The sequence below is a fragment of the Gossypium hirsutum genome, chromosome D02 (genome assembly GCF_007990345.1).
Source record: "Gossypium hirsutum isolate 1008001.06 chromosome D02, Gossypium_hirsutum_v2.1, whole genome shotgun sequence".
Lineage (NCBI taxonomy): Eukaryota > Viridiplantae > Streptophyta > Magnoliopsida > Malvales > Malvaceae > Gossypium > Gossypium hirsutum.
The window spans coordinates 11,175,953-11,248,041 of record NC_053438.1 but is presented as its reverse complement, the minus strand read 5'-3'; the positions used below and the strand labels follow the sequence as shown (position 1 = coordinate 11,248,041).

At 32.9% G+C, this 72,089-nt stretch overlaps 1 protein-coding gene and 1 long non-coding RNA gene across 2 annotated transcripts; one reads left to right on the top strand and one right to left on the bottom strand.

The window, feature by feature from the left end:
* Positions 1-44,853: 44,853 nt before the first annotated feature.
* LOC107908358 (uncharacterized) lies at positions 44,854-45,632 on the top strand. Its single transcript, XR_001686996.2, has 3 exons — positions 44,854-45,075; positions 45,160-45,213; positions 45,364-45,632. It is a non-coding gene; the product is annotated as an uncharacterized lncRNA (long non-coding RNA).
* A 491-nt stretch (positions 45,633-46,123) lies between these two features.
* On the bottom strand, positions 46,124-48,654 carry LOC107910421 (bidirectional sugar transporter SWEET1). The gene is made up of 6 exons (XM_016838256.2): positions 47,960-48,654; positions 47,834-47,870; positions 47,218-47,313; positions 46,765-47,044; positions 46,571-46,690; positions 46,124-46,482 (listed from the first exon to the last, which is right to left on the bottom strand). The coding sequence occupies exons 1-6, from the start codon at positions 47,991-47,993 to the stop codon at positions 46,291-46,293; spliced, it is 759 nt and encodes a 252-aa protein (XP_016693745.1). The 5' UTR covers positions 47,994-48,654; the 3' UTR covers positions 46,124-46,290.
* Between the last annotated feature and the right edge of the window lie 23,435 nt (positions 48,655-72,089).

Below are 72,089 nucleotides of genomic sequence, written 5' to 3'. Positions count from 1 at the left end.
AACAAAAAGGACTAAATTGTAACAAATGCAAAATTATGGGAAATGATTAAATAGCTTAAATGATAAAAGGAAGAGGGCTTAGCTGGACAGAAAAGGCATGAAATCAGCAACAAAGTAAGGAGAATTAAGGGCAAAATTGGAATATTACAAAATTTACTTAATAAAGTTAGGACCAAAGTGAAATTATCTAGATTTCTCTTTATTTTTCTGCATTCTCATCAGCAAAAACACCATAGAAGGGCTTCCTTAAACTGGTTCTTCCTATTTTTACTGCAGGTAAGTTCAATTCTTGATTATTTCTTGAAAATTTTATGTTTTTGTGACATTTACAACTAGGCCAACTTGTTGAATTCATTAGTTTTTGATTCTATGAAAGAAGTTGAAAGTTGCTATGAATATGTGCGGGAAGTATATGATGATTTAGCATGGAATTAGAGCTTTAAATTGTTCATATGCTGATTTTATTGAAAGAATTGAATAGAAAGTGACTGTTTGGGACCTAATAGAAAAAGAGTTTGAAGATAGAGTTATATGTGGAAATTTTGAATTTCAATAGTTGTGAAACAACTTATAATGTCTAGGTAAAGTATTAATTGAGAAAATTAGACTAATTGAGGGGTTAATTGAGAAAGGACCGAATTGTATAAACTGTGAAATTTGGGGCAAAATGGAAATCAACATTTTGCACTAAAGCAGTTTTGGACAGCAGCAGTAGTATAACTTTGAAAAATCACCAAAAATTGTAGAAATTTAATTAGAGGGTGAATAAAATATGAAATTAAATATCATTGAGTCTAGTTTCTCATAGAAGAAACGATGTAAGCAATGGAATTATAAATCATGAGATATAATAAATTTTGTGAGACAATATCAGAATGATTTCGGGTTCCCCTATTCTGACTTTGGAAAATCATCAAAAGTTTAATAAAAATAATTATGAGTTATAATTTATATTATTAGAATCCTTAATGAGTATATTTTCAAAGGAAATAAACATAACCAGCATCCTAATTCTGTACAATTAGATAATTCATTTTTAGTGAAGAGTGGTCGGAACTGTCAGACAACGAAGCAGGGGAAACTTTAAAGAATAAAATGTACTATTTGGATGAACCAAAAATTCTGAAAATTTTATGGTAAGAAGGTATGTGAGCCTAGTTTCAGGGAAAATTAATGGATCTTAATTTGTAGCTCTATAGCTCTAGATAAAAATAATTTAGTGACTTTGACTCGGATAAACAACTTTGAATATACATGTGAGTGAATAGTGAAATTATAGCTAATGTTGTTTAAGTGTGTTATACACATTAAGGATGTGGAATTGAGAGGAGGAGGAGGAAAATTGGGAAATATATGAATGATTTGTGTAATTGGTCATATGCTTGATTATAATTGATAAATGATGAAATAGAAATTATGCTTATATTTGTGCATTATTGGTCACGGTTTAAGCTCATGTGTGAAAATAAAGTTTCATAGTATGTGTGTATGGTATATTCGGTATATGATTTGGCATGAAATAATGTCATGAATGGTTTATGAATTAACACATGTTGGTAAGCCTGGTACATGAATAAATGTTGTGCTCATCCATGCTTATAATGCTTATGCTATATGTGTATTTGGCTAACATATTTGGTGTATATGCTTAGGCTTTGGCCAAGTAGTGGCTAGATTATGCCACGTTAAATTTATAAGTTATGCATTGAAATGGTTTATCGTGTTGTTAGCCCCCAAAAGAGTTATATTTAAATACACTAGCTTGCGACTATGGTTGAATGATATGTTTATATCTTGTGTGATGTGCATGGAAAATGAGTGTGGAAAGATAATGAAATAATAAGTTCATATAGCTGAAATTTAATGATTAAATGTTAATTTCACGAATAATATAATGTGTGATGAAATATATTTATTGTTGAAATGAGAATAAAACAAAAATGCGAAAAACCGAATAAATGATCAAATTGAACGGAATGCCGAATTTGAGTACTTCTGATCAGTGGCAAAGTGATAAGTGGTAGCCTTAGCTACACTTATCTGATCAAGTGACAAAGTGATAAGTGGTAGCCTTAGCTACACTTATCTGGTCAAGTGACAAAGTGATAAGTGGTAGCCTTAACTACACTTATCTGATCAGGGACAAGTGATAAGTGATCATACGTAAGACCATAGTTATACTATGGCAAAGTGAAAGTGAAGTACTCAATTTTCTGTAACCGTTCCCTAATTTGATTAAGGATGGTAAGTGACAAATGGGCCCAAATGAATTAAAGTAAATGTATAAGTGGTAGTGTATTTATACCAGGATGATGTTGTTATTTAAGCTAAAGTGATATTTTCATTGCAAAATTGATAATATCATAAATGTGTTATTGAATGGTATAATCGATAAATGTTGAGTTAAATGGTAAATACGTATTAGTGTTGAACTTAATGCCATTGAATTGTACGTGAATTAAATGGAAATTGCTAGTGAATTGATTTAAATTGTGAGCATGAGAAGTTGCGAATTGAATGAAATGGAAATGAAACATTGAATTGCATGAGTATGTATCGGATCTCGTAGGCCCTAATTATTACGATTATAATATTTTGAGGATATATTGTGAAAAGTTATAGAAGCATGTTAATTATTTTTAAATTTTTAATTTAGATGAAATTTTATAACTTGGTTAAATACGTTTACAAGTGTATGTGTTTTGGTAATGCCTCGTACCCTATTCCGGTGTTGGATACGGGTAAGGGGTGTTACACCGTGTGCTAGGCTGTGTGAAAACTGGAGGGTATATTGACTTGTGTCATACGGCCAAGCCACACGCCCGTGTTCTAGGCCGCGTGAAGCTATTGACTTGATTTTTATAGAAGTATCAGGGGACACACGGCCGTGTCACCTGGCCTTGTGTCACACGCAACTGAGACACATGCCTGTGTGGACAAAAATAGGCTATTTTCCAAGCCTTGTTTCTTACCCAATTTGGTACCAACCTAAGCTCAACAATGTTCATACAACCATGACATAAATAGGCATTCAAAACCAACCAATATCAAATTTATAACATGTTATAGTATCACACACAATCATGATACTCTTAGGTACCTCAAAAGACCATTTGTAACATGCCAAAATATGCTTCCAAAATATACCTAAATGGGCAACACGCATATATGAGACATTGTGCCTAAATTCAACATGCATACCACATCTCAATTTCAACTATTTGGTGCTCAAAATACTAAATCATAAACAAGACATTCACATAACAACTATACACCACATACCATAAGGTCATTTATACATATTTACATAACCAAACATATACCATTTTCAAGCCAAATTAAATGGCCAAAACATAATAAGACATATAGGCTACATTAGCTAAATCACCTATACATGCCATTTACCCAAAATAGTACCGAAATGAGCATTTGATAGTGTGACGCGGTCTCTGATAACTTCCAAACCAAGCGAGCTTCTGAATCACTATTAAACACGAAAATTAAAACGGAGTAAGCAATTAAGCTTAGTAAGTTTGTATGAATAATAAATACAACTTACCAAATCATCTACAATTTAAGTAAACAAAAATAAAAGTATAGATGCAACTTAATTTGACCCAAAGCCTATCATACAATCACAATCATGTTAGCCATGCATTTATATATCAAATATAAATCACTTCGCGTATTTCACATAAATACCTGTACTAGTTCGAATCGAACTCATGTAACCTTAAATCATCACTGTACCCGTTGAACCATTTGGAATACTATCGGATACTCGGGTATCTCGCACACTAAGTGCCAATACGTGGTCGAAACCACCTCTATCTCATATCTCATATAGATACTCACTCTTTCACATAAACACCTGTACTAGTTTGAATCGAACTCATGTAACCTCAAATCATCACTGTGCTCGTTGAACCATTTGGAATACTATCGGATACTCGGGTATCTCGCACACTAAGTGCCAATACGTGGTTGAAACCACCTCTATCTCATATCTCATATAAATACTCACTCTCGAGCCATCACTGGGTCTATTCACACAAGTTGTCAGTCAAGACATAGCTACACGGTGCTGCTCACACAAGCCGTAAAGTAACCGCAACACATGCCGGAAACTCAATCACTGGTAGGACGTACGAAACTAGCACCCAAAACACGATAATCCCTAATGACATGTCATTTGTATCCTATCTATTCCTAAGGTTCAACCGGAATTTATACGTTGTCGATACCTAGTAGAAAATTTTCGTGGTGTCGTATCATCACAATTATATTAATTAAGCATTTAAAACACATATAATTTAATGCTTATTAACTATATGAACTTACCTCGAATTATTACGGAGACAATTGATCGGTTAATCCACTATGTCTTTTCCTCGATTTAATTTCAAGTGTTTCTTTTCTTGATCTATATATAGCAAATTTAACTAATTTAATTCACATTCTACTCAATTCAATCCAAAATTCATGTTATGAAAAAAATACCATTTTACCCCTATACTTTTGACTTCTTTACAATTTAGTCCCTAGGCTCGTAAAATGAAATTCATGCAATTTGATCCACATCTAAGCTTAGCCGAATTTACCATATGCTTATAGCAGTCCACACACTCCAAAAATTCAAATATTTAATACAAAATTTTCACATTTCACAATTTAAACCCTAATTGGTAATTTCATTAAAATTCCTTTAACAAAAGTTGTTTATTTAGCAACAAAGATTCATTTTCTTCTGTTAAAATTCAAAACCCTAACAGTTTAATCAATTTCAAATCTCAAAATATTCAATATTTTTGCAAATTGGTCCCCTAATTAGCTAGGTTAAGCTACAACGATCCCGAAAACATAAAAATGATAAAAAATGGGCTTAAAAATCACTTACATGAAAGGGTTTAAGTTGCTGAAATTTTGAGCTCTCCAATGGCTATTTTCTTGGTGAAAAATCGGTGGAAGATGAAGAAAGAATGAAGCATTTTTCTTTTGTTTTATTTAATTTACTATTAATTACCTAAATACCATTTTACCGTTACCTAGCTTTAAAAATTACTCAATTACCAAGCCATGCACATCCACTAACTCATTTAATGGTCTAATTACCATATAAGAACATCCAATTTAAAGTTCTACATCTATTTAACACCTTTAGCTAATAGAATACAACTTTCACACTTTACGCGATTTAGTCATTTTTCGCAAATTGAACATACCAACGATAAAATTTCTTAACAAAATTTTTATACAATAATACTATAATGCTATAAACCATAAAATAATATTAAAATAAATTTTACAACCTCAGATTTTTGGTCCCGAAACCACTGTTCTGATTTCATTAAAAACGGGCTGTTACACGTATAAAAAACGATATAGTAAATGTGGAGTGGAACGAACACAAATATTTTATGTGGAAAAACCTCAAAGAGAAGAACTAGTGGGAACCACTAGCTATTCTGAGGGTAAAGTTGCTGTTGGGACCTCAGCTAGTGGAGGATCAACATTATGAATTGAAGATTCTACAGATTGGATAGACTTCATTGGAATTGCATAAAGTGCTAGAATTGGAGAATTTTTGGTGTTATTAACCCCTTTCTAAGTCTATGCCGTGTTAGTTATGGGCATTCGCTCTCTTTCAGATTCTTCAGTACCTTTACTTACTTTGGGCCTCTTCTAATTTTTCTTCGCTGTTGATTTCTTTGAAGGGGCAGTAGTAGCTCTCTCTTTAGCTCGGGCTTCACTCAAAAGAGCTGTGATATCCATATCTAGTGCTTGATTGGGCGGAATGTGATATGCAATTGCGAGAACGAATCCCACAATTTCTATAGAAAAAGAAGGGAGGTTTCCCTTATGCCCAATTAAAGATTGTGCGAGATTGCTCGTAGCATTAAAAGGCCAGGCCTCAAGATCTGAAGGTACTGTAACAACCCGATTTTCACCCTAATTGGATATAGTGGTTTTGGGACCAAAAATCTGAGTTGGAAAATATTTTAATATTATTTTGTGTGTTTATTATGTGTGAATTTGATTGTGTGAAATTTTCGTGTTTTAATTTTGTCGTTTGAGTGACCGATTAAAGAAAATGGCTTAATCGCGTAAAATAAAAATTTAGGGGTTAAATCTAAAAGCACCTAATTGTTGTTGTTTTTATAAATTGGAGGTTTGAAGATGCAATTAGGCCAAAAAGAAGATAGTGGGTGGCAAAGGACAAGTATAACCTTGTTATATATATGTTAGTTTATTATTATTAAGGTTAAATAAGTAAACTAATTAATATAACTAATATATGTTAAATAAATCATAAAAAAATAAGATTATTATCATCTTATCCTAGCTGAATTCAAACAAAAGAAAAAGAAAAGAAGCCTAGCAATATTTGGCCATGTTTAAAGCTTGATTAAGGTTAGTTCTTTGTTCAGTTTTTGATAATTTTTACGTTTTTTAGATCGTTGCTTTGAATGCTTCAAAACCCATGTCTTAATTTTGTGAATTGTTGAAGATTTTGAAATGTGCCATTGATGAATGTTTGAGTTTTATGATGTTAGATGATGAAATATGAAATATATGTGTTAGATTAACATGTTTTGTCTTTGAATTTTTGATGAATTTGAGTAATTAGGGCTAAATTGAGAAAATAAATTTTTGAGGGATTAAAATGTGAAATAAATGAAATGTGTGGACTTGTATGAAGACAAGGAACATTCGGCCCTAGCATGGTGTGTGCAAATTTTGTGTATTTTGTGTTTTATGCAATAGGGACTAAATTACAAAAAAATGTAAAATGTTAGGGGCAAAATGGTAATTTTCCCATTTATGTTTTTCTGGACTAAATTTAATGGAATTATATTTAAATTAGTTTATTTTGAATACATTTAGATCAAGAACCAAAGAAATCGAAGTTGGATCGAGGAAAAACCAAAGTTGTCGATTAATCGCCCTGTTCCGATATTCATCGTCTGAGGTAAGTCTTTTAGCAATTAAACGTTGTTAAATTAGAATATATATGAGTTATATAAGCTGAATTTTAATTTTATGGATTTTATATACATTAGCTGAATGTATATTTATTAGTAAGATTTGAGTATAAATTCGATTTTTGCTGAGATACGATGATTGAGAAGCCTTATATGAATCTTAAAGCATATTTAGACTTTCTTTTATAAGAGTTATGTGTAAGACCAACTTTGTATCAGTGAAATTCAGGCTTTGTGCTTAGCAGGCTTATTGCCGGTGAATTAATTCAGGCTTTGTGACTAGCAAGCTATTGCCGGTGAATTATTTCAAACTTTATGTCTAGCAGGCTTCATTCCGGTGTACCAAATCAAGCTTTAGGCCTAGCAGGCTTCGTGCCGGTGTATCATTTCAATACTCGTACCTAGTAAGTTTTAAGTTGATGTGGTACCAAATGAGATTGAGGAATCAAATTAGTCTGGTATATGATGCTTCATTACCTATTTGATAATTAAGTAATAATTTGGTTGGTTATATATAACAAAATAATGGTACATATAGCTATTATAAGTAAATGTGTATATATAAGAAGTATATTCGGCATTATGTCAATTATAAGAAAATGTTTGGAAGCTTTCGAAATATCAAATTGCTATGGCTAAAATGACTTGAGATAAATGAATGTAATGGTAATGTCATTATATATGTATATTCGACTTTGATAAATTGCCTATGAAAATATATATTTTATATGTTCTGCTTAAAGCTTACTAAGCTAAGTTAGCTTCCTTTGTATATTTATTTGTCAATGTTTTATAGATTTTGGAGGTCGTTACGTGCTCGGGGATCATCAATGAAGTCAATCACACTATCGACTACTTTCGGCACTTTTAAAAATTTTATTTTGAGCTTATGGCATGTATAGGCTAGTAAGTATTTCGGTTTGATTTTGGTTGTGTACATAAAAAGCCATGCGAAAATAGCTTATCTCTTTTTGTTTGACATTGGTGGGGGTTCTACTTACTTATATTCGGATATAGTATAATTTTTATGCTAGGTATATATATATAATTTTTATGCATTTGAGTTGGATTGTTATGAGTTGAACTAAAAGTCTAATGTACATGTATTGGAGGATATTAAATTGAAAGTGTGTGTATGGATCGGTTTTAGTAAGTATACCATATTCAATAGGATATGATTTCGGCTATGGGTTGTAATTGAAAGCTTGATTTTGGTCTTTATATTTTTTGAGTAATTGGTTTGAAAAGATGCCGTTTACCTATGTATATTCGGCTTGGTTATGAACTCTTGATTGCATGTCTATTAAAAATTGGTTTTTAATAAATTGACCTTAGCTTATTATATATGAAATATAATTGTTAAGTTTATGTTTGATTTGGTGGACATGTTTTGTCAATGAATATCAAATTAGGTCATGTTTTATATTAGACATTGAAGTCTTAAATAATGTTTGATTTGAAGTTGTAATTACCTATAATATTCTGTATTGACACTTGTATTATATTGATGATATGGTTACGACTCAACTGATATAACGATAATTGCGGCTAAAGATTATAGTATAACATGCTATATATATAAGTGTGTGGTAATGTTCGATTTTAATGTTTTGCTTTGTATGTCTATGACATGTAATTGTAAACTTATATTATAATGATAGGTAATTACTAAAATGGTTTGGTTGTTTAATAAGTAAAATGTAATAGTGGGTATAAGTTCGGCCTTGGGTGTAGTTATAAATTTGGTTATAAGGTGCTAATATATTTGAATATAAGATGTATTAAATGATGAGACATATATGGAGTGGTAATATTTCATATTTGGGTATGGTAGTTGATATAAATTAGATTTTGTTGTAATATTATATAAATATATTATGGATAAAATAATTTGTATGCAATGATGTATTTTGCTTAAGTTAGCTAAATGCTTATTATTATGAAAAGTAAATGTTTTAAATTGGTTCAAGTGAAATGGTTGCTTTATTACAAATTTAGTTTTAAAAAAAATGTAGGTTGTCATGAATTAAATATAAATTTGAATATACCTAGATTATTTAAGTTCGTTTATGGTGATAAGTTTGTAACATTATTTGTTTGAATGGTTTAGTATATGTCAGTAGAATTGACTTTTAAGCAATGAACATGTTCTATTGTTTATATATGTAAGTTCGGGTTTGAAATTTTTAAATAGAGTGATTCGTAAGTTATGATTAGTCCTTTAATTGTTTTGTGAATATTTTAACTCTGATAATGAATTTAATAGTATAGTTATTCCTTGGTGAGTTAATGATTGAGGTAAAACACACTTTGTTCGGTAATGCCTTGTAACCCTAGTTCGGCAATGAATAGGGGTTAGGGGTGTTACAGGCACATTGTAATCATCTAACCAATTAATGGGGTCAGTTTCCCAACGATAGTTTGGTGTTAGATTCTATAAACAATATTGGAAGACATTCCTAACTATAATAGTCTCTACTAGTTTAAGTGTACACCCCTCTTTAGTCTTTTATATTGCTTTAAGGCCACCTCTGAATCAATTGGCTGATAGTGAGAATAAAAAAATTTCTAAGGAAGAGACCAACATGTACAAAAGCCAAATCCACATTTCCAGCCTACAGATGACTCGTATGAATTTGTCATTTCTTAGGTGCAAGTTTGAAATACTATTTTGTATTAATTATTAGCTCACAACCTTGGCGTATGTAGAGGCGAACATTCCCAATAGTAGTTCCTTGTCTCTTTATTTTTAGCTAATAAAATTTCTGGAGAAGGGATTTCTGGGAATTACGTTTTGGTTATTTTGGCCTCGACCCCTCCATTTAATGTTTGTATTAACCATTTTTGCATGAAAAATAGAAAAGAAAGGAAGTGAAAGGAAGAAAAATGTTACCTTTGTGAAAGTTGAGACTGAAGATGAAGAAGGCAGAAAGATTAAGCAGAGAAAAAGTTAAGGTTTCGATTGATTTAGGAAAAGTGTTTGAAGGGGTGATTGAGTATTTGTTTTATAAAAACAAACGTGTGCAAGAAGTTTAATTCGTGAAAACTATTCAAGTTCTCTAATACAATTTTGACATTTGTCAAAAAGGTAAGTTATGTAACATTTGAATTTACGTGGGTAGCCACCAAATTCTGAATTTGCAAAAATTAGTGGTATACGCCTGGCGCTAAAAGCTAGGTTTCAGTTATGTAATGAAATTCTCCAAAGTTAGAAATTTTGAGGAAGAAATTTTTTTAAGGGGAGGAGAATTGTCACACCTCAAGTTTGGTAAACCTATAATTTTGGCGTATAACGGAAAAATAATTTGTTTGGCGAAGTGTAATCCGCCCATATGTTTCTTTTGGCGTAAAGGTGTGAGCGTATAGTAATTACTGTGTAAGCAAGTGAAAATTTTATTTTAGGATGTTTTTCTATTTAAATGAAATGATAGTGTTAACTAATAAGGGGTAAGTACGATTTGAATTATCGTCAAATGTATTGTTTGCCATGTTTGTTTGAAGTATTGTGCTAGTTAGGTTGTAAAGTAATATGGTTAGAAACCAACTGGATAGACTAACCTGATATCTATAATACATAATCCTCATTTATGTTGCTCTCGAAAACTATAAACCATTAGGAAGACAAATTCTGAAATGTGTGACTCTTGTTAAGTTCCATTAGGTAGGATGAGCCATATATATATGTGAAAAGGGTTTTGAAGAGGATTCTTCTTCATCTTTCAATGCTTCTTTCTGATTCTTTTTCCTTAATCTAATGGTATATTTTCCTCATTAAGCTGGAATTTAATGATTCTTGGTTTAATCAGTGATCATTCCATCTCTGGGTAAGTATCATAGTTTTGCATGCTAGATATTTTGAGAGAATGAGTCTTTATGTGGTATATGAACAATAAGTTGTAAGTATAAGGCTTTGCATAGGAGTTATCAGAGTTTGAGATGATAATAAATTATATGTAAATGAGTTTTAATGGTGATCCTATGTTCTGTAAGCAATTATTGCTGCTGGTTCAAGAAGGATGTTTAAGTCTGGAGCTTAGAACTACAGTAGGTGAGTTAAAGTGAGTTTCTACCTTGATTCCCTTTTTCTAGAAATTAAATAATTAAAATAGTAGAAATAAGCAATTAAAGAGATCGAAAGTAAAATTAAATTACAAAATGAATTTGAGTTTTGACAGTAGAAAAAGTAAGCCTTAGCCCTAGACTCGGTGAATTTCGATCTTTGAATCGATCCTCGAAAATTACTCTTCTTCCCCAAACAATAAGCTGGTTATAGCGGCTACGAACATCCTAACCACCAATTCTTCCTCTTGTAGTTGGTCCCGGTACGACCTACAAACCAACCCTTATCGATTATCTAACCGAGATACACGTGTTCCTTATTTAAGATTCTGGCAGCCTTGCGCTCTAAAGAACCCAACTTGGATTAACGGCCTCAACTGCGTGGACGTTTAAACCCGATAACTATCTCATTTGATTTATTCTCGAAGATCCGAATACATCACGAGCGACTCATTTCCCCAATTGTTCGCAAATACGACTCCAACCCAATGCGCTTTTTGATTTGAAATCGAGTTAATTTTAAAGGATGAATTTGTCAATCCCGATATTTAGGGAAAATAGTGAATACCGATTTGAATGATTTTTAGTATAGATACGTATCTCACAAATCTTGACCGGAAAGAATACCGGCCTAAAGCTAAGTTAGAATTTAATGAAGCATGAAATTAATCATGCTTTGGTTGGTTATGGAATGGATTTGAATGAAAAATGGTGAAAGTTAGAAATGGAAAGGATTTGGAAAACAATTAAACTAATTTGCAAAGAAACAAGCAAATGGAAATGAAATGGTAGTATGCTACATGCATAAAATTGGAAGGGAAAAATGGTTTAATTTAATTGCTTAAGCAAATTCAAGTGTGTTTTCAAGCTACCACAAATACCCTAATTATATACAAATGATTTACTAAATTTGCCCTAACTACCCACTACAAAAAATTAGAATTAAATAAAAATAAAATCAAAATTTCTTCTAATTTTAGCTTTTACAAGGTTAAAAGAAATCTGATAAGTCCTTGACTATTTCCAAGTTTCTGATTCGGCCACATTTTATTGATTGTGCTGTAAATTAGTCATTTTGTGCTTGTTTTTGACCCATAGCATCTCAATTGCATTCCTGACAGGATTAAAACATAAAATCACTAATTTAGCAGGGACCAATTCAAGATTCAACCATTTAAACACAAAAAATCAAGCAAATTTAACATGTTATCAAATCCCCCTACTTAGCTCATGCTTACCCTTAAGCATATTGTACTTTCATACATTAGAAATCATTCAATAACTTATTAGAAATCAAACCTCTTTTCCGCACCCATGATCAATGCAAACAATATAGGCAAAAAAAAAAGTGCTCAAAATATCTAGTTTGATCAACAAGTGTCCATAAAATTGAAACATGTAAATTAAATCATTTCACTAAATTGAGTTTGAACCAAAATTTGTAAGGTATTATTCTCAATTAATCATGCAGTAATAATATTTTTATTTTATTTTGGACGTAGTCAAACCTTTTTACGCGAACTAGGATGACAACCCAAGCACCTTACCCTAGGGGTGAGCATTCGATCGAATCGAATCGAATTGAAAATTTGAGTTAATCGAGTTTTCGAATCTCATTTTGTCATCCTAACTTTATTTGAAGTTTTCTCGAATCGAGTCGAGTGAGATGGAATTCGAATCGAATCGAATCGAATATATTTGTTCGAGTTAAATTTAAAAAAATAATTTTGGGTCCTTGTAACCATTGTCACCCATCGTAATAAAATTGGTCCACCTTAATCAAAATTTTTATTAACTTTCATCACTTTATAATTTAATTTTTTATATATTGGTTAGCTTCTTTGCTTGCTTAGTTGTTTCAATTATCTTCAGATTCTTGTCACTATGTATTTTAGAATTAAAAAATATATTAAATGTAAAAATATGATTTTTAATAAAAGTTATTTTAAAAATAAAATGTGAAATTGATACCAATATAAAATTTTAACACGAATATTTTATGGCATAATTAATAATTCAATTTTAATATAAATATTCAATATGACTAAACAATTCAATAATATAAATAATATAAAATGTGAAATTTAATTTAATAATATAAATAGTAGATATAAATAAAATTATTACTATTTATGTTTAGTGATTTTTTTGGATAATTTTGATTTTTTATTTGAGAGTAAAGGGTGAGAAGTAAAAGTTTAAGGGAAAAATAAAAAGGTTTTGGGAATAAAAGTTTGAGTGAAAGTAAATAGGGGGAGTAAAATTTTGGAGGGAAAATATTTAAAAAAAATTTTGAGGGGGAGGGTTTAGGATAGATGAGAGGTGAGATGGGAAGGGAATAAAAGTTTTAGGGGAAAAGTATGAGGGAGTAAAAATTTGGGGGGAAAATAAAAGGTTTTGAGGGTTTTTGGGAGTAAAATTTGAGAAAAAATAAATGGGAGAGTAAAATTTTGGTGGGAAATGGATTTTGGGTAGATTAGGGGGTTGGGAGGGGAGGGGAGTAAAAGTTTTGGGGGGAAAGTGGGAAGGAGTAAAAGTTTTGAGGGAAAAGTAAAAAGGTTTGGGAGTTTGGGGTAAAAATGTAAAATATTATAGTTTAATATTCGAGTTATTCGAGTTATTCGAATTCGAAAACTCAACTCGATTCGAACTCAAAATTCAAAAAAAAAATTCGAGTTGATTCGAATAACTCAATTAACTCAAATAACTCGATTCGTTTAACTCGAAATTTCAATTTTTTTCAATTTTTTCGAGTCGAATCGAGTTTTGCTCACCCCTACCTTACCCTGGTTACTCAGTTCAAATGGTCTTTTTAAAAAAAATAAATTAGGGGGTTGACAATGTCTAGAAATTAAATAATTAAGATAATAGAAAAAAGCAATTAAAGAGATCGAAAGTAAAATTAAATTAGAAAATGAATTTGAGTTTTGACAATAGAAAAAGTAACCTTTAGCCCTAGACTCGGTGAATTTCGATCTTTAAACCGATCCTCGAAAATTAGTCTTTTTCCCCAAAGAATAAGCTGGCTAAGGTTTTGCTGATTCTAGGACTAAAGTAGTCCGTGTGAGTCTAGTTATACATGCCATAATTTATACTATGATAGTGTGATGACTTCTGACAATTTAAAATGTGTTTTTATATAGTAAATGGATCTCAATCGAGCTGTAGCGAATGATGTTGAAAGTATAGTGCCTGTTCCCGTGCAAGGGACAGCGCCAGTTGATTCTCGGCCTACCTCGAGTAGCCAAGAGGGGGAGGCTAAACAAGCCTTCTATCAAATGATGAACGATTGGTTTACTCAGTATATCCGGACTAATCTGGCTGTTCAACAACCTTCACCCCCGAATAATCCATCTCCGATACCTGTGATACCTCCGATGATTGATTCGATAAGATTTAGTAAGCCCCCTGTTGATTAAATTAGAAAATATGGGGATGAGGAATTCAGGGCCACAGTTAATGATGATGCTGAGCGGGCTGAATTTTGGCCCGATAACACTATCCGTGTATTTGAAGAATTCTCATGTACACCCGACGAATGTTTGAAATGTTCCATATCTTTGTTACGCTATTCTGCCTATCAATGGTTCTTTCAGACTGGGAATGTGCCGAAAAAGTGGATCACCTGGGAATTCTTTTAGACTGAGTTCTGCAAGAAATATATTAGTCAGAGATTCATTGACAAGAAATGTAAAGAATTTCTTGAGCTTAAACAGGGTTGTATGACTGTCACTGAATACTAGCGGGAATTTGTGAGACTCTACAGATATGCCCGTGAGTGTGTTTTGACTGAAGCTACAATGTGTAAACGATTTGAAAACGGGTTGAATGAATATATTAAACTGCTTGTTGGTATACTTGAAATCAAAGAATTCGTGGTGCTGGTTGAGTGAGCTTGTAAAGCCGAAGAGCTCGGGAAAGAGAAAAGAAAAGTTGATTCTGAAGCTAGAGATTTTTGTAAAAGATCATCAAGTAAGACTTTTCACTCAGCATCGAAGAAGTTTAGAGAGGATATTAGCTGATCTAAAGTGACTGCGGGATTTTCTAGACGAGATCGAGATCGACCTCCTGTGACTTCACGAGCCACTTCGATTGCTAGTGTTGGCAACGTTCGGCAGAATAGATCCGAGTGCAAGAATTGTGGTAAATGACATCCTGGAGATTGTAAATCTTTAAACCGATCCTCAAAAATTAGTATTTTTCCCTAAACAATAAGTAAGCCTTAGCCCTAGACTCGGTGAATTCCAATCTTTAAACCGATCCTTGAAAATTAGTCTTTTTCCCCAAAAAATAAGCTGGTTATAGGGGCTAAAAGTGTCTTAACCACCAATTCTTCCTCTCGTAGTTTGTCCCGATACGACCTGCAAACCAACCCTTTCCAATTATCTAACTTTGATACACGCGTTCCCCATTCAAGATTCCGGCAGCCTTGCGCTCCAAAAAATCCAACTCGGATTAACGGCCAGAACCGCACGGGATGTTTAAACTCGATCACTATCTCATTTGATTTGTTCTCAGAGATCCGAATACAGCATGAACGACTCGTTTCTCCAACTGTCCACAAATACAACTCCAACCCAACGCACTTTTTGATTTAAAATCGAGTTAACTTTAAGGGATGAATTTCTTAATCCTGATATTGAGAAAAATAGTAAATACCGATTGGAAGGATTTTTAGTACAGATACGTATCTCACGATTCTTGACCGTAAAGAATACTGGCCTAAAGCTAAGTTAGAATAAAATAAAACACGAAATTAATCACGCTTTGGTTGGTTATAGAGTGGATTTGAATGAAAAATGGTGAAAGTTAGAAATGGAATGGATTTGGAAAGCAATTAAACTATTTTGCAAAAGAACAAGCAAATGGAAATGAAATGGCAGTATGCTACACACATAAAATTGGAAGGGAAAAATGGTTTAATTTAATTGCTTAAGAAAATTCAAGTGTGTTTTCAAGCTACCACAAATGCCCTAATTATATACAAATGATTTACTAAATTTGGCCTAACTACCCACTACACAAAATTAGAATTAAATAAAAATAAAATCAGATTTTCTTCTAATTTTATCTTTTACAAGGTCAAAAGAAATCTGATAAGTCCTTGATTATTTCCAAGTTTTTGATTCAACCCCACTTTATTGACTGTGCAACAAATTAGTCCTTTTCTGCTTCTTTTTGACTCATAGCATCCCAATTGCATTCCTAACAGGATTAAAATATGAAATCACTAATTTAGCAGGGATCAATTCAAGAATTAGCCAATTTAAACACAAAAAATCATGCAAATTTAAGATGTTATCACCCTTTCTTATGTAAAATTTTCAAGTATAAGAAAATGTATATATATATAAAAGATGATGGTATCTATAATAAAAGGTAAGTGTACGAGTATAGTAAAGAGGAGATAAGTGCTATGATGATATGTAATCAGTTCTGTTGAAGAGGAATGTTGATTGATAAGTATGCAAGTAAAAGTTGAGATAAGAAATGTATGAGACAGTCTGGAATGCAAATAAATCTGGGTAAGTAAATGATGGGAAATGTTCCTTTCTGAAGTGTCTGGTAGGGCAGTTATATTGCTAACCAGATTGGTAGATCATGATATGAAAACAAGTGTAAGACCATGAGGTTGAGACCCATGGCATCTTGATATGATTTGGAAATACTCATGCTGTAGTTGTAACACCCCTAACCCATATTCGTCGCCTGAATAAGGTTACGGAGCATTATCAAAGTTTATAGAACAAATACAATTAATTCATGTTATTTACTATTCATAATGAAACTAATGATATTCAATCATACTGTCCCTTAAATGAACCTTCGAGGTCTAATTTATGCATTTGAAACAAGTCAGGACTAAATCGGGAACTCAGAAAATTTTTTGCAAAATTTCAAAGGGTTTCCACTTTACAAGGGACACACGCCCATGTGATCAAGACGTGTGGCTCACACGGCCAAGTGACACACCCGTGTCCTAGGCCGTGTGGGCATTCGATGTGAGGTACACGGATGTGTCCCAACCCGTGTCCATACCAGTGTAACTCTCTAACTTGGGTTACACGGCCAGCCACACGCCTGTCTGCTAGGCCATGTGAACAATTTAATTTTCAAAAATTAAGTGTAGGGGTCACACGGCCAAGTCTCACGCCCGTGTGCTAGACAATGTGGCACACACAATTAAGACACATGCTTGTGTATCTGCCCATGTGAGCAATTCGAAACATTCTGTTTCTTAAAATTTAAGATACAGGGGACACACGGCCAAACCACATGCCGTGTGTCATACACAGGCAAAACACACGCCCGTGTGTCATACACAGCTAAAACACACGCTCCTGTCTCTGCCCGTGTGGACAAAATAAGGTCATTTCCAAGCCTTATTTCTCACCCAACTTTGCCTTGCACCTATATTAACATTTTAACACATTCCCAAGCCAATTCAAAACATTTAAATTAAGCCAAAACCAATTCTTATGCATGACATATAATCACATATTTTCAAGCGACCAATTTACCAAATTGGTCAAATATTCATTTAAGCATATTCATACCTAATATGTATATCAATTCAAGCACACAATACATATCAACATAATATGGTCTCATGCACATATATATCAAAACATACCATCACTATCCATTCCAATGGCTAATTACAACCAAATATTTATATGCCATCATTTGGTCAATTTAACCTATACATGCCATTATACCAAGGGAAAATTTTACTAATTATACCAAAATGAGCTAAAGGATAGTGTGATCTTGCTCTGACCCGCTTCCAACCTTTACGAGCTTCCGAGTACTATAAAGTAGAAGGAATGAAACAGAGTAAACATATTATGCTTAGTAAGTTCGTATAACGGAAAATCAACTTACCAATCATTTATATTTAAGACAAGCATACAAAATTTACCCAAAGACAATCTATATTAGGACACTTATAAAGAGCTGCAGTATGTCCGCATTATATGTAGGATCCATACCGATCATAAAACAGGACGCTCACAAAGAGCTGCGGTATATCCGCAACACATGTAGGATAAATACCAATTAGGATGCTTGCAGGAACCATGTAATGAAAAACTCGAGAGAGCTTATAACAGAAAGCTCGAGAGGGCTTATAATAGGATGCCAATGTCAGATATGGTGTGTCTGCAACATATGCAGGACCATAACCAATACGGGAAATCATGTATCCATCTAATTTCATTTATTCAAATGGACTTAACACTTGTCAGACATTATCGGATACGTGATTAATGTTTATACATGGCAGTCATACATTTCACAATAATAACATTCAATTTAAAAATATAAACATACATTTTAGTTACATGAACTTACCTCGACAGTTGTTTGTATACGAGAATCTACTAATCCGATACTTTTTGTTTTCCTCGATCCAACTCCGTACTAGGTCTATCTAGATCTATACGAGTAAATTTAACTTAATGTAATACAATTCATATTCAATTCAACCCAATTCACATTTTAGGCAAAAGTATCATTTTGCCCCTATACTTTTAATTAATTTCGATTTTGTCCCTAGGCTCGGAAAATAAAATTCCTGCAATTTAATCCTTATTCCAAGCCTAGGCAAAATTTTCATATAACATTTACAGCTCATTTATTTCACAAAAATAAGAAATTTTCCATGAATTTTTCATCGTTTTAATTTAGTCCCTAAATCACAATTTCATGAAAATTTCCTTTACAAAAGTTGTTTATCTACCAATAAACCTTTCATTTTCTACCATAAATTTCAAAATTTCAGCATACTCATCCATGGAAAAATTTTAATAGTTTGATAACTTTACAAATTGATCCCCAAAATATCTAGATTAGGTTATTACGATCTCGGAAATATAAAAATTACTAAAAACAATACAAGAATATTTACCCAATTGAGCCAATTAAGTTTGCTTGAACTCTTTTCTCTAAGTTAGGGTTTCCATGTATTTTAATTTGGGGAAGATGATGAAATAAGATGATATTAGTTTATTATCATCTTTAATTATTTTAATTTCCAATTTAGTCTTTTTCTTTATTCAATTTCCATGGATGAATTATCATAGATATCTATTAACTCTCTTAATGGTTTATTTTCCTTATAAGGACCTCAAATTTTGAATTCCATAGCTATTTGATCCTTCTAGCTACTAGAATTCAACTTTTGCATTTTATGCAATTTAATCCTTTCCCCTAATTAAACATGAAATCGGTAAAATTTTCTTAACGAAATTTTCATATGAATTCTCTACCATAATGCAGATCATGCAATAATCTTAAAATAATTTTTTTCAGACTCAGATTTGTGGTCCCGAAACTACTGTTCTGATTTTACTGAAAATGGGCTGTTATAACTCTCCTCTCGTAGAGAATTTTCGTCCTCAAAAATTTTACTAGTAAAGAGCTTTGGATATTGCTTTCTCATTGTTTCCTCTGGTTCCTAGGTAGCTTCTTCTATCCCCTGTCGTTGCCAAAGAACTTTTACTGAAGTTACCTTTTTATTTCTTAACTCTTTTATCTCACATGCTAGAATTTTAATTGGTTCCTTACAGTAAGTCATATCAGGCTGGGTTTCAACTTGTCAGAGAAATAACATGTGAAGGATTTGACCGATACTGTCGCAACATAGACACGTGGAAAACATTATGAATTCTATCAAGTTCTGGTGGTAATGCTAATTGGTACGCAGTGGGTTTAATTCTTTCAATAATTTTATATGGCCCGATGAACCGTGGACTCAATTTTCCTTTACAACCGAATCAGATAACTTTCTTCCAAGGCGATACTTTCAAGAATACTTCGTCGCCAACTTGAAATTCTATCTCTTTTCATTTAAGGTCAGCATAAGATTTTTGACTATCAGAGGCTGCTTTTAAGCTATCCCAAATCACTTTCACCTTTTCTTCAGTCTCACGGACTAAGTCAACTCCGTGTATCTTTTTCTCACTGAGCTCTGTCCAATACAACAGAGTTCTACAATTATGACCATACAGAGCCTCGTACGGTGCCATTTTAATGCTGGACTGATAACTATTATTGTATGCAAATTCAACTAAAGGTAGATACTTTTTCCAGCTACCTTTAAATTCTAGTACACAGCAACGAAGCATATATTTTAGAATCTGAATCACACGCTCAAAGTTTGAGGATAGAATGCAGTACTGAAATGTAACTTTGTACCTAAAGTTTCTTACAACTTGCTCCAAAATTGGGATGTAAACCAATGATCTCTATCAAAAATAATGGAGACTGGTACCCCATGTAATCTAACTATCTCAGAAACATATAACTCTGCTAATTTATCCAGGGAGAAATCCATACGTATTGGAATAAAGTGTGCAGACTTTGTTAAACAGTCAACGATTACCCAAATGACATTTTTCTTTTTTGGAGATAAGGGTAACCCTGACACAAAGTCTATAGTAACCCTTTCCCATTTCCATTTTGGTATCGTAACTGGCTGTAATAATCTTGAAGGAACTTGATGTTCAGCTTTAACTTGCTGACATATCAAACATTTAGCTACAAATTTAGAAATATCATGCTTTATTCCTGGCCACTAGTACATCTTTTTCAAATCATTGTACATTTTCTTACTCCTCGGATGAACAGACATAGTACCATTATGAGCTTCGTTTAAAATCTCCTGTACAAGTTCTGAATTCTTTGGTACACATATTCTACCTCTGAATAACAGACAATCATCAGACTCAATCTGAAATTCTGAATCAGAAATTGACTTACATTGTACCCGTTTAGCTTATAACTCATCATCATTTTTCTGAGCTTAGCAAATATGTTGCAGAAACGTCAGGTTGACTTTTAACTTAGCTATGATTAAACTATCATCAGACGACGACAATTGGGTATTCATTGCTCGCAGAGCAAATAGAGATTTTCTGCTCAAAGCATCTGCAACCATATTGGCTTTTCCCGGATGATAGTCTATAACCAGATCATAATCTTTCAATAATTCAAGCCACATGCGCTGTCTTAAGTTTAAGTCTTTTTGCGACATCAAATACTTCAAACTCTTGTGATTAGTAAATATATGACATTTTTCACCAAACAGATAGTGTTGTCAAATTTTCAGTGCAAAAATAATGGTTGCCAATTCTAAATCATGTATCGGGTAATTCTTTTCATGTGGTTTTAGCTGTCTAGAAACATAGGCTATTACTTTACCTTCTTGCATCAAAAAACAACCCAAACCATTCAATGATGCACCACTATAAATTACAAATTCCTTACCCGATTCAGGTTGAACTAGAATTGGTGCTTCAGTCAACAAAGCTTTCAATCTATCAATACTCTACTGACATTTATCAGACCATTCAAACTTCACATCTTTCTGTAACAACCGTGTCATTGGAGAAGCTATCATCGAAAATCCTTTTACAAATCTCCGATAGTAACCAGCTAATCCTAGAAAACTTTTGACTTTAGATACATTTTCCGGTGGTTTCCAACTAACAATTGCTAAAATTTTATTCGGGTCCACTCTAATGCCTTCAGCAGATACTATATGCCCAAAAAAACCAAATTTCTGAACCCAGAATTCACATTTACTGAATTTAGCATACAACTATTTCTCCCGCAGAGTTTGTAACACAACTCTCAAATTATCAACATGTTCATTTTCATCTCGGGAGTGTACCAGAATATCATCAATAAACACAACAACAAATCTATCTAGATAAGATCTGAAAATTCTATTCATCAGATCCATAAATACCGCAGGTGCATTAGTCAAACCAAACGGCATCACCAAAAATTCATAGTGTCCATACCTGGTTCTGAATGTTGTTTTTGGTACATCTGAGTCTTTCACTCGTAACTGATAGTAAACAGAACGAATATCAATCTTCGAAAATATAGTAGCATCTTTCAACTGATCAAAAGTGTCATCAATACGAGGCAATGGATACTTATTCTTAATAGTGATTTTGTTAAGTTGTCGGTAATCAATACATAGTCTCAAAGATTAATATTTCTTTTTAACAAACAAAACCGGCGCACCCCAAGATAAAGAACTAGGTCGAGCAAAACCTCTGTTAGTTAATTCTTGCAACAGTGCTTTCAATTCTTTTAACTCTGTAGGGGTCATTCTATAAGGTGCTATAGATATCGGGTAATCCGGGTAATTCCACCTCTCTGGCTAGAGATAATCCGGGTAATTCCTCCGAAAACACGTCAGGAAAATCACAAACAACTGACACTGACATAATCTTCGATTCAGATACTTTAGTGTCCAATACATATGCAAGATAGACATCATACCCTTTCTTGATATAAATCTGTGCTGACATGACTGATATCACAGTAGACAACCCATCCAGTTTATCAGATTCCATACAGAGCAATTCACCATTCTGACATTTTAATACAATATATTTCTATTTACCACTGCATCATGCTGAGTTAGCCAGTCCATACCCAGAATCACATCAAATTCATCAAATTATAGTAACCTCAAATCAGCTGAGAAACAATAACCCCATACCATTAACGGATAATTTTTACAAATTTTATCCACCATCACATTATGGCCCAGTGGATTTGAAACTTTTACCACGAATTCAATGGATTCAATAGATAAATTTTTAATAAATGCTAAATTCGTGCAAATGTATGAATGTGTTGAACCAGGATCAATCAAAGCAGTAATATCAATATCAAAAAGAGAAAAAGTACTAGTAATGACATCTGGTGCAGAGGCATCCTCTCTAGCACAAATAACACATGTTCTTGCTGGTGCTTGTGCTTCAAATTTGGCAGTTGAATCTTTTCTTGTACCTCAGTTATCACTCATATTACTGGGGTTACGGGGTGATCTACCTCTCAAGGCGGGGTTACTCAACCTTAAAGTTTGAACGGTATCTTTTTCAAGTATTTCCGGGCAGTCTTTGAGATAGTGATCAAGAGAACCACATCTAAAACACGCTCCACTTCTCATGCGGCATTCACCAAAATAAAATTTATTACAATGTTTTCATCTAATTTTGGGGTTTCTGACACTTCACGCAATTACTACTGATGGGACCGGAGATCTCAGATTTGAACGTTGAGAGCCTCGGTCTTTTCTAAAATACCCCACAGATATGATTGAACGATCATGATATTTCTTTGATTTCTTTGAAGCAGATGATTGTGACTTTCCCATTAATCTTTTAATAGGAGTTTGGGCTTCAATTTTAGCTTGTCTCTTTTCTTTACTCAACTTTTCGACTTTATGAGCTCGATCAACCAGTACCACAAATTTTTTATTTCCAAAATCCCAACTAATAACTTAATGTCTTCATTTAATCCCTTTTCAAATCGTGTACACATGGAAATTTCAGTACACTCTCAGACATATTTGCTTAATCTAAAAAATTCCAGCTCGTATTCAGATACAGTCATATTCTTTGTTTGAGCTCTAAAAATTCTTTCCTTTTCTGATCAAGGAATGTCTAGCTAATATACTTCTTTTAAAATTCATTCGAGAAAAATTCCCATGTAACATTTTCCTTCGGTACAATAGAAACCAGAGTATTCCACCACTGATAAGTTGAGTCTTTCAACAGTGATACAACACATTTCAGAGACTTAGTTGATGTACATGATAATTCATCTAAAACCCTGATAGTATTCTCTAACCAGAATTCTGCCATTTCTGGATCGTCTTCAGCAATAGCCCTAAATTCCTCCGCCCCATATTTACGAATTTTATCTACCGGAGGCTTACCAGTTCTAACAGATTCTGTACCTTGTGGAATATCAGGAACCGATTGAGGGACAGGACAGGGAGGTTGTTGTACAGTAGGATTTGTTCTAAAAAATTTAGTGAACTATTCGTTCATCATTTGAAAGAAGGCTTTTTATGCCTCCTCACCTCGGCCCTCAAATACGGGCCTTTTACTACTTGAAGCAGATCTTTGAGCTGAAGCTTGAGCATTGCTCTCAGCTTCCTCAGATTCAACTCGGTTGGACGACATTACTATATGAAAAACATGTTTAAAATGGTCAGGAGATATCACACTATCACAAATTATATAATGACATATAAAACTAAACTCGTACTTTCTATGTTAGTCCGAGAATCGGTTAAACCATAGCTCTAATGCCAGTAAATGTAACACTCCTAACCCATATCCGTCGTTAAAATAGGGTTACGGGGTATTACCATAGTTTACAGAATTAATATAATTAATTCATGTTATTTACTATTCATATCTGAAACCAATCATATTCAATCATACTATCCCTTAAATGAATATTCGAGGTCCAAATTATGCATTTGAAAAAAGTTAAGACTAAATTGAGAACTCAGGAAATTTTTCACAAAATTTTAAAATTTTTCCAAGGTACAAATGACACACGTCCATGTGGTCAGGCCGTGTGAGCCCGTGTCTCAAGTCGTGTAGGCATTCGATACGAGGCACACGGCCATGTCCCAGCCCATGTCTATACCCGTGTAACTCTCTAACTTGGGTCACACAACTAGCCACACGCCCGTGTGCTAGGCCGTATGGACAATTTAATTTTTAAAAATTAATTGTAGGGGACACACGAGACTGAGATAGACGCCCATGTCCCTGCCTGTATGAGCAATTCAAACCATTCTGTTTCTTAAAATTTAGGATGCAGGGGACACACGGCCAAACCATACACTAGTGGGCGTGGCCGTGTTCACACATGGTTGAGACAAACGCCCGTGTGGACAAAATAAGGTCATTTTCAAGCCTTATTTCTCACCCAAATTTGACTTGCACCTACATTAACATTTTAACACATTCCCAAACCAATTCAAAACATTTAAATTAAGCCAAAACCAATTCTTATGCATGACATATCATCACATATTTTCAAGTGACCAATTTACCAAATTGGTCAAATATTCATTTAAGCATATTTATACCTAATATGTATATCAATTCAAGCACATAACACATATCAACATAATATGGTCTTATACACATATACATCAAAACATATCATCACTAGTCATTCCAATGGCTAATTACAACCAAATATTAATATGCTATCATTTGGTCAATTTAACCTATACATGTCATTATAACAAGGGAAAATTTTACTAATTATACCAAAATGAGCTGAAGGATAGTGTGATCTTGCTTCGACCCGCTTCCAACCTTTACGAGCTTCCAAGTACTATAAAACAGAGGAAATGAAACAGAGTAAGCATATTATGCTTAGTAAGTTCATATAACGGAAAATCAACTTACCAATAATTTATATTTAAGATAAGCATACAAAATTTATCCAAAGAAATTTGGCAATTTGCCTAAACACATATAATCTCAAGAAACTTGTTAGTCAGATATTACATATAAACATCAAGAATCAAGGATGAGCTCATCATGTAATAACTTTCATAAACATATGATTTTCATATCATATTTCCATATAACATGTGCATTTCCATAACAAATTATCTCAAGTTAAGTTTAACCATGTCAGAACTTTACCCGTTGAATTTATTTGAAATATAGATTGATACACATGTAGTACACTTGAAGTGTACAAAATTGTAATCTGTTAATTCATATTCAGAGGTATCCATTAGGGCATATAATCAGGAAGCAGTCTCTCGAGCTATATAATAGGATGCTCATGTGAGCCATGTAACAGAAAGCTTATCTGGGATATAATAGGAAACTCATAAGAGTTTAAAACAGGAAGCTCATTAAGCTTAACAGGTAACTCTGAAGAGTTATTATCAGGGAGCTCCGGATAGCCATATAACAGGAAGTTCAAGCGAGCCATATCAGAAAGGTCACAAAGAGCCTATATCAGGATGCTCAAAAAGTGTTGTGGTATGTCCGCATTATATGCAGGATCCATACAGATCATATAACAGGGCACTCACAAAGAGCTGCGGTATATCCGTAACACATGCAGGATAAATACCGATTAAGATGCTCGCTTGAACCATGTAACAAGAAGCTCGAGAGGGCTTATAACAGGATGCTCATGTGAGGTATGGTGTGTCCGCAACATATGCAAGACCACAACCAATACGGGAAATCTTGTATCCATCGAATTTCATTTATTCAAACGGGACTTAACACTTGTCAAACATTATCGGATATGTGATTAATGCTTATACATGGCAATCATACATTTCACAATCATAACATTCAATTTAAACATATAAACATACATTTTAGTTACACGAACTTACCTCGACACTTGTTTTTATACGAGAATCTACTTATATGATACTTTTTGTTTTCCTTGATCCAACTCCGTACTAGGTCTATCTGGATCTATGCGAGTAAATTTAACTTAATTTAATACAATTCATATTCAATTCAAATTAATTAAGATTTTAGGGAAAAGTACCATTTTGCCCCTATACTTTTAATTAATTTCGATTTTGTCCCTAGGCTCGGAAAATGAAATTCATGTAATTTAATCCTTATTGCAAGCCTAGCCAAAATTTTCATATAACATTTACAGCCCATGTGTTTCACAAAAATCAGAAATTTCCATGAAATTTTCATCTTTTCAATTTAGTCCCCAAATCTCAACATGAAAATTTCCTTTACAAAAGCTGTTTATCTACCAAAAACCTTTCATTTTCTACCATAAATTTCAAAATTTTAGCATACTCATCCATGAAAAATTTTAATAATTTGACAACTTTACAAATTGATCCCCAAAATAACTAGATTAGGTTATTACGATATCAAAAAATATAAAAATTACTAAAAACAGGACAATAATGCTTATCCAATTGAGCCAATTAAGTTTGCTTGAACTCTTTTCACTTAGCTAGGATTTCCATGTATTTTAATTTGGGGAAGGTGATGAAATAAGATGATATTAGTTTATTATCATATCTAATTTTTCCAATTTCCAATTTAGTCATTTTCTTTATTCAATTTTCCATGGATGAATCATCATAAATATCTACTAACTTCTCTTAATGGTTTATTTTCCTTACAAGGATCGCAAATTTTGAATTCCATAGCTATTTGATTCTTCTAGCTATTAGAATTCAACTTTTACATTTTATGCAATTTAGTCCTTTCTCCCTAATTAAACATGAAATCGATAAAATTTTCTTAACAAAAATTTTCATATGAATTCTCTGTCATAATTCAGACCATACAATAATATTAAAATAATTTTTTTGGACTCAGATTTGTGGTCTCGAAACTATTGTTTTGATTTTACTGAAAACGGGCTGTTACAGTAGCCTCCAGTAAAATGAAGACTAGATTGATAGATCACGATACATGAATGTGTGTAAGACCTTGTCGTTAAAACCCATTGCAAGATATGTGTGTATGAATGTTCATGGTGTAAACTTCGATGATGTGTAAATTGAATGGGTAGATCACGATACATGAACTTATGTATAGGTCAATGAGGAAGACACCCATGACACCTTCTATGAAAGTCTACTGGGATAATAAACACTTGAATCTGTATGAGGCCTTTATGGCGTATTCTGTTTGGCCCTTATGATGCACTCTGCTAAGTCTGTTTGGCAAGGTATGCTTATCTACCCTTTTGGTAATTTCTGATTGTTCTGTGATAGATACTTCTATGAAAAGGTCATGAAATATCTAAGGTTAATTTTGTTGAATTAGATAAAGGAAGTTTTGAAAAGAAGTGTGTATTTGTAAGTTAAAAAGGGTATCCACCATGACAATTTGTTTGTTTTGAAAATGGGCGTATTCATGGTTATGAAAGACATAAGAAATTGTCAATTCAAGTTCGTCTGAGGTAGGAAATGGTTGAATCTGAGTTATTTGGAATCTATTATGTCTGAGTTGTTTAATGTCTTCTTCTGAAATTATATGGAATGTGAGTTATCACTATCCTGAGTATTTGAGGTTCCTAAATAAAGTGATGTGAAATTCATCTGGATTATCTGTGTAGTACATTATCAGTGAGAGTTTGTATGGTATTTAACCAATGTATGATTTGATTAGTAGTTTGATGGTAGTCAGATCTGCGTAAGTATTCACCAAATGTATATGTATCCGCTAGTGATTAATATTTGTGAACAACTGTTCTGGGATAAGTTTGTATGTTAAGAGAGGATTTATATGAATTGGAATCTGAAGGTATATTCTTTTGAGGAGTGCCTATGATTTATGAAATGTTTAAAAGGATCTTCAGTTAGACAATTAAGAAAGAACTGGTATGTCAAGAGTATGATAGTTGGTGTGGAAATGTATGCCAGAACTGTATCCACCTAAAATGAAAGTAAGTGGTTCAGAAGGGTAACTGGCACACTGATGTTCTTCCAATCTTATAAACTATCTGCTAAGGTATTATTATGATAAAGCTCACTAAGTTCTTTTGAACTTCCAATGTTTGTTGTTGTTTCATGTGTATGGTATGAGAATACGCTAGGAGGGACAATTCCAAGAGTACGCCAGGATAGTGGCGAATTGGAATATTATGCATACAGTGGAGAAGTGGTGTAGTTTAGGGTTATGCCCTAAGATTCTGTCTTTCACAAACTTTATATTGTAATGTGTTGTAACAAGTTTGGATTAAAATTTTATTTTTAATACTGTCCCTTATTTTTAGATCTCAAGTTTCTCAATTAAATTAAAAAGTAAAATGTTTTAAGCAAGGAATGTTTGTTAACTATTAGATATTTGGTTAAGTATTGTGTGTAGTAACACTAGAGATTCAGACCTGGAGAATCAGGTCGATTTGAGGGCGTTACAGGGCTTACACATTTTACAACTACTATAGAGTAATTCGATCTATCAAATGCAATAATGCTAATGTTTCAGACCTGAAGTTATGACATGAGAAGCTTGGCTATATATACTATTATAAACTTTAAAGGCTAGTTCGATATGATGCTATCAGAGGGATTCCAAAGCTGAGTGGCCCCATTCCTTAAGTGTGTGGTAACTCCTTAAAGGGCAAGCAACACAGGGAAAAGCATCGGAAATTGGCTCACATTCAAACAATGACACCACTATTTTTTGGCATAGGTGGAAAACGTTATGTGCTTGTTTGTGTGGATGGATTTTCAAGTTCCTTGGGAAAGATTCCTTAGAGACAAATCTGGTACCTTTGATGAATTCAGAAAACTTTGCAAAAGCCTTATGAATGAAAAAGGCCATGTCATTAGAATGATCAAGAAGATTAAAAGTGATCACGAGTGTGAGTTCAAGAATGAAGAGTTTGCAGACTTCTTGATGAGAAAGAGACTAAGCATGAGATAATGTGAATCCTTTTGAGGAAGGGAGAATGATACAAGTTCCAAGGCCCAATCTCAAGCCTATGATGAAGATGGGCTTCATTTTTCTCAAGGCCCAATTATGATATCCAAGTCCAAATAGTTTAAGTTTGACCTCAATATGCTCATTCAAGACCTTGTTACCAAAAAGTATGCAAGAAGAGTAGTTAAAGTTTCAAAATGATGGAATTTGAGCTATTTTAAACACAGAGGGTGAATCAAAAGGCCTCAAACCTTTTCTTAGGCTCAAGAGTGCAATCCATGATGACCAACCCATTTGGAGGATGTTAATAAGCCTAGTTTATGTGCTCCCTTGTGCAAATTAGCACACAATGCCGAGCCCATGAAGAACAACCTAATTTGAGTGTTTTATTCTTTTAGGACTTAGTTTATTTCATTAAGTTCTATTTTGGCCTGTTTGTTAATTGGCCCATTATAGACAATTTATTTATTAAGTTATTTGATATTTCCTAGTTAAAAATTTGGTTCAATAGCATATTCATATTGGCCGACCAAATTTTCCCCTATTAGGTTAAGTTATAATCAAGTAGGGTTTTTACCTGTTATTTGCGATTTAGGTAACTCGAGTGTGATTAGGACTCTCAATTTATCCTAGTTTTCGCCTATAAAAGGCAATGCATGCCCCCTGTGTATATGATTTAGTTTCATTCTTTTATGAATAAAAACTCCTAGAGTTTTCTCTCTTTGCAAAATTTTTTTCTTGTATTTTTTAGAAGTACTTGCAACTCGGTTTCTTTTCAAGAATCAAGGTTGTTGTTTTTCACACTTCAGTTTGCTAAGAAACTTTTTTTGGAGGGTTGGCTAGAACCTTCAGTGGAGTTCGATGAATTTTTTCTTCAAAAGGTTCCATCGTACATCGCCTTTCGTTCATCTTCACATCTATCTTTTTCCGTCGCTACCTAAATTTTTCAATCTTGATTTTGTTCCTTTGAATCTTTTTCTGATGTTGGTTGAAATTTCATGTTTCTAATATCCAAAAATTTATTTCAATTTGTTTACTCCTTTCTTCTTCTTCTTTTCTTTGCTTAATTTTTTAACTAAATTAGCATCTAATGTCCAAGTTTGAATTTTTTTTTTCATGTTGTCTCTTCAACATTCGGTCCAAATCTCACAAATCGGATTCTAAAGATCCTTAGCCAGTGTAAAAGATTAAATAACCTATAAAATTCCAATTTCACGCAAAAGTGATAATAATAACATGTTAATCAATTGATCGGGTGCAATGTAATATTACACGCACTAATCAATTTCAGAAAAGAAAAGAAAAATCATCTTCCCCTTCATCATAGGTTTATCTACACTTTTTTCCAACATAATATAAACTTCATACAGATGCCCGGCCGAAAAGGAGACCTGGTCTAATTTCAGAAAGATAAACTCAAATCCGACTCGACTGACTCACTCATATTTGATTTTTTTAGATTAATTTTTATTTAAAGATATTTTTTTAAATACAGTTCACACACTAAAAATGCTAAAATAAAAGTTTTCAAACACATTAAAAATAATTTATATTAAAAAACACTACCATAAATATAATAAATATTTTATTATATTAAAAAAACATAAATAAATATAATATATATTTTTGTATTGAATATAATTTTTAAAATTTTATATTTTGGGTTGGGTTATTTAGTTGGGTAAGTTCTTTTTTTAGGTTTTGGATAATGAATTTAATAATTATTGGGTTAGTGATTTAATATAATTATAAAAATATATGATTATTATTTAACATATATAATTGATATAATTTTTTTATAACATAATATATTCGGGTTGGACCGGGCTTAGATAAAAAAATCTTACCCAAGGCCTGACCCATATAAAAAACAAGCCTTAAACAATATCCAAACCCATTTTTCGAGCCTCGTATTTTATCCAAACCTTTTTATTTTTCGGGTGAATCTTCAGGCTTGAACGAATGACTCGGACGGTGAGCAGATACATTTTGATTCCCAGTAAAATGAAACTCATGATAGTCATCATCCTTGTATCTCATCTCTGTAACTTTTTCTAACAGAATATTTATTACTTTAATAATGAAGGTGTGTTAAATCCAGATTAATCAGTTATCTTATTTCACATGGACAATCTTCTATACGATACAATTATATTTAAGGCATACATATAATTTATTCTTTTTTTAACTGTTAAAATAGATTTAATTTTAATTTTAATTTAATATTTTTATTAAAATAAACTTTTATATTAACTTCAAAAATATATTATATTTAATACATACTTATATTAAAATATAGTTCAATTTAATAAAAAATAATAATTTCAAAATTACAGACCACACAACTAAATTAACTTATCGTAATCTTAATAATGTACAGAGGTTTGAAGAGCTTTAGTGTTGATGTATGAAATTTTGAATGCATCGTCCTTTATTGCTATTTAAGAAGTTCATTGGTTTGTAATTGCTATTATTTGGCTGTCCCTGTACCGGAAAGAAAATATTTTCAAAATTTTATAGATTTCTTCATTATTTTATAATTAAAAAGCCTAAATATAAAATAATAAAAAAAAGACTAAATGTAATATTATTAAGAAAAAGTAATTTAGTTTTTTATTATCTAAAATTCACTCAGCTAGGGTGAGTTTGGATGGGCGATAGGTTGCGGTGCGATGTGTTTAGTTTACTTTTTGTTTTAATCTATAATATCTAATTTCACCACCACGGCTGTTTTTACACTAATAATAGATAAACGCATTGCTCTTTTTTTAATTACAAGAATAAATTTGAATTAACCAACAATTTACTAATGAATGAAATATGGTTTGGTTGAATTAAAGCATTAGAATCAATTCCCATTTCAAAGATTTTGGATAGTCGGCTTACTCAACAAGAAGAGGATCTTACTCAACGATTTCATCATTCAGAAAAATATTTCGAATATAAAACCTTAAATGCATCGAATCAACAACGAAATCCATGAACAACGATTCCCACAATTACTCTAGGGTAACTCTCCACAGGTCATACATACGCAATCTCAGTTCCTACAAGAAATAAGGAGCAACATATACGTATTGCGGCATAGTATTCCCTTTGAAAGATCAAAGTTAGTTGTGTGTCATTAATGGAGAAACATGTACATTATACAGGCAAATCTGATATCCAGGAAGCATGTGAATCGATAACAAAGTCAAAATATTACTATAAAGTTTATTAATAGAGAACCAACAATTTTTGCATTGCCAATGACTGACGCAAATTACATTTATATCTGATTTGGAATCCTACAAATTCAAACACTGAGTTTGAATGACTGTTTTGGAGTTTACTGCTCGTCACTAAGAAGACGGTTAGACTCTATGGACTTATGGTATTGACATTTGTATACATGATTCTTATAATGAAATCACAGGTGAGTCGATCTTTGCTCATTTATATGTAACAACCCTACGTTAACTTCTTTGTTTTTGCACCTTATCTTTGAATCTAGGTTTTTTTTTTCCTTCTTCTTCTTCTTCTTCTTTTTTGTGTTTGATTGGTGAGAAAGTAGAATGGAGAATCCTTCATCTTCTTCTTCATCATCATCACCACCTGCTGAACATGGTGAGATGCATTTAGGTATTGAAAATGAACTTCTTCATCATCATCACCACCTGCTGAACATGGTGAGATGCATTTAGGTATTGAAAATGAACCGAAAGCTTTGTTTGATAAGGAAATGAAGTTAGCCAGGGTCAGTGATGATCATCAAATACACAAATTTGTTTCCATTTATGCTTTGGTTTTTAGTTAATTCTTGAGATTTGGTTTCAGGAAGCAGCTCTGGAAGTGATCAACAATAATTCCCAAGAACAAGCATTGAAGATATTTTTGCAGGTAAAATTTTCTTCCCCTCTTCATGAATTTAGTGGACAAAATTGTTTAATTTCTTGTGTCTTATATAGAAAAAAGATAATGGGCTTTGATTATGGATAGGGGTTGGAGCCCGTAGAGACATCGGTGAGGTCAATACGGGAAGAGGTATTGATTTCAGAGTCAGACAGCGAAGATGAAGACTTTATAGATGAACATGATTATGTTGTTTTTTGAAATTAATGCATGTACTTTGGATTTTCTTTTAATTAAGATCTGCTCATGCTCTTTTTCCTAAAAATAATATACAACAGATTTGAGCTTGCCTATCAACAACAACTGCTTAAAAGTCTGATAGTATCTCAACATTTAGACTTCCAGTTTTAGTGTTAATATTTTTTTCTCTTAAATTATAATATAAGATTTATATTTATAAAGAAAAGTATTCAAATACCCTGAAATCAGAAAAATATCCATTACCCCTAAATTTAAATGGCAAATACGCTAATTTTTAACATTTTTTTATTAAATGAATTTTAAATAAAAACTAAATTTATCCTTTATTAATAATTACTTTTTAACTTCAATCTTTATATTAAAAATAATAAAAATTTAATTAATTATTAAATTAAATTATAATTTATTTTATATTCTAATATAACCCTATGTTAAACATAATATACTTTTCAATTAATATGTGTAAGTTTTTTTTGTAGTTACAAGTATAGTCGCATTACAATGACAATGAATAGATTCGAATAACTAAGAATTAATCATTTTAAAGAGCGATTAAACTAATAACCAAAATATATCCTGATTTGGACTAGACTAAATCTATATAAGCTCAAAATATGATGAGAGATAAACAAGAATAAATATGGTCTAAGAACCCACGCATGATTTATATAGAAAGAGTCTTCAACTTAGGGTCTTAAAAGTTTTCAAGGCCTAGGCAATATAATGATAGTTATATTTTGTTTCTGTCTTCTCTTTTTATTTTATTTTATTTATGTTTAATAAATTTTATGCAAATACATATTAACTATTTAATAACTTTGAGATGAATTCTTTTTTTTTTAATATTCTAATCAGTTTCTTTTCTATTAGAACATTATAAATAATAATAACTAACTAATTTTATATAAAAATTATAACACTTCTCACCCGTCCCGACATACGATATAAATGAAATGGGTTATCAGAGAACTTTCAAACTTTGACCAAAAAATTTCTTTTAATAAAATACTTGTTGGGAACATGTTAATATTCTAGAAAACAAATTTGAGAATTTTAGATAAGTTTAATTACAATTTTAAAACATTTTGAATCATTAAAAACATTAAAAAGAGCTCTGAGGATGGTTTGGGGTCATAAAGATTGAGAAGAGTAGGAGTTTCCAGTAACTTAACATTAAAACAATTTAAATAAAATTATAAAAATAAATTTTGAGATGGTTTGGGAACTTTAAAATCATTTTGAAGAGGTTCGAGGATGATTAGAGGTATTTAGTACTTGAAACAGACATTGCAAAGTCAAAATTACTCAAAACAGTGCATGGGCTTCACCTAGACACTATAGTGTCCACACAAATGGCAAAATGTACTAATACATCTCCCTGTATTGTAGCAAATTCCTTTTGTTTGCCTTGTTGCGATATCATTGAGGCCAAGTATTGCAAGGCCCCTAAAGGTGAAAATCAATCCTAAAGCACTTTAAATAACCCCCAAACACTACCATAGCATATCATTGAATTTAAAATATTATAATTCAATTTCTAAACTCATTTAGACTCAGAATTCAAGTCATAAGCACATTAAAGTCAAATAACTAAATAAAGCTTGATTAAAAACACATAAATGACTTGAATCACAATTTAAATTTTACAAAGACAATATTAAAATCTAAGTCTTTATGTACATGTCAAAGTTTTTATACGATAACAACTAATATAAATACATTACAACCTCAAATGAAGGGTGATGCAAAGCTCCCAAACCGAAACCATAGCTTCACGACAAATTTGATACTTGCACATTTAAACAACTAACGTGTGAGCTTAAAAAGTTATGTAAGTACTCAAGTATAATCTAACTTATCCCATTCCATTATTAATGTTTATCCCCTTGGTCATAACTATTTCAAGACTCACTCATTCCACAATTAATTTATTAAACGAGTTCAATTCTTGTACCCGAATCTTAAGGATTCAACTTACTTTTTTATTAATTTATTAGCCAATCATGTTATGAAGGTTAATGTTTAGAATTCTTATTAAAGTTCCAATCTTTTTGCTAAGGTTTATCCCATTTTTACCAACCCATAACATGTTCACATAAACTTTTAACTTATGATAATTCATTCCTTGTGTAAATATTACTTCATTTTTCAATTTCCTTATTAGGAGAATACAAACGAGAAGTCTTACTCTTAATTTCATATAATTTTGGCCTTTAGTTTAACTTAAACACATAGTATTTTAACTTGTCAAGCTTTTAACATATTCAACTTTAAAATACATTTTCCATTTCATAAACATAAGTAGATTTTATTATCAAGATTTTAGTTCACTTAGCCCATAGTAAGCACTAGGAAAATGAATCAAATACACAAGACTCCCTTCAGAACGCACCAAGGAGCACATAGTGCTAGGTACCATACCACATCCCTCATGATCACACCAAGGGCACCAAAGTACCAAGCCACCCAAACACACTAAGGAGAGCACCAAAGTATTAAGCTCGAAGGCAATAGAATACATCCCTTTAAACATACCAAAGAGAGCATCGAAGTGCTAAGCCCGAAGGCACCAAAATATGCATGTGATAGTATAGCCCTAAGGCAACAAAAGGTGCACATAATATGTGCAAAGTTCGAAGGCAACAAAACTCCAGGTACACATAAATCCTTATTGGCATGTTAATCGTATCATATCTATTTCACTAAGTTTACTAGGGCACTTTAAAATCACAATCAACATATATAAATAAAAAGATTTACTATACATATGACATTTCACATATTTACATATTTCAAAAAGGTTTCATATTCTCGATCACATGGCAGATACTGAATAATATTTATCATATTCTTGGTGCAAATGTATTCACAATACTTACATAAATCTAGCATATTTCCTTATTCACATAATCAAATACTTATTAACTGACCAGATCACCATGTCTTTGACTTTATTAGGCAAATTTGTAACTTTGTTTTTATCAAGAATCTTGTTCATCACTTCTCATAATTTATTTTGATCACCTTAGGCATACTTTTATTCAAAAAATTTCCAATTTTATACTTAACCAATTTACCATGTCATAACATATTAACACTTTTTTTTTCCACATTAAAGTCATATTCCATAATTTTTCTCAAATGTCCATATTGCTAACAATTAACCATATCCTAACCATCAAAATTTCATGATACACTATCAACCAATATGACATTTCATAACCAAACATTTTTACAACAACTAACCAACTACTTATTTTAACATAATTAAGCCATGAAAACTATTTGCCTCATAATGAGTTTCATGTTTAACACATAATTTATATCATTCCCCTAACATGTTAGTATAGGAAAAAGTAAGGTTATCAAAGGGTACTTACCTTTGGTTGCTCTAACACACATAATCAAGCCTCCATAAACTTGATTCTATCTTTTAATTAGCTTGAAAACCCCATTTCCCAACATTCCTCATTTTCCATACATAAAAAATATATCAAAATATCAATATTAAATCTTTCCAAACTTTCTTATAATCATTAAACTCAAATATCAAGATTGGAGAAGTAGGAAACACTGTTACTAACATTTATGGAGCTTTCTCTCTCTAGCTTCCATTTTCTCTCTCAAAAACCATATAAACCCTAAGCTTTAATGGTGAAAATGATGGAAGAAATGAGCTTGAAATCAAGTTCTTTATTTGATTTTATCAAGAAGGTTTTGATCTGATCCAGAGAAAAGTGTGGAAATTTTGAAAAGGAAAACATCTTCCTTTCTTTCAATGGTGGACAAAAGCAAGGGAAAAGAAGATGATCATTTTCTTTTCACCTTTTCCCATTTTTATCCTATTTTAAAAAAGATACCAAGTCAAAGGTCACAACAACAAGAATAATCTCAACATGTGATCCGTAATCCATCTTTTCAATATAATCACATCAAATGGTCCATATTAATTACAATTAAAAATATATTATCTAAATAATGTTTCCATCATTTAATCCTTGAGAAATGACAAATATGCCATTAGATGGCAAAATTGTCATTTTACCCTTTTTGTCTCTGAATACAATTTCTTCATAACAATTAGTTATTAATTAACCTAAATTCTGTAATTCTCTTTTCATTCTTAATAAACATCCTTGGGTACTGAAAATTATACATTTACCCTTTTCTTGGCTAAAATAATAAATTTGTAATTTGGTCCCTACACTATCAAATCTTTCTAATTTGGTCCCAAAAGTGATTTTCATTACACTAACATATAATCCAACTTATTCTTACCCCAATTAGTCACTAATATCTCCCAATTCCCACTTTGGTTAAATTTTAGCTTTAGTCCTTGAACTTTTCAATATTTACGATTTAGTTTTTTTTGTTACGAGATGCCACATCCATTGCCGGAATAACTTCCAACAGAATACAATAAATATATCAATAAAATAAATAATTATGACTTAAACACATTCATAATACGGTTCATAGCTAAATTTGAACCTTAATCGAGCTTAGGAAAGCTCTTTTGTTGACTCGAGCATGAATTAGGACCAAACTGCAAAGTTTTAAAAATATAGGGCCGACATAGTGATGCCCCAAATAGTTTGTCACGTTGTGACGTTCGACCACTCAACGTTGGGATGTCACAAACTGTTGACAGACATTGCGACAAGGAAAGTTTCTCGTCTTGACGTGGACTCTGTTTTTGGTACATTTTAGGTCATTTGGTACTTATTTCATGTCAAGCCAAACCATTAGCACAATTGATGCATAATGCACACTTATATCCTACATAAAACCAATGTGAAGCATATAACAAACATATATTTTACCATCTCATAGCCATCAAACTAGAATGCACCAATTAGACACTTAAGTATGTAATTTAAACCTATGAATTCATAATCATTCAAACATACATCACTACTCATTCCAAACATATGCTTCCATTTTAATCTATCATTTTAACCATATTGTATCAAAACATACTCAAAATATCAATTGGATGATAGATCAACATTACCATATCAAACCAATATGCCACAATTGGCACCATTTCACAACAAATCATACCAAATGTGTTAACATGAATATAAGTTATTCATTACTATCAGATTCTTATACCATTTCATGCTAATTATACACTATGAGTGTCATACCTTACCTATTCACCATCACATTTCCATTCAAATACTTAACTTATCCATCAACCTCCAAACATACCAAAACATGTATTTTTACATATATGCACATAACTTTACAATATTAAGCATTAAACTAAGTTCAACCCAAAATACCATTCACAAGAAACACATAGACAGACACCTATGTACATGCCATAATACCAAGTTACAAAATGAGTAAAAGTCTACCAAGTTGATAAGTGGATAATGTGAGCTTCAGTTGATCCAATCGACGAGTTCCGCAAACCGAAAAACTACAAAGAAAAGAAATAGCAACAGAGTAAGCATTTTGAAAGCTTAATAAGTTCATAAATATAAAATGGTAAATGTACCTTGAATTACAGTTAATACAACAAACTAATTTACATTACAACATTTGCCTGACATAATAATGCACAACATCAGGTGAGTTTAACATATAATAGAGTTATATTGTATTGCAAATTTCAACTGTCGCAATCATAATCAATACTCCTTATATGCAATCAATGAGTCAATATCATTTTACCAAGTCCATCAGTTATTTATTCATCAATATAAAAAAATCATATATCTTCGTGTTAATTCCACTCTTTACCATTTATCAATTAGCCCCAAGAACTTAAGCAAATAAATTCGGATACACGGATAATTACACCACACCAAAAAACACCGTAGTGAAAACAAAGGCACCAAAGTGCAAACAGAGGCATCAAAGTGCAAACATGTACAAGCACGTAACTAACCTTATTGGCATGTCAATCGTATCCTAATAGTTTACTAAGTTCACACGGGCATTAATACTGAATTTGTAACATTTATATTACTATAGCATCATCATGTACATATCGTCTACTGTAACATATCTCATATCCCTTCAGTACTTCATACAAGTTTATAAATCGCAATTATAGTACTTTACAAATTAGTCCATATATCACCTTTCGTACTAAATTGTAAAGATTTCAAAGTATAATTAAACATTCATACATACATAATTAAATTAAATAAAAACTTAAGTATAATTGTACCATATGAACTTACCAGACAAAATCAGCAATTAAGGAGACATCGATGACTAATCTGCTAATTTACCTTTTTGCAAATATCTATGAGTTAGTCCAAATCCCGATCTATTCAATTATTTAATTCAAATAATTAATTCCAAACATTTTATGGCAGTCTATATATGCATGTATCAATTCAATTTTAATTTTTGGAAGCTCCCTAAATATTGCATTTTATTCAATTTAGTCCCTAAAATCGAAATTGTCATAACTTTCAAATTGGAGCTTCGAGTTCGAAATTGATCTCAATTTCATCCTTGTACAACCCTCTATGATCTATAATTATAAAAATTCATCATCAATTTCATAATTTACACACTTTAGTCCCTAAATAAAAAACTAGCAATTAAACATTACAAACTAGTCATTTTTCGTTTCTAAGCTTAAAACCTAACAATTTAACATCAAAAACGACAAAAAAATCAACCATTGAAACTTTTTAAAACTTTAACAGTTTTACAAATTGGTATCCGAGTTAGCTAAATCAAGCTCACGAGATCTTAAAAACATAAAATTTACGAAAACGGGTTCCAAAATCTTTACCATGCAATGGTCAAACTCTCTTGAAGTTAAAACAATGGCGTCTCTCTTTTTTTATTTTGGTGGTTCGGTTGAAGAAGAAAATATGGTGACCATATTTTCTTTTATTTCCATTTTTATTTGTTTAATATTATTATAAATTATACTTTATGTTATTTTAATTGAACTTATTACACATTATGAACATAAAAATATACACCAATCATATACAGCCTCTATTATCTATAATTACAAAAATTCATCATCAATTTTGAAATTTACACACTTTAGTCCCTGTATAAAAAACTAGCAATTAAACTTTACAAACTAGTCATTTTTCATTTCTAAGCTTAAAATCTAACAATTTAACATCAAGAACTTCAAGAAATCAACTATGGAAAATTTTTAAAACTTTAGCAGTTGTACAAATTGGTACCCGAGTTAGCTAAATCAAGCTCTCGAGATCTCAAAAAACATAAAATTTACAAAAACGTATTTTGAAATCTTTACCATGCAATGGCAAACTCTCTTAAAATTAAAACAATGGCTTCTCCCCTTTTTCTTTTGATGGTTACCATCTTTTCTTCTCTTTACATTTTATTTGTTTAATATTATTATAAATTATACTTTATGTTAATTTAATTAAACTTATTACACATTATGCACATAAAAATATACACCAACTATCCACTAACTTTCTAAATGGTCAAATTGTCATTTTAAACCTTGGTTTTATACCATTTAGTCCTTTTAACAAATAAAAATCAATAACGATTAAGTTTTACCACTTTTACAATTTAGTCCTAGTACCTTAATTAGTCACTAATTTGGCAAAATTATCTATCCAAAATTCAATTCACCTACACAAAAACTTCGTAAATATTTTTATTAAATATTTACAGGCTCGATTTATTGAAACAATGTCTCGATAACTCATTTTCCAACACCACTAACTTTAGGGTCGTTACACTTGTACCTTAATTAAATATCAAATTAATAAAATTCGTAAATCAAAATTCAATAATATACTAAAATAGACTTGTAAATATTATTAATCAAAAATAGGATTTTGAAACCACGTTTTCGACATTACTAAAAAATAGGTTGTTACAATGATCAACCCCCCAAAATCTATTGTCAAAAGCTTATAAAAACATTTCACCTAACACTGAAAATTATGCCCTTAAATGAAAAGTGACTTAAGCTTGTTTGGATACAAAATTTCCCTTGCAGTTTTTCACCCATCAGACTTTAGTGTTGCAACACTAGAGCTTTGGTGTCGCGACATCCTCGACAGTAGGCACAATCTTGACTTACAGGTTCTCGAAGTCGTGACATTGTCTGGCTGGTGTTGTGACATCCTCGGTAATGGCCATGGATTTTTCACTTCAACAACCTTCAATAATATTGCGACCTTGGAAGCTTGGTGTCGTGACACAACACCTTCAGTGTCGCAACATCCTTGGCAGACTGCTCCAAGTTGATTTCTCGTGAAGTCTTTCACCCTTGAGGTGATGGAGGCTTTGTGTCGTGACATCTTGGTGTTAGTGTTGCGACACCCACGTCAGATGCAATTTTTCTCAAGATTTGGCTGTCGTTGTCTCCCTACATAAGCTCAAATCAATCATTAGACTCTCAATGTCATAGTTTTGACAATTTGGGTCTCAAAAGAGATAAAATCTAAGAAAAACTATCATTAATACTAAAATTTAAGAATCAATAAAAATCATTTGAAAGATTCGTAAGCTACTTGAAAACAAGCTAATTAAGTACTCGAGAGAGTCTAATTTGACATATCAATTTACGACAGATCAAAACTAGTCAGCAAACCTACTTTCCATTAAGGCTAAGTTAAAAAACCTTGCATATTGAAAGCCCAAGCGCCCCCAACCCTTTCAGGTTTCTTATTGAATCTTAAGCTAACATGGCCAATATTCGATCTTCACTTTTTCCATCCCACGAAAACCTACACATAAGTGGGAAGCAAACTGAAGAAGGGATTATCAAACACTTCCTTTTCCCTATATGACAATATCCTTTAAGCTCAACTTTTTATTCTTTTATGCAATCTATGTACTAACTGCTTAAAAGCATTAGTTTTATTCTTTCCTACCATAAGCAGTAAACCCAAATCATTAGTTGGAACCTCCTTCATTAAGACACCTAAAATAGTCGCAATAGAATCTCTCAGTCCTATCGGAGTGTTAGGACAGAGGACTAAAGTACATCAAAGACTTATCAATGATTTTGCATTTAGTTTTAGTTACACGAAATTTAAATCTAAGTTCTTGTTTTTTGCAAGTATTAATTAACTATAATTGTCATTACAACATATATGAGTTATGCATCTCTTTTTCGTTACTATTGTTGTGGTTTGCTGACTCTACCTAAAGACGAAGTCGAGGGCAAGTAAAGGCCTAGCCCTTTTGACTCAAATGAAAAGCTTTCCTCGATAGTCTCTCTCAAGTATTAATAATTCAATTTAAGCTCTTTGATCATTTCAATAAATGAAAATTAATATTTTTAGCCCCTCTAAAAATGTAATTACATCATCTAAGCCCTTATAAAATAAAATTTTTAAATTTGGCCGCTCAAAATTTTAGAATTTTATCTCAATTTCCCTGAACATGTTTAAACTTTGTCCCTAACTCTGCCGCGAGAAGTTTGAGAAATGTTGTTCTCTGAGAACTAATGGATCTTGCTCAACAAGTTTGATATATTCTCAAGGTGTCTATACTCCATTGTAGCCTTGAGATTTTAAGTCCATCGACTCTGCTGAAAGGTCATGTTCCTGAAATGACTTCATAGAGTGGTGTGCCTGGTAGTGCTAGAAAAGGTGAAATCATAAAAAAGAATTGAAGAATTTTTGCATGGCAAGTTTCGAACCCTTAATCTATAACAGATAGGCCATCAAGTGATTTGTATCCCACTCTCTTCGAATAGAGTTGAGTGATGGAAGGTATATATTTTCTAAGGAGAAATTCGATAAAAGTAGCTTAGCAAGGAAGAGGAAAAAAACATACGGTTACACATTTGTGGAAGGAGACAAAAGAAATGGGATCAATAGTGTCGAAAAAGTTGAAGTTTATGGTGGCAGAGATACCCTGCTGAATTCATCAATCGCCACGTTTTCTTCTAATTAACCATCTCACCTCAACAATTGTACATTCAGCCAAACCCAAACTCCAAAAATTTCAAGCTTCATCTTCTATTTTACCTTGTTGCCTGTCTGCCCATCTTCTTAAGGTAAGCCAATGGAAAATCAACCTCCTGTGAAGGATTTTGGAAAGCTGCCACTTATAGAAGAGCCTGAACCTAAGACCCTTTCCAAGGATCAATACAAACAAGCTCAGGTCTGCATTATTTTATACATACATGCATATATATTATGTGACTGCATTTCTCTTTTATATTTTATATAATGTACAGGCGGCGGCGCTAGCAGCGGCTGCAGCTGCGGTGGAAATGCGTTCAATCATATTTAAAATGAAACTTGAGAGGGTATGTATTTGAGAGAGACATATGATATACAAATGAATTTAGTTTTAAAATAGAAGCATATATTATTATTGAATTGGTTATGTTCTATAATGCATGTCTATTTAGAGCAAGGCAAAGGGGGAAGCAAGCACTTCAGCCACCCAATCTGATGAAGCAGCAGCTGGAACTCAACCCAAAGTGCCATTCCCATGGCCAGCTTAGTTCTTCTATTATAATTTTGCTTTATGATATCACTTCACCAGTGAAGCTAGCTTTGCCTTAAATATTTCAACTTTCACTACCATGTTGTTGGTGCCTTTGTATTTGTTATGATATATGCATATGGGCGTTATGGAAGAGCACATTATGATGAATTAATATATATATATTATTATCTTTTAAAAGAAAATGTTTGTGATGAATGTTTACCAGTGAATTTTTCTTTTCCATTTTTAAATGTTATTATAAAGTTTGTTTTTAACACTATCGATTGATACATACGACATTTTTAGGATTTGGTATGATAACAAAAACTAACGAACATTTTGTGGAGTATATTAACGATTTCTTTTTTGTCGTACCTATTTTGTTGAATATATTAAATACAAAATTTTGTCGAAACGCACTCGAAAGGAAAATTTTGTCACATATAAAAACAAAAAAAAAAGAAATTTTAATTTGTTGCATATACTATATATGTCGAAATAAAATCTAAAATATTCTTACAATATGTTGGGATGATTAGATTTTTGTTCCTTATTAATCTTCCTCACTGAAATTCACACGCAGTTCAGATATCCCAATTGCCATTTATTTTGGTATGTAAAGACTTATAATTGTGCTTAATGCTTCTTCCAATTTCAGGTAAAATTTATTTAACAATAATTCAAATTTGGCAGTGCTCTAGCCATGTATGTATTTCATGAGCCATTCAAAGATTTTCTGGCCTTATTTGAAAAGAAAAAGTTGGCTAGAGAAACCGACCACCTAAATAAAGGTTCTAATACGTTTTAAAAGAGAAAATAAGCAACTGGACCAATGCTTGGATTGAAATTTAAAATTATTTCTTCAATTGATTCATGTATAACTTGTGTTTTTATTCTCGAACTCCGTATAATAAAAAAGAAAAAAAGAAAGGTGCCAAATGTTGAAACCAGTCGCTCATGGTTGCCACGACGTCGATTGCATGGTGACTTTGGCTGGACGCTTTCTCTGTCTCTTTGTTTCTTTTGTCTCCTCTGAAACTGTTGTTTTAAAAGAGCAAATAAATTACTAAACAAACCACAATTAATTCCTTAGCAAAAACAAGTTTTCTGTTGTTATTGTCTTTTTGTTTTTTGGTTCATAGAGCTTGAAGTAGAGAGCTAGCTGGTGGGGTGATCCATTGTGTGAAAGGAGAAGAATGGAAAGGCAACCCTCTCCGAGTCTTGAAAGGGCATCATCGTTTGAGATGGATGAACCTCTCACTTTAACCAAGAAGCAATACCAAGCTGCATTGGTATTCTATCTATCTGTTTGAATATATGTACAGGTAGCATTTACTCAATCTTTTCTAAGCCTAAAATTTACATTTCCTTTTCAGGCTGCGGTGATCAAAGCCTCCGCCAAAGGAAAAGGAAAAGCTCCCGCGCCACCAGTAAGTAATCCCGGAAACTACAATAGATAGCTTTTCTTAGGTACCACCAACACCTTGAGCTACACTTGAAAAGTTTCGAACCCGAAACATAACAAATGTAGTTGGAAAGATTCAATTTATACATAGATTTGGTTTGGAATTGAGTTTCAGGTTGGTGAAAAGCCGGCGAAGAAAATTGCAGGGAAAGTAGGTGGCAAAGGATGCGTTAAATTCAACCTGTAAATTTCTATCGTAATTGTGTCACCCGATATCCCTATGTATTGCTTTTTATTTTCATGTTGGTTTGGTTGTGGCAGCATGGGAAATATTACTAATAATTACTATACTTAATGTTATAGTAATTAATTAGTATTGTATGACCTTATTAATGCTGTGCTCTTGGCTTTTCGGTTAAATAAAACCTTTTCATCTTCTGGATATTTATATTTGTTGATTTAAACAAATTTTAAATTATAATTTTTTATCAACTCCTTTGGTAATAAAAACATGAGTGAAATAATATATGGATTCAAACATATATTATATTCGGACCATATGCCTTCAATTTTATAATAAACTCATAAATGGAAGTTTTTCCCCCAAAAAAGCAGGCCGCAGTTGCTCCAAATTTCATAGAAAGAAAAATGTAAACACAAAGATTGAAGTTTGGTGAACTCTGGAGACCAAAAATTATGGTATACCATATTATATAAAAGAAAATGTAAAGCTTACTTTGTTTATATGAAATATGATTTCAACACATATGCATTTTCCTAAATGTCCAAAGGGATGTTGAAAATAAACCAAGATTCTGTTTAATTCTACTCTGGACCATGACAATTATTGCATGGACCTGAATCGCCCAACCATTTATCAGAGAATCCAAAGGTCGTTTTCAACAAAGAAATTAAAACACTTTTTTAGCCCAAAATAAAACAAGACTTCACGGTCCCATTCTCATGTATTTCTTGGCATATTCAAATTGATTTTGCATTTCATTACAAGGAATTGTCAATTTTTGACATCCTTAACCTGTGTTTTTTTGCAATTCATTACAAGAAATTAAGATGCAGGAAACTGAAATTTGAAACAAAAGATTTAAACTTGTTCATCTTGAGGGACTTTGCCATTGGGTTGCTGCTTGTCTTGGCGGGGTTTCTTCTCACCTATCTCAATGCTTGTTCCATTACCACTTGGCTTCTTAATTTCCTGAGACCCCTTGTTGTTGCGGTAGATGAAGTAAAGGATGAGTTGCATGGTCCCTAGCCCACACCCAAACCCATTGGGGACCTGGAAAAAAACAACACCACAATGGCAGGCCTCTCAATTTTGATGCACAAACAATATATGAGATTTAAGAACTTGGCATATATCTTACAGCAACAAAAGCATCACGACCAAGGAGACCATAGATAAACCATGAAGTACCACAGAGGAACACAAATAGTGACAAGAAAAATGGCATGAACTCAACACTCTTGGTCTTGATCACCAGCCTCTGTAATGATTGGGATGGAATTAGCACAAATAAAGAAAAAGGGTTTCCTCTTTTTTTGTAAGGTTGAGGCTTACCATGATTGAAAGTGGAGAAGCATACATAATGATGGAGAAAATGGTGGCAGCTAGGCCACAAAAGAGCTTTCTGCCATTTCCATGGAGGGAAAAGAGGGAAATGAGTGCCACGGCCGTGAAAACAGTGAGAACAAAAGTGAAAAGCCCAAATATTTTAGCCTTCTCTTTCTTTGGGGCATAGATGATGAAGATCAATACATAAATGGACTCAATTGCTGCACCAGTCCCATTGATTGTTGATACCAAGATGTTGTTTTTAGATACAAAGGGAAGGCCATACCTATGGGAAAATTTGTCACAAACCACAAATGAAGATTTGCCTTAAATGAATGATAAGGCTGCTTTTTAACTTTTTCTAGATAATTAAAACAAACTTAAAGCAGATTTGTTCTTCACACTTTTGGAGTTCCAAAAAAGAAATTGACATCATCTAAAAATATTATAAAAACTCACCAGGCAGAGAGGAGACAGTTAAGCAAGGTCATGACATAGGGAATTCCAGAGAATTGCTCTGTGGACTTACTTCTAATGATCCTCTTAAATGTAATCCTTCAAATTTTAAACATGATTTAACAAAATAATTAGTTTTAAATCAATCTTTGAATGGTAATTGAAATTTTCTCTTCTTTTTTTTTTTTTAAAATACCCAAAATGTGTAGAGAAGAGAAAAATTTAAAGTGAACAAGTATTACCTATAACCATTTTGAAGACTAGAAAATGGAGGAAAATTATATTTTTAAAAAGAAAAAAAAACCAACATGAATTTCTACATTAAGAAAAACAAATGGTTTCACCTTTCTTTGGGGGGGAAATAATATATTTGTTGATTCAACTTGGTTTCCAAAAACCAGAAACTGGCAAAAAATTAGTCTTTGTTTGCATGTGTTTCCAATAACCAACAAACTGGCTAAGAAAGAAAAGAAAAGATCAAACTTGTTCTTCTTCCATTGATGAAGAAGAACCGTTTTAAAGTTCTCACATTTAAAATCAAAACTCATAAAAGAAAAGATTAGTCTTTGTGTGTTTGTTTCCCGAGAAAATAATTTAACAGTTGCTTTGTTATACATACGTCGGAGACAAGAAGAGGAACAAAGCAGTGGCATTTCCTGTACCCAAAAAAAAACACCACAGAAAAAACCATAAATTAAAAAAAAAACATTAAACAAAGTTGAAGAAAAGAAACAGAAAAACCCACCAAAAACACCAAACACGAAATGCAAAACCTCCATTGTTGAAACCTTAACCAAAACCCAAATATTCAGAGTGAAGAGGGTAAGTATAAGAAGAAAGGAAATGGAGAAGGAAGGCAAGGCGGTTTATATAGAAAATAAGGGGAAGAAGGGAGAAGAGAGAAAACTGTTGAAAACTAACTGGAAAACGGTAAAAAAGAAAATATATGTTGTGGTGTTTGATCTTATCCAAAGGACCCCCCCCCCCCTAGTAAGGAGAAGCGTCCATTTCTGCTTGCTTCTTATACTGGAGAAACCATGGTAAATTGATATCGCTCTGGAACCTGGATATAGGCGGTTTTGTTGACAGTGATATTGGACGGATTCGAAGACGTAAACTTTCAATTTATTCACATTACCCCCTTTAACTTGTTTTGGTTTTACAGATAATATGAAATTTTAACAAGTCCATGTGATTTGAACAGTGACATCATAATAGTGATTTAATCAAATGTTATGCAATATTTATACTTGAATGAAATGGGGATTTGGAAGAAGGGAGAATAAATTATGCAAAGGGAGAAAAAAGGACAAATAAATGAAGAGGAAAGTTAGGAGAGGATGACTAGAAATGAAGTTACGTGAAGAACAACCCATAGCTCAAACAAATACAGTCTCCAAGGTTTGTTGTTTTAAGGAATCAATTAATTTCCCTTATTTCTTTCATTTGGATAATGTTACGCTCGTAAAAGTAGGTGAGAATGAAATTTTATTATTTATTCCTATTTTTTAAATATAAATTTATAAATATTAAGCCTAATTTTGATATACAAAAATACTTTATTTCTAATTTAAAAAATCACATTTTTACGATAAAACTATTGCGCAAAAAAGAAATATTCATTGTGGTGTTATTTTATCAAGTTTATCCAAAATTAAACTCAAAGCATGATGTTAACAAAAATATTAAATAAATAATTTATGAGTAATTGAATAAAACAGACTAATTATTTAGTCTTCCTAACAAAAGAGATTAAGTAACTAATCATGATTTACTTTTCATATGGGCTTTGAACATCTTTAACCTAATCAACCTTTTATGAGGGAGACATAAGGTTCTAATTATAATTATAATCATATCCTAGATTTAGATTTTACTCTTTCTTTTTTCTTTTGAGAAATCAGGACCAAAAGAGAAAAAAGAAAAAAAATTAAATGTTTTTTTAATTAAAAAATAAACGAGTTTTGTCAATTGAGTTTTAACCGGCATAGACATTGTTGTCAATATTGGAGGACATGGGTTTGAGTGCGCGGTTAGGAGAGACTATGCAAGTATCAACATTTTACGCTATTTTCATTATTTTAAATATAAATATTTTTTTATATAATATTGGGGTTAAACATTTTTTGCATCGAAATTAGAAAGTTCGGATCCGTCACATTCCCAGAGCTCACATTGAAGTTGCATATTTTATGGCTAAACATGCTGCCCAAGTTTCATAAGTATCCAGATATTCTCCATCCCTCTTCAAGCTATAAGAGGTTGATTCAAAAGGACAATTTGGGTTTTGATTTATGATTTTATTGTAATCGCTTAGTGATGTTTATTATTTATTAAAAAAAAGATAGGTTCACACAGTTTGAACCCATATCAAATAGGTATCTAACAAGAGATTTAATCACTGATCTATATAACTCGACAAATATTTATTTTTTATATCATAAAAAAATAAAATAAAATAACAATGATTCAACTCAAATAATCACAATTTTTTAACTTATCATTTGTTTCACCCTCAACCAGCTCTTAACTCATTTGTGAAATTATCAAATGTCCATTCATTTTACAAATGAACAAATATTATTTTAAGGTAATTATATTTTTTTTATAAAATTATATGTATGTGGTGAGATTAAACTAAAGATATTTTAATGCTCACTCTTTCAATTTTATCATTTTCAATCAAAATTATATTAACGTTTATTTCAATTTCTACTAAATTTATTAGATAATTATTCTCATCCACTTAAAGAATGTGTCCTAATCTGTATTTATATAAATTTAATATATTAATAATTTGTCATATAAGTTTAATATATTTATATATTTAATATATTAATTATCGAAATTGGTTCTTGCAAGTTTGATATCCTATTTGTGGTTTTTGAAATTAATAGATGGTTGAACCCCTCACTTAATTAATTTTCATTTCAATGGATGTGATTTTTAATTCTATTTTAATTAAATAAAAAATTAAAAAAAATTAAAAAAAATTAACAGTTGACTCAATTAATTTTTTATCTCAGTTCATATTACGATCAATTAATTTTCTACTTCAATTATTAATTTGATCGATTTATCTTATCCGATTTAAGCAACTATAATCTTATTATTTTTTACCCTTTTTGTTGCTTTTTTAAATTTTATTTTACATTGCAAATTGAGGGATGATTAAAGGACTTTAAATGCTATGGTTGTCGTTGTTGAAATATTGAGTAGTGAAAATAGGGAGGAAGGGAAGTAACCCTATCTCCTCGGCATTAATGACCCCATTTATCCAGATGGCCATGCCGTGGATGGGCTGCTACAAACAGTGCGGTTTGGTTATTTATATATATATGAGTTATGACATATTTTGTTCTTTACTTTAGGACCCACACTCACTCTCTCACCGCTCTCGAACTTTTTTAACCTCAGACAGAAGGGGAGGGGATGAGTTTCATAGGAGATTGTACACAAAAATGTTGATACTAGTTTTAGATTTGAAATTATTTTATCACTTCACCAGTAATTTATTGATTTTTTTATTTATATATCCTTTTAAAATGTAGGTTACTAATTTCTATACTATGTAAAAGTTACAAATTTAGGGTTTTTATTATTATTTTAATTTGGTTAATTTTAGTTTCTATATTTTTCAAAATTTAAATTTTTAATTTTAACCTAAATGGTAGCACTTAAATTTGTTAGGTCAAATTCTACTCTTAGTCTCATACTATTCTTAATTGTGGATATAATCATATGTTTTGATTTGATCAACTTTAATTCCTATACTTCTCAAATTTTAAATTTTTAGTTTTGACTCAAGAAGTAGCTGTTAAATTCATTAATTAACATAATGTGGCTTCTTTTGTAACTATTATATGGAAAAAGCAAGTTGACATGGCATTACATATGTGATAATATATTTGCTACATGAGATTTTTTAAATACCAAAATTTTACTTCATGACTTTAATAACTATGTTTGGATGACGATTGAAATTTCAAAACTTCAAAAGTATATATACTAAAAACGATTAAGTTTAACTACAATGATGTATACCTGCACCTCACAAGCCCTTTTCACAAGCCTACAACCCCACAAGTCAACACCTTTGTCTAAGGAGACATCTCACGAGCTAGAACACCCACGAGCACAAGGCCTTGCAAACCCGAACTGATGGGATCACACGCCTAACACAGACATGATATCTATCATTCACATATCACACATATCCATCCCTGGACATGATAAGTTATACCTACTATGACAAAACATTAGTAAGCGGGGTAAATTTCATAAAGTCTAAAATTAACACATAGACAAGACTTCGCACCTTGGGCACTATAACAAAAGAATCCTTTAAAAGGTTTGCTAACACTAAGAAAAGAGCTAAGACACTCATCCTTTAAGCATTACCAACTCTTCATTCTCCCCACTCCTTTCTCAACCTTCGCATTCTGACTAGCTCAATCCTCTTATGGCTCTTTGCCCACTATGTGAATCATCACAAAACTCCACAACTTCCTCCTTGTATCAACAATTGGTATGGTGAACGTAAAATCACTCCCGACCTTCAAAATCAATCAAGAGAGCGGATTACTCCCAACAACAACTTCCCCAACAATTTGAACATCCCTAACTTTCCGAACAACCAAGATTCCCCAACTACCAAAACCAAGCTAGCCAAAGTAGCCAAATCCCACTAGAAAACTAAAATTTTGGCCGACAATACCATGATCCTTGCAGTCTGTTTAGTCAGTAACAATATATCCCTAATACAATCATTTTCCATGATATTATAACCCTTATTTCAAATACCCTTCGCCAGCTCCAAGACACCAAGTTCTGAACTAGAAATCTTAACTAGACAAGTCTCAAAGCTCTAAGAAAAATTTTGGAACCTACAAGAACAATTCCTACAGTAATAGGAATTCGAGCAACATCAACGAAAGTGTGACCACCGACAACAATCACTCCTTCGATAACACATAAAATAGCTAATGGTTGAGTTGTTCGTTGACATGGATAGGTAGGTGGAGATAGGGACGGCCCCAAAAATGGTAGATTTGTAATTAGTCCCTTAAATTTTTATGGAATTACATGTTAGTATAATGGTAAAATTGTGCTTTAACCTCCCCCCAATCATTTATAATTCATCTCTACCCTCCCTCGAAAGCAATTTTCTGGCTTTGTCCCTCAGCGGAGATGATGGTATGTATCTAATGTCTAGCTAAGAACAAGAGCAATCAGTTAATAAGTTAACTTGCCAACACAGAGAATAATAGTATATGCCTCCCTATGTCACTTACATAAAAAAATTAAAAAATTCATATCATCACTTAATAGAAAAATTGGACGGAATTTTTAACAGAATATCCAATTTGCACTTTTTTCTAACGTAAAAGGGCTAATTTGTCCATTTTTTGAGTAGAGGGGCCAAAATGTAATCTGACTCCTAGTATAGGGGCCTCCATGGTACTTTTACCATATACTCTTAACTTATCCCAAATAGGGGGAGGAAAATTATTTTTTTTTATACAAAGCCCACTTCTATCCATACTCTCTATCCCCACCCTTCAACTAGAGGAAAAGACATGTTTAAGCGCACTCGAACACACGTCTACTTAATTATTGCAATAGCCATAGTCCCAACTAAACTAAAACTCAATCAACGAGGGAGGAAACTTATTTTATATGATACTAGTGGAGTTTAAAATTTTTATAAATAAAATTAAATGGGTAATATATATTCTTTAAGGATGTAGTAAAATAAAAATATTCTAAAAAAAATAAAACATGTGATCATATTTGAATCCTGCTTATGGAATTAAAATTTTCCAATAGTAGTGTATCAAATATTAATCATTATTTGTAACATAACTACATGATGCAAATGCAGTATAAAAATTGTTATTATTGTGTCCACTGTTAGTAAAAAAATTTAAGTTCACAAATAGGGTTAAATAAATGACATGTATTTAAGTACTATATTTAAAGGGCTAACTGAATTGGTGTTGTCTATCAATTAAGTCCCAATTCAAAGCAATTATGAAAACTCTTCCTTTTTTTTATAAAATTTTAAACATCACTATGAGGATATTTTTATCATTTTAAATTATATAAAATTTAATAAAACATCGTTGATAAGATTTGAACTCAATTATTTATATAATTATTTTCAATTACATTGTGAGTGAATCATATTCTAGTCTATTTTGATTTTTTTTAATATCATCTAAGAAAACATTAATGTTTTACCTTTTACTTCTAGAGTTTTTTTTTTAACTTCGAATCAAATAAATTTCTAAAAAATATATTTAAAATATTGTAGAATAATATGAGAACACGCTAAGTGTTTTAATCAAACTAAAAATCCTATCACATATATATGTGTGGAAACCACAAATTTAAAATATAGATGTATGTTTAAAAATAACATGTAATAATTAATAAAACATATGGTTTGAAATTAATTAATCATAATAACACATAATATATGTACAATATTAAAATAAAAAATAGATTAAATTATTATTATAGATGTTTATTTAAAGATAACATACAATAATTAATGAACTGTATGGTTTGAAGCTAATTAATCATAATAATAAATGAAATATGTACAATATTAAAATAAAAATATATTAAATAATGAATAAAACAAAATTTAAATACATAAATGTATCATATTAACAATACTAAATGCACTACGAATGTTTATCATTGTGCTGTCATAAATTGTGAGTTAGTGTCGAGTTAACCTGTGACACCAACTCAATTAACAACATTATTCATATATATAACTTATGGAGATGGTAAATTGTGCATATTAAGATAAAAATGCATAAAATATAATAAAATGAAGCTTTGATTAAGTGGTTAGTTTAAAGTTTTACTATTCTAAATGGCGTGGGTTCAAATCCCCCTTATGCATATTTTTATTGGTTTTTGTTAAAAAGAAAAAGACTAAACACTCTCGAATAATATAACTTATTTGAATTACGAAAGGACATTTCTATAATTTCTCTAATCGAGTTGGTGACCTAGTTGATGGTGACACCAACTTAGTAAAACACTTAAAAAATAGTATTTATAGATATACAACTGATAGAGATAATAAATTATGCATGTTAAAATAAAAATGTATAAAATATAGCAAAATGAAACTTTTGTTGACTAGTAAATTTAAAATTTTACTAATCTAAATGGTGTGGGTTCAAATCCCACCATATGTATATTTTAATTGATTTTTATTAAAATGAAAAGATTAAAATATATTTAAATAATATAAATTATTTTAATTATAAAAAAATATTTTCTTAATTCCTCTAACCGAATTGGTGACTCAACACAAATTGAATAAAACACTTAAATAATAGTAAGGAAAGGAGCTCGTGTGAATTGTATAAAATAGAAACTTTCGCACGTGTAAATGATTTTACTGAATGAAAAGCAGAAAGTGGAATCTATTTAGGAAAGTGAAACAATGCTAATTTGATGGTCTTTCAGAGATGTGATTACTGATTTTGGAACCAATTCATTGGATGAAGAAACTGTCACCGTTTGTCAGCTTTGGAAAACCCAGTATTCATGCATGCATGAACTAATGTATATCACGGGAGGCCGAACAAAATAGCTGATATAATAAAATATCAAACAAAATGACCCTTTGAATTCCAATGGTGATCGAGGGGGACCTCAGCATCTAGCCTGCTGGATCAGATTAAGACACTTCATTAACTGATCATTGGTGTTATACATACATTTTTTTGTCAAGAGATAGCTCTAGGGGTTATTTAGGTTTCAACTCCAAGATTAACCCATTATTACTACATTCACTCTTCTATATGGCAGCTAACTTCTCTAATAAATTTTATTATAATAATTAAGTTGGTTATAAAATTATTTTTTTATGTTTTATTTTTGTTGAGGGGATAGATTTTTGTGGAAGAAATTTTCGAAGTGTCGTCTTTGGGGAGTGTTATCTCTTGAGGAGTGTTTTGCCCCCCTTAGTGTTCAAATCCCACAAAGGGCGAGAGACGCTCATGTTGCCTTTTGGTGGGTGGTTGAATGTGGATATGCGGTCGAGGCGCCTTCTCCGTGAGCTGTACACAACACTCTGTAAATGGGGGCAAAACCCTCCCTCAAGGGACAATACCTTTCATTGTTAAGGAATCAGGTCGGCTTTTCGAGAATAACATTTCGAAGACTTCTCCCGGAGGAGTTGATTTCCTTCAACAATTTGTCATCTATAACAACAGCCATAAAGTATGAAGTACATTTTTAGTAAACTATTTTTCTACAGTAGCATCTTGTCTCAACTTTTAGTAAAATTAATTTTATTCCTAAATAAAATAAAAATAATACATTTTAACTAAGATATTACTTCAATAAAAGGTTTAAAATTTACATAAAATATCTATTAATTATATTTTAATAAATTTAATTATATTTATAATTTTTTTTTGTATAATCACAAGTGATTTCATCTATTTTACAGTCTAAGCTTAATCTTGTTTAAATCAAGAGTGATATTCAAGTAAAACACTTTCACCAATATCAATTCCAAAATTTAAAACTAAAATTTTGACAAATAAATGAATGATTATTAGGGTTGATTATATTATAATTTGTTGGGTGGGTTTGAAGATTACATTACCCTCCAAGGAAGGACTCTTTCCAAGGTAGCATTTATGTTCGTGGAGACATTACTCAATTTGAGAGTAAAAATTTAAATAATTGTTGCAACGTGAGGTTATATTTTTGTGATTTTGGATTTTCTTTTAGAAAATTATTTCCTACATTTAAAAATTTTCCAAATATTATTAAAAAAAAGGTAAATTTTGGGGTTTGGAAATTAATATTTTAAAATTTAGATTTAGATTTTAAAAATAGTGTAAACTATTTAGAAATGTAATATTCATGATGATTTTTCAAATCTATGAATTTGTTAGATGCTAATATAGTAATGAGTTTGATATTCTTAAAATATTTTTAAATTTGGCAAATTCATATTATTTTTTATGTTTCTAATATATATTATATTAATTTCAACTATTTTATCCATAACATATATATTTCATCGGGTTTTTTAAATAAATATCCTAAACAATTAAAAATTTATGAAAATGACCTTAGTACTAGATTATTTAAAAATAATAATTTAATTTCTACTGTGTCAAAAGGTGCCTTCACTTCTCACGGCAGCACCACCCCCAAAAATGATCTAATCATCGCTTTATAATTACATAAATAATAGGATAAAAAAAATTTAGTGCCGCCACTTCCCAAGATGGAACCCGTATAAATTTTTTGTATTTTCCCTTATATTTCTAGAGTTAATCTAAAAAATAATATATATTTTGTTATTATTTTTGGTGTTGCCTCTTTTAATGGAGGCACCAAATTGGATTTAAAAAAATTGCATGATGTTGCGTTTTTCCATGGAGTGACCAATATTTGTAAAAATAAAACTTTTTTCTCTCTAATGACTACTTGAGATGTGGCGGCACTAAATTGGTATATTCAGGGGTGCAGTATTGGGTGTCTGGGGCACCAAAAAATCTTAAAAATAATACTGGTGCTGCCACATCTTAAGTAATCATTAGAGAGAATTTTTTTTTAACAAATATTGGTCACTCCATAGAAGAAGACGACACCAAAAAAAAATAATCCAATTTGGTGCCTCCATTAAAGGAGGCGGCACCAGAAATAATAAAAAATGCATATTTTTTCGATTAACTCTAGAAATACAAGGGAAAATACAAAAAATTTATATGGGTGTCGCCTTGGGAAGTGATGGCACAAAAAAAAATTTCACCCTATTATTTTTATAATTTTCTTTTCTTTTTCCTTTTTTCATTTTTTTTGAAAGAAAGAAGATCACTCAATTTATTGCCTCCACCATATTAACTCCATGAATATCCTTTAACATTATAGGAATTAGGTCATTTTTCTAAATAATCTAGTGCTAGAGTCATTTTCATAATTTTTTAATTTTTTTTAAATTATTTATCTAAAAAACCCATTTCTTCCTTATTATTTACATAATAAATAAAATTCAAAATTTTAAAGGTAACCTAAGTAAAATTGGAGGCCATAGAAAGGCTGCATTACCCTCCAAGTAAGGACTCTTTCCAAAGTGATTAATGGCTGAAAGACTGCCTGTCACAAAACTTTTCTTTACTTGAAATATATATTAATTGGGTAAATTCATAGTTGATCACTCAAGTTTAAAAGTTTTTATTTTGAACATCGAAAGTAAAAATAAAATTGCAAATTGATCATTGCCACTAACAATCATTTACTTTTTAGCCACTCAAATTTAATAAGTTTTTATTTTGGCCACCTGCCATTAATTTCATGTTATTGTACGCTCATTTTACTCACCCAATATTAATAAATTTTTATTTTATTAACTCATTGTATCTTTTTAAAAATTAATTTTAGTTTTTTTAAGTAAAAGGAAAAAACTTAAATTTTTTTGAAAAAAACTTGAATTTTTACATGGAAAAACCATTTTGTCCTATTAATTTCCTTTATTATATTTTCTTTTTTAGAATTAATTTCTTTTCTAGTAAAGGAAAAAACATGGATTTTACAGGAAACTATCTCGGTTTTATAGGATAAAACCAATTTATCTTTTTAATTTCTTTTACTTTATATTTTTTAGAATTAATTTTAGTTTTTTGTAGGAAAAGGGAAAAGCTAGCTTCTAGTATTACAAAAGATTACTTAGGTTTTTAGAGGGAAAAATTATTTTATCATTTTAAAAAATTTTATTTTCTATTTTTTAGAATTAATTTTTCATTTTCTTTCCATAAAAGGGGGAACCTAGGTTTCCCAGGATAAAAATGGGTTTTTACAAAGAATTGAATTATCAAGAAAAACTTAATTAACTTTCATCTTTACAGCTGAATAACTTAATTTTAAGTAAAAATCAAAAATTTTTTTAGAAAAAATATATTTTTCAAAAAGTAAATGAGTAACTAAAATAGAAATTAATTAAAGTTAGGTGACTAAAATGAAAATAATTGTTGATGGCAGTACTCAATTTGAAAAAAAAAATTATTTCCAACACCTAAATGAGAACTTGTGAAGAAGTTTACCCGTACTAATTTATATATATAAGCAAAGGAAGTGGAAAACTCCATTGAAATTTATAATTGAAACGGTGGATAGGGACGGTGGGACATTCATGGCTAGCTACCATCTCAATGGAGCTGCTGGAATTGGATGCATGTATTAAAGCAATGACCTTCTTCTTTATTTTCCCTTTGATTTTTGCCTAAGAAGAAGGGCAAGTCCAAACTTCAAATTCTAACTTCTCGATGCCACGTTTCTTTTTCTCTTCTTTTATGGCAAAGTAAATTATATCAATCATCATTATACATTAAATTATAAATCCTAACATTTGATCTGGTTATTTATCATATCTTTCGTGACATCCATCCATAGTTAATAATATGTGTTGAATTGTGCTGCCTAATTAAATTCAATGTTGACTATAATAATGTCCATGCATGAAAATTCATTTTTGAAGTTCAAAAAGCTGAAATGCTGGAAGCTATCTAGAAAACATAATATGGGTTTGATTCAAGTGAATCACGTAAGTTTGATGCTATAATTTGCTATACCTCCCTTTCTAAGTCATTACAAAGTACAAAATAAATTTAATTAAGTTCTACTTATAATACCATCAAATCGTAATAGCATAAAATAAGAACAATTTCATTATAAGTTTTAATCATATCTACTCTTTTTAAGATAATGTTTAAAATTACCCGTAGCTCCTCTCAACCCATAAATATGAGGATAATGTGCTTCACCGCACTTAAACTCACTTTCTCCTACATTGACAACAATATTCATGCCAATCGAGTTAAGTCCCAATCGGTTGAATGAAGGTATAATTACACTCTCTTGTAGTTACAAAAATATTGTAATTCCTTAGATGTGTTTGACTAACAGAGTGTAAGTACATCACAATTTCCTATATTATGTTTGGTAGTACAAATTATAATTATAAATTCTAATTACAAAATTATATAATTTATATTTTTAAAAATATTAATTACTATAAAAATCATTAGTACGATAAAAAAATTATAAATGAGTAATAAAATTAAAACCAAATTATCATATGTAATATGTTAGTTGAATAAAGTAATCGATAATAGGATTACTAATAAAAATAACAAGAAAAATAAACATCATATGCAATTTTATTTAATTGCTCTAGCATTTCATATTTGTAACACCCCTAACCTATATTCGTTGTTGGAATAGGGTTACGAAGCATTACCGAAGTTTACAGATCAAATATAATTAAATCGTATCATTTACTATTCATATCCAAAATCAGACATATTCAATCATATTGTCCCTTAAATGGACCCTCGAGGCCCAATTCATGAGTTAGAAACAAATCAGGACTAAATCGAGAACTCAGAGAATTTTTCGTGAAATTTTAAAAATTTCTCCTAGATGCAAGGGACACACGCCCGTGTGGCCAGGCCGTGTGAAGTGACACACCCGTGTTCCAGGCCGTGTAGGCATTTGATATGAAGCACACGGCCGTGTCCCATCCCGTGTCATTACCCATGTAACTCTCTGACTTATGTCACATGGCCAATCACACGCCCGTGTGCTAGGCCGTGTGGACAATTTAATTTTTAAAAATTAGGTGCAGGGGAGACATGGCCAAACCACACACTCGTGTGCATGGCCATGTGTCACACATGGTTGAGACACACGCTCGTGTGTCTACCCATGTGGATGAAAATAGACCATTTTCAAAGCCACTTTTCTCACCCAATTGGTCTACCACCTACAACCGCATTTAAGCACATTCACCAACCAATCCAAGACATTTAAACCAAGTCAAAACCAAATTCTTATGCATGATATATCATGACATTGATTTAAATATCCAACTTACTCAATTGAACATATTCTTACTTAAGCATATTTAAACCTATAATACCAATCATGCACACTTACATATCAAACATAGTATAACCTCATACATTTACTTTAACCATACTATCACTAGCCATTCCAATGGCTAGTGTTGACACTGTTTTTTTTATGGAAAACGGGGTCGACCTGGGTTTTGAAAATGAAAAAGGGAGTCGCCACCAATCCTTTTTGAGGTGTGATTGGGTCACCTGGGAAAAGGGTTGTTTTTAATAAATAATTTGATTTTATTAAAACAACGGTTTTGGTCTACGAAATTTAGAAAATGGGTTCGGGAGTCGGTTACGTACGAGGAAGGATTAGCACCCTCGTAACGCCCAGAAATTGGTACCTAGTTGATTATCTAATGTCTTGATGTCGAAAATTGGGAACTTGAAAGAACTAAAAATACGATCCTTGTATTAAAATGAAAATTTTCGGAAAAAGGAATATATTTCACGTTAATCGAGAAAGAGAATCATATCCAGTAAGTTAGTATACGATATCTCAAATTCTCGATACGCGAATGAAAAATGCTTATTTAAAAGATATTTTAGCCATCTCGGATTTAAAAATGAGATCACGACCAGTAAGTTAGGACGTGATTTTTTAATCCCGAGGTCGTCTAAAATTTGAGTTTAGAAAGATTCGTACATTTAGATTTATCGAGAGAATCGAAACCCAGTAAGTTAGGGCACGATTTTCTCGAATCCAAACATGAAATGCCATTTTAAAAAATAAATTTTGTTATATCGAGTAAAAATAAAGTACAAAATTATAGTGAAAGCAAATTACATTATTTATGCATGGCAAAAATCATAATGAACATGAAAATATAAAAACGATGCAAGCTATAGCAATCAACATGAACGATCAAACTTTCAACATACAAAATAACAAAATAAAAAAACGAATAAAGTTAAATCATTCATTCAAAATAATAACAAAATAAAGTTAAATCATTCATTCAAAATAATAAAAAATGAAATAAATAAATAGCAAATACAATTAAGTGTGAAAAGATATATATAGGCATGAACTAAAATATGTGTATACATGAATTAACAAAATATATAAAGTATATTTTATATAATATAAATAAATATGCGTATATATAAAAATATGTACATATAGGTTATAAAACTATGGAATACGAAGATAAAAGAATACATATAAAAAGTAAGTGTATATATATTGGAAAATAAAAGAAAAAGTATACATGTACAAACTAAAGTTTAAAACTAATGAAAATATACATATGTATACGAATAAATACGTTAATTTATATACATACTAAAAGTATATTGAAAATGTGTCTGTATATGCGGATTAAAAAAATATATATAAAAAGGGTGTATTTTAGACTATAAAGATTATATATAAATATGTATGTATTTATGAAAATGAAAATATGTATATAGATATATATATATAGGTACATAAGTTGTAAAATATATAAATATATATATGTACCGGAAGTTTAAATAAAATCAATATAAATAAATAGGTAATAATAATAGTAATAATAATAATAATAGGACTAATTCAAAACGGGAACGAAACCTCAGGGCTGAAATAAAAAATAAAACAGAATAAAGGATCAAAATGTAATATGCGCGAAAAAGGGGGACCAAAATGGTAAATACCCCGAAGCCCCAAAACGCAGTACAGCAGAGGGTCAAAATTGAAACAGAAATAAAAGCTTGTGGTTAAATTAAAAAACAGAAAAGAACGAAACAAGGGTCAAATTGCAACGCGTTGCAAAGTCTGAGGGACTGCGCGTGCAATTATACCATTTAAAGAAAACACGCGGATCCTTCCCCCGGGTCGGGTCACCGCGCGGGTCAAGAGGGCCTCAAAACGGCGCCGTTTTATGACTTGTATAAATATAAAACAAATGCCCAAAAATATCATTTTCATCTGTTTTCTAAAAAAATAGAGAGCTTTCTCTCTCAAGGCCCCAAGGCCGGCCAAGATCCGGCCGCTTCCGATCATCGGGCCACCCTCCGTCGACCACCGTGCACGATGGTCGGAGGCACAAAATCGGATCTTTTTAGTCCCCCTCGAAGCCGATTGCCTCTAGACCACAGATCCATGGTGAAATGTCGAGAAAGACGAGCCCAAGACCCGAAAACGAGGAGAGACCGTTCGTCTCCTCCTCCACCGGCGACGACGAAGACGGGCTCCGACGCCGGCCTTCGAAAACAAATAGGTCCTTTTCTTTCCCCTTTGCTTTTGTTTTTTAAAGAGTAGTGTAACAAACAAAAATAAATAAAGAAAAAAAAGATAGGAAACGCCAGAACAGAAAAGAAAGGAAATCTACCTTCTCAATTTTTTCTTCTTTTTATTAAGTTGTTTTTTGTTCAATCTCCAAAAAAAAGACCCCTGTTACATTTTCTTTGTCTCTTTATATAGCCGATTACAATACATTTTTATCTATTTCTATTATTTTGCACTGTTTTTGCCTCTGATTTGCGTGCTGTCATTGCAGGTAATTGATGGGAGTAGCTGGTGGCGTCGGTGGCAGAAACTAGAGCGGCGGTAGACGTTAGGAGCCCCCAGGGACGTGCGGCGCCTTAGCTAGGGTTTCAGAAAAGCTGAAACCCTATGTTGACTTTTGTTGGGCCTTGCTGTAATGGGCTTGTTTGGATTTGGGCTTGTAATGGGGCTGTTTGGGTAGATTTGATCCTTGGGTCTCTGCTTGTTGGGCCCGGGCATAAATTAGGCTGTACAGCTGCCCCTCTTTGTTTGTTATCGTGTAACGATAACAGAGCAAAGACGAAGAAAGACTAATTTTGCCCGGTCTCGCCGAGTCTTGACTTCTTAGTGCTTCTATTCAAGTGGCTTCATTCCAGTCCACTGTCTTGTCGCTTCAATCCATCGCACTTTAGGGATGTCTGACTTGTATCTTCAATCTACTCTGTTTACAACTTCAGGGGGACGAGATTCATGGTTTTAAGTCTACTCCACTGTAACGTCAGGGAGATAAGACTGGCTATGATAGATTTAATCCGACCTACTGCAACTTCAAAGGTATAGGCATTGGCGCTTCGGCCCACTCCACAACGTCGGGGAGATAGAATTACTGGCTTCAATGTACTCCACTATAATCACAGGGAGGTAAAATCTGCCATCTTCAATGTGCTCCACTTTGGGAAATAAGATCTGAAACGATCTACTCTACTGTAACCTCAGAGAAATAAGATCTTTTATTTTAATCCGCTCCATTATAATCTCAGGGAGATAGGATTACTAGCTTCAATCTGCTCCGCTGTAATCTCAGGGAGATAAGATCTGAAATTCTTCGGTCTGTTCCACTGTAATCTCAGGGAAATAGGACCTGGTGCGATCTACTCTACTGTAACTTCAGAGAGATAAGATCCTTTATTCTAATCCGCTCCACTGTAATCTCAGAGAGATAGGATTACTAGCTTCAATCTGCTCCGCTGTAATCTCAGGGAGATAAGATTTGAAATTTTTCGGTCTGTTCCACTGTAATCTCAGGGAAATAGGACCTGGTGCGATCTACTCTACTGTAACTTCAGAGAGATAAGATCATTTATTCTAATCCGCTCCACTGTAATCTCAGAGAGATAGGATTACTAGCTTCAATCTGCTCCGCTGTAATCTCAGGGAGATAAGATTTGAAATTCTTCGGTCTGTTCCACTGTAATCTCAGGGAAATAGGACCTGGTGCGATCTACTCTACTGTAACTTCAGAGAGATAAGATCCTTTATTCTAATCCGCTCCACTGTAATCTCAGAGAGATAGGATTACCAGCTTCAATCTACTCCGCTGTAATCTCAGGGAGATAACGATCTGAAATTCTTCGATCTACTTAATTGTCGATGCAGGAAGGCAAGATCTTCTATCTTTGATCTGCTTCGCAGTTAGCAGGATCTGATGTCTTCATTGATCTGTTCTCTAGGGAAGATGACCTGTATAATGAACCTGATTATGCCTAATGATTAGGATGGCATGATCTAAATGAATCAAATGCTCCTAACTAGACATGTGTGAATGGTGTTTGCATGATGTAAAATTTTATTTTTTTCCGAGAATGATCCCGCTTAGGTTGTCATTACTCGAAGTTTATTAAGGCTTTGTGACTAACGTGCTACGACGCCTTCTTGCTTGACTGGCTTTTCTGAAGAAACATTTAGCCAGGTTGCCCCTACTGTGAACCTTGAAGTTTAATCCATTGGGGTGCTAAATTTTGTACCATCATTCTCCCACTGTAATCCAAGGGTAGAAATATGTGGCTTTTCCTCAATCTTCTCCTATCACTATTCGAGGATACATGACCTGAATCGTTCTAGCTTCCCACACCATTCTCAAGGTGTCGTACTCATGTGCAAATGAAGGATCTCTTCTCCGAGGTAACCTCTTCCTATTGCCTGATAATCATTGCTTGCTTATTTATTTAGCTTTGTCATTAACATAACATCTTGTCATTTTGTTCAATCAATGCATTTGACGACAAAATCCAAAGAGAGAGCCCAAACTTGGACCCTTCCTTCTCAAATTTCCAACCTTTAAAATTGGCGTGTTCTAAACAATAGTCCTGTTTCAGGTTCCTATATTATTTAGAACTTTTCAGAGTAATATGCAAAACTTCCTTTGTGAACGTTTTATTAGTCCATTAATCATTATTCCAATGCAACATGTTTGCAAAAAGGTCATAACAATGGATAAGAATAAAGTCGGTTCTGATCATAACTCAAATAAAACATCAAAGATGGCGAAAGAAAGGCAACAAAGAAGTGGATTGAGAATGTGTGTTTTCACAAAAAGAAAGGAAGAAAGAAAGAAAATAAAAGAATGTATTTTCAAGAATACACATAAGAACTAGGTGCCCCAGTTATCGCAGCTTGAGTTTCTCTGTACAAACTTTCCGAAGACCCTTCTGAGTTTGACAAGTGTTCAGGAGATCTGCAATACTCTGTCAATGTTTCAAGACGTTGCATATCCTTTCTTGTTGGTTCAAGTAAAGCAAGATCGTCATATCCCCCCGATCAAAATTTGATCCGCTCAAATCCTGATGTTCCAATCCTGCCCAATACTTGAGTCGCCCTTTTCGGGTTTTCGACTTAAACCTTCTTTGGTCTCAAAGTGCCCTTTACGGGTTTTCACCTTAGCCTCTCCAAAGTTTTTTTTTATTTTTTTTGTTTTTTTTGTTTTTTTTGTTTTGTTTTTTTTTTTTAGGAAGCAAAGCGCCCTTCACGGGTTTTCACTTTAGTTCCCCTTTCTTTCAAGTGAAGTACTTCTTGACGGAGTCTGCATTTACAGGATTTGGTAAACTTTTGCCATCCATCTCGCATAGGATCAAAGCTCCACCAGAAAAGGCCTTCTTTACAACATAAGGGCCTTCCCAATTTGACATCCATTTTCCTCTAAAATCTATTTGCATAGGAAGAATCTTTTTTAGTACCAAGTCTCCTTCACGAAATTCTCGGGGGCGAACCTTTTTATTATAGGCTCGCATCATTCGTTTCTGGTACATTTGCCCATGGTGAATAGCTCTTAGCCTCTTTTCCTCTATTAGGTTCAACTGATCGTACCGAGATTGGATCCAATCGGCTTTATCCAACTGTAGCTCAGATAACACCCGTAGAGAAGGGATTTCAACTTCAATGGGTAATACTGCCTCCATTCCATAAACCAGAGAAAAAGGCGTTGTCCCAGTAGAAGTTCTAACAGATGTTCGATAGGCAAGGAGAGCAAATGATAATTTCTCATGCCAATCCCTGTAGGTCTCAGTCATTTTCCCCACAATTCTTTTAATGTTTTTATTGGCCGCCTCCACTGCACCATTCATTTTTGAACGATACGGCGATGAGTTATGATGCTTAATTTTAAATTTGCAACAAACTTCAGCTATTGTGCTATTATTCAAGTTCATCGCATTGTAGGATATGATCCTCTCAGGCATTCCATATCGACAAATGATCTCCTTCTTCAAGAATTTGCTGACTACTGCTTTCGTGACATTTGCATATGAAGCAGCCTCCACCCACTTGGTAAAGTAATCAATTACTACGAAGATGAAGCGATGCCCATTAGAAGCCTTTGGTGATATTGGCCCAATAACATCCATACCCCACATGGAAAACGGCCAAGGAGAGGTCATGACGTGAAGAGGTGAAGGAGGTGCGTGTATTTTGTCTCCGTAAATTTGGCATTTGTGGCACTTCCTGGCATGATCAATACAATTTCCTTCCATGGTGGGCCAATAGTACCCAAATCTCATGATCTGTCTGGCCATCGTGAAACCACTGGCGTGCGTCCCACAAATACCCTCATGGACTTCTTCCAAAATTTTCTTGGCTTCTACAGCGTCCACACATCTCAACAGTACTTGATCCTTCCTTCTTTTATATAACACTTCTCCATCTAAGACATATTCAATGGCTATCTTTCTCAGAGTTCTTTTGTCATTCTCTGTCGCTTGATCAGGGTATTCCCGATTCTTCACATATTGTAGGATACTCTGATACCAAGGACAATCATCTTTTCCCTCCTCCTCAATATTGCAGCAATTAGCCGGGGTCTCAGAGATACTCATCTGAACAGGCCTCATTGCCTCAAGTCTATTCACCTGAATCATCGAAGCTAGAGTAGCTAAAGCATCAGCCATTTGGTTTTCCTCCCGTGGGAGGTAATAGAAGGTGATATCGTCAAACTCCTCAGCCAATTCAAGAACTAGTTTTCTATAACCGATTAGCTTAGGATCTCTAGTCTCCCACTCCCCTTTGAGTTGGTATATCACCAACGCTGAATCCCCGTATACTCTCAGTACTTTGATGTTTCGTTCAATGGCTGCACGAATGCCCATAATACATGCTTCATATTCCGCCATGTTATTTGTACAATCGAAGTCCAACTTGCTAGCAACAGGATAATGATCTCCACTTGGGGATACCAAAACTGCCCCAACTCCATTACCTGTAGCGTTTGAAGCTCCATCAAAATTTAACTTCCATACGCGATCCACTTGAGGATTTTCTTCAGTATTCGCCACATACATCAAGTCCTCGCTTGGAAAATCGAAATTCAAAGATTCATAGTCCTCCAAGGCTCTACTAGCTAGGAAATCGGCTATTGCACTTCCCTTTATGGCCTTCTGACTGACATATACTATATCAAATTCTGAGAGCAAGATCTGCCATCTAGCCATTCTCCCGTTCAAAGCAGTCGATTCCATCATATACTTTAAAGGATCTAACTTTGAAATCAGCCAAGTCGTGTGATACAACATATACTGCCTCAGTCTTCGGGTTGCCCAGATTAGAGCACAACACAACTTCTCAATTGATGAGTACCTAATTTCGCAATCGGTAAATTTCTTACTGAGGTAGTATATTGCCCTTTCTTTCTTTCCTGTCTCATCATGTTGGCCCAATACGCATCCCATGGAATTCTCCAACACTGTTAGATACAATATCAATGGCCTATCTGGACTTGGAGGTGATAAGACTGGGGTATTAGCCAAGTACTGCTTTATCTTATCGAAAGCCCTCTGACACTCTTCATCCCATTCACCCAGATTATGTTTCTTTAAGAGCCGGAATACTGGATCACATTTCTCTGTCAGTTGTGAGATGAACCGAGCAATGTAATTCAGCCTCCCTAGGAAACCTCGAACCTCCTTCTGAGTGCGCGGGGGAGGTAAATCTCGTATTGCCTTTACTTTGTCTGGGTCAACCTCGATCCCCTTTTTGCTAACTATGAAGCCTAATAACTTCCCTGATCTGGCTCTAAACGTGCATTTGGCCGGGTTAAGCTTGAGCTGAAATTTCTTTAATCTCAAAAATAACCTTTTCAAGACTCGAACATGCTCTTCTTCCGTTCTAGACTTCGCGATCATATCGTCAACATAGACTTCGATCTCCTTGTGCATCATGTCGTGAAACAAAGTCACCATAGCTCTTTGATATGTTACTCCCGCATTCTTCAATCCGAAGGGCATTACCTTGTAACAGAATGTTCCCCATAAGGTAATAAATGTAGTTTTCCTCATGTCTCCAGGATGCATCTTTATTTGATTGTATCCAGAGAAACCATCCATGAAAGAAAACAATGAATAGCCCGCCGTGTTATCTACCAAAGTATCAATGTGAGGCAATGGAAAGTTGTCCTTTGGGCTAGCCTTGTTCAAATCCCTATAATCCACACACATTCGTACCTTTCCATCTTTTTTGGGAACAGGGACAATGTTGGCTACCCAATCCGAATACTTGACCTCTTGTAAGAATCCAGCGTCGAATTGTCTTTTGACTTCTTCTCTTATTTTCAACACAATGTCAGGTCTCATTCTCCTGAGCTTCTGTTGAACGGGTTTACAATCCTCCTTTATGGGCAGACGATGCACCACAATGTTAGTACTTAGCCCAGGCATATCTTGGTACGACCACGCGAAAACATCTTTGAACTCTCTGAGCAAATTAATGAGGTCTTGCCTTGTCTTTGCGGTGATTTCAGTTCCAATTTTCACCTCCTTTCTATCCTCTAGGCTCACTATTTCTAATGATTCCCTATGAGGTAGGATATGCTTATCCTCTTGTTCCACCATTCTTAACAAGTCCGGAGATGCATCATAATCTTCGTCATTTTCAAAGTCGCAGGATCCCTCTAAACACACTTCTTGCTCAAAAATAGGCTCCGCATTTGAGGCAGCGTCACTCATGTCATTGATATCTGAAGACCTATGAGGGCACATCAAAGAATATACCAAGAATATATAAATTTATGAATATGTTTGTGCAAAAGAATTACAAATGAAAGAATTATTTGTAAGACAATCAACCAAATGAAAAATATAAAAGGAAAAAAAAGTGACTGATCGAGATGAACGTAGACACGTATTTCATTAAAATAATGATACTTAGGCCCAATGCCTATTTCACAAAAGATTTCATATCGTTTCTAGGCCAACAAACAACAGGAATGTTTTGAGCATTACTCTGAATAAGCCCTAAAGACTACAGGGATTTCTTCAGCAGTCCAATTGTTTAGCTCGCTTCCAGGCTCATAAGGGCAGATCTCCAACAAGGCCCTCCTTTCCGTTGCTTCTATGGCGTTGGTATAAACGTTTTCCAACATTCCTCCCATGCCGCTACCGGACACTCCACATTCAGAATGAATAAATCCTCCCGACACAAAAGATGTAGATATGTGGGGAAAGGTTAAAGGCTCACACTTAGCTTCATGTCCATTCAAACGCGCCCTTCTTCTCTCTTGTCTCTTCTCTACTTCTTTCTTCTTCTGCTTCATGTCTGGCTGGTACCCTAAACCAAATCTATCAAACTTTTCCTTCGGCATTGGTGCCTCAATCCTTCCCTGAAGATATTTTCCCAATCCTTTCCCGGGTAAGGCTCCTCTTCCTACCATCAACCGCAATCCCATCTCAGTGGTCCTGGATATTTTCGGTACTGGAATTCTATTTCCCTCCGCAATAAACATCGCGTTCACAAATTCTAACGACCGAAAAGAACATTCTAGTGCCTCATCGTTGATGTCCACATAAGGTGCGTCGCTGGTCATCATTGCGATAATATCCTCCTCTGCATCTATTGTTACCAACCGATCCTCCGATACCAACTTCACCTTCTGATGTAACGATGAAGGTACTGCCCCTGCTGAGTGTATCCACGGTCTCCCCAATAGACAGTTGTAGGAGGGTTTAATATCCATTACCAAGAAATCCACCTCATAAGTGACTGGGCCAATCCTTAATGGTACCTCAATTCTCCCCATAACCTCCTTTTTTGTTCCATCAAATGCCCTTACTATGCTCTGGCATGCTTTCATGTGCGAACTGTCTATTGGTAATCGACTAAGAGTGGACAAAGGCAATACATTTAGTGCAGATCCATTATCAACCAAGGCCCCCGAGAGTGTGTACCCTTTGCATCGGACAGTAACATGCAGGGCTTTAGTAGAACCTCTTCCTCCGGATGGTATTTCATCATCATTGAAGAAGATAAAATTGTCAGCACCAATATTGTTGATCAACCGATCCAGCTTGTTTACTGAAATATCGTCAGCCACATATGTTTCGTTTAGCACCTTTAAAAGTGCATTCCGATGTACTTCTGAGTTTAAGAGTAAAGCTAGTACAGAAATGCGGGCTGGCTGTTTGTGCAGTTGCTCCACAACACTGTATTCACTGTGTTTCAAAAACTTCAAAAACTCATTTGCCTCCTCTTCTTTTATTGGTTCATTTACCAATGGCTCAACTTCTACTGCTTTCCCTTTCCTCTGTTCTTTCTTCCAATTCTCTTCCCTGGACGACTCTGCTTGAGCGTCATATCTTTTTCCATTGCGCATGTAAGAACCTATTTCCTGATTCCTTTCTGCTTCTTTTCCCAAAATGGTCACATTACACCCGTAATTCCACGGCACCATTTTGTTATCCTTATAAGAGAAACTTGATGGTTTTTGGATTACAATTTTCGGTGTTACCTGAGCCCTAACCTCATTACCCTTAGGGCGTGAGATAATGACCACAGGATGATTTATTTTTGGAGCCTTTGTTCCCAACTCTGTCGCGCATATGCTCCTCATTTCTTTCGCATCTTCATAAAACCTCATCTCCTTGTTATCCATCATGCTTTGAACCAAAGCCTTGAATCCTTCACATTCTTGGATTTCATGCCCTGTTTTATGGTGAAATTCACAATAATTTCCCATCTCATGCCCTTCCTCAAAATCTGAAGTAACCAACCCTCTTTTCGCCATTTCTTTCCAGACCCGTTTCAATGGAGTTTTTACTTCAGCAATGTCAGTCTTGACTTCTTCTCCCGTACCTTCGCTAACCATATTCACCCCCTCATCTGCGTGATTAGGTAACGGATTCTTTGCGTTAGGTGAGTCGTCAAGTTTGACAACACCTAAATTGATAAGTCCTTCTACTACCTTCTTGAAGGCAGTACAATTTTCTATCGAGTGCCCAGAAATTCCCGCATGATAATCACATTGCGCGTTCGTATCATACCATTTGGATACGGGGGTTGTAGAGGACTCAAGTAACGAGGAGCAACAACATGTGCATCGAATAAAGTCTGATACAACTCCTTGTATGACATCGAGATTGGCGTGAATTGGGGCTTTTCAGTAGTTTGCCTAGCTCCCGACTCTTGCCTTGATGATCCCTGTTGATTAGCAACCACTTTCTTTGGTTGATTCACGGTAATTGACCTACCATAAGTATTCACATTATTTACTTCATTTTCTCTTTTCCTCGGGGTGCCCTCCTATTATTTCTCCTCCATCTATTTTTCCACTTTTAATGGCATGCTCAATCATTTCACCATTCATGATCATATCCGAGAAATTTTTTGAAGCGCTTCCCAACATGTGAGTGATGAACGGGGCTTTCAAAGTATTAATAAAAAGCGTCGTCATCTCTTTTTCCAAAAGCGGTGGTTACACCTGAACCGCCACCTCTTGCCACCTCTGCGCATATTGTCTGAAGCTTTCGTTCGATTTCTTCTCTAAATTTTGCAGAGTTATCCTGTCAGGCATCATTTCTGAGACATGATTGTATTGTCTCAGGAAAGCCTGTGCTAAATCCCTCCAAGTAGCAATTTTAGCTCGGCTCAACTGATTGTACCACTTTGCCGCCGCTCCCGTAAGACTTTCCTGAAAGCAATGTATTAATAATTGATCATTATTAATATGCCCCGTCATTCTTCTACAAAACATAGTAATATGGGATCCTGGGCAACTAGTCCCGTTGTATTTCTCGAATTCCGGCATCTTAAATTTGTAAGGGAGCACCAAGTCCGGAACCAAGCTCAGATCCTTTGCATCTATTCCATAGCTTTCGATGCTTTCTATTGCCCTAAACTTCTCTTCTATCCATTTCCATTTCTCCTCAAATTGTTTTGGAAATTCCTCCTTCGCCTTGTCCTTTCAACCATCTCGTCAA

What these genes read in the sequence shown, in the direction of transcription:
- LOC107910421 (XM_016838256.2), bottom strand. Translation starts at nt 47,993, where the DNA reads ATGGAGGTTTTGCATTTCGTGTTTGGTGTTTTTG. An exon ending in CTTCTCCACTTTCAATCATG is followed by an intron (nt 46,691 to 46,764) that starts GTAAGCCTCAAC and finishes CAATCATTACAG; the next exon opens with AGGCTGGTGATCAAGACCAA. An exon ending in GTCGTGATGCTTTTGTTGCT is followed by an intron (nt 46,483 to 46,570) that starts GTAAGATATATG and finishes GTTTTTTTCCAG; the next exon opens with GTCCCCAATGGGTTTGGGTG.